At 44.6% G+C, this 72,089-nt stretch overlaps 1 protein-coding gene across 1 annotated transcript; it reads left to right on the top strand.

The window, feature by feature from the left end:
* Positions 1-41,338: 41,338 nt before the first annotated feature.
* On the top strand, positions 41,339-64,501 carry KIAA1958 (the record flags this gene model as incomplete). The annotated part of the gene is made up of 2 exons (XM_082497842.1): positions 41,339-42,494; positions 63,456-64,501. 2 exons carry the CDS (start codon positions 41,339-41,341, stop codon positions 64,499-64,501), a joined length of 2,202 nt encoding a protein of 733 aa, XP_082353968.1.
* Between the last annotated feature and the right edge of the window lie 7,588 nt (positions 64,502-72,089).

The following is a 72,089-nucleotide window of genomic DNA, read 5'->3' as shown; positions in this document are numbered from 1 at the left end:
GAGTTGGAAGGGACCTCTAGAGATCATCCAGTCCAACTCCCCTGCCAAAGCAGGATTGCCCAGAGCACATCACTCAGGACTGCATCCAGGCGGGTCTTGAAAATCTCCAGAGAAGGGGACTCCACCACCTCCCTGGGCAGCCTGGGCCAGTGCTCTGTCACCCTCACCGTAAAGAAGTTTTTCCGTGTATTTGAACGGAACTTCCTGTGTTCTAACTTGTGCCCATTGCCCCTCGTCCTGTTACTTGGAACCATTGAAAAGAGCCTGGCTCCATCCTCCTTCAGCCCACCCTTTAGATACTTGTAAGCATTAATAAGGTCTCCCCTCAGCCTTCTCTTCTCCAGGCTAAAGAGTCCCAGCTCTCTCAGCCTTTCCTCATAAGGCAGATGCCCCAAGCCCTTAATCATCTTAGTTGCCCTTCGCTGGACTCGCTCCAGCAGTTCCCTGTCCCTCTTGAACTGGGGAGCCCAAAACTGGACACAGTATTCCAGTTGTGGCCTCACCAGTGCAGAGTAGAGGGGGAGAATGACCTCCCTCGACCTACTGGCCACACTCTTCCCTATGCAGCCCAGGATTCCATTGGCCTTTTTGGCGACAAGGGCACATTGCTGGGCCATGGATAATTTACTGTCTCAGCCCTTTCTTGCAGACAGCTGCTCTGGGGAAGCTGTACAATATTCCTTGTATGCAGTTCAAGGCTTTCTTTGACTCTGGAGCCTCTTTCTGTAACTCTTCCAGGTTAGTCTTTTTTTTCTTTTTTTTTTTCACCTGTAAGACACTTATGTTATTCACATAAAGCAGAAGTAATTTTCAGTACTGAAAGAAGTTCATTCTTTATGCCTTTAAAACATTTCTGTAAGAGCTCGGTCTTCCAAGCAAACATTGAAGAAATCAGAAGCTTTTCTGTATTGCAGATCATATTCTATCCAATTTAGACACAGAGAGCACTGTCAACCTCATTTGTCCTTCCACAAGAAAAAGCAACTGAAACTGCTTCCTTTGTGTAGTAAAAGGGTAATGAGACCTGAAAATGAAGCTTCTTTGGCTCTCTGAAGCCATATCAAACAGGAGGAGCCTGGAAAGTAAACTAAATGGAAATCCACAGGAATTTCATACAAAGCAGAGTCGTGTGGTGACAACTGTGAAAACGCAGAGTGGATTCTCACGGGTATTTCAGGCTTCTGCTGAAGTAGCATAGGACTTTCAAAAGCACCCTGGGGCCTGATCTTATTGTTAGTTGCAGTCTGGTAACAAATCTAACCAAGGACGAGCAGGAAGTTAGTTCTGCTTGGTTATGCCTGGGTGTGAATGCGAAGCAGCCTTGTGATGCCCACGATGACAGGGTTTGTCTGCAGTGTTTCCTACAGCATCACGCACACGTGAAGGAGAGGTGGCTGCTCAGCATGACAGCCTGAGGCCTCGGCCAGCAGAGGACTCACAGGTACCTCTGTCAGGTTGTTAGCTGCCCCAGATGGGGCAATAAGAAAATTTAGAGCTGACCCAAAGGCTGGGTGTTTTTCCTGGGCACTGACATCTCCCTGTAGGCTTTTGTAAGCTGCTATCTGGTATTTCGTCAATACACACTTTTACTCACTTTCATCTTAACTCTGACTTGAAGCTAGGTGTTTTGCTTTTTTTTTTTTAAATTTAATGGCTAACTGCAATGCTAACAGATGCAGTCACTGTGAGTCGGGTGGTCTTTAGTGCTGGTACTTATTCCCCCAGGTTCCTTCAGGATGTCTAAAGGAAAATGCGAGTGCCCGCGTGTGTGCCATAGGCTGGGCTGTGAATTTCCAAATGGAGTCCGGGAAGGGCAGGAGTCTTCTGTCAATCAGCGATCACTGCAAAAAGACAAAACCTTTGCAGTGCATTGTGCTCCTGAATCCCTGCTCCTCAGGTTGTCCCACGCTGCCTTCTACTTCGGAAACAAGCTCAGGACACTCCTTGCCTGATCACCCCTTTTAATTCATCCCGGTGTGTTTCCTACAGGACCAGAAAGACGTCTGCTTGAGCGCTTGCGTAAGTTGCCCTGCCTCAGTCTGGCAGAGTGGTGTTTGCAACACCTAGCCATAGCGATCTCCTGCGGGCGGCTGGAGCAGAAGACCACTCTCCTCAAGCTTCCCTGCTCAAATCAGCCTCCATGTGGGCTTGTGTCCCATTATTGACCCAGAAGGCAGCGCGCCTTCCTGTCTCGTGCATCCCTTTGTGATGCTTGTGGTGCAAAGTTGAGAAAGGTCAGCAAGACCTAACAATATCTCTGCCAGCCAGGAAATGGACTGTGATTTGCATACCCTGTCTGGTGTTAAGCATGTAAATAAATGAGTTGAATTACTAAAGTATTCCTAGAAAATATAAAATTGTGTAAGTTTTCAACCTAATGTGCTATTTTTAAAATAGATAGATTTTCATGCCACTATTTCATATTTTAATGTATGGCTCCTCTGTGACAGATGCCTAAATTTGTTAAGTGCAGTGCAAAGTAAAGAGAAGCACAAAGGGACAGGTTAGATAGAAGTTTATTTAATAGTGTTGATTTGCAAATTCTGTTCTGCCACAGATAGATCAATCTGAAATTAACTCCCTGGTTTCAGGGGAATGTTGTCAGTTTTACAATGTGATAGTGGCAAAATTCAAGCCAGAGCCTTCCTTTTATGCTTTTATATAATATTTACATATAAAGACTAAACATTAAAAAAAAGTCTCCCAAGGTTCTGCCATTCCCTATCTCTCTGTGCCCTGGTTTCTGACCTGTGGGGCAGGGATACAGGGTCAGGGTTAAAAGCAGCATTACAAGTGCTGAAGTACTGTCGAGCAGGGTGCAACCAGATGCTGTGGTGAAGGACTGGCAGAACAGAAGCACCACTGTCTACCAAAGGTGAACTTGTTCTGGAATCACCTTCAGAAGTGACAGAAATCTTACAGCAACATGCAGTGCCCCCACAGGTAATTTTTGGACTGGCAGGTAAGCGAAGGGTAAATTAACTGGCAGTGCTTTGCTTTGAAATATCGTGTGTATTTAGTTACAGATGTTCCGGGAATACGGATATGATGCTTCACAGAGTCTGATTTTTAAGACCTTCTTTACATAAAGAGAAGGTGTGGGGGTGTGAGGTAGAAGTTGCCTGGTTGCTCTTCCTCTTTAATGATAACTCTTAAGCAAACGGATCATGTTGTGATACTGCTTTGTTTGCCTTGGTAAACGAATTGACCTTTCAAACACTACATTTCTAATATTCTCTATAGGAAACCTAAAAAAAATAGACAAACACCTTGTTCACCGATATATTCTTTTCTCTTTATTAGCAATTTTCCAAGACACTTCCCAACAGCAGCATCCCTGTCCTGTCCTGTGCTTTACTCCCTGACAATGCCAGACAGCTGGTGTCCACAGAGGTGCTCTTAGCCTGTTTGATGGTTTTTATTCTGGTCCTGCCTACACCAGTGTAGCTCTACTACACTACTACTGAAAACACAGTGTTGCAAAGCCCTCTGCACAGGCCACGAGAGAAGGACTCTGCCTTCTTATTCAGTAACCCCCAGCATCGCAGGAGAGTATTGTAACACCCCTCCTCCCCTCTTCACACCAGTTGCTTGCAAGTCAGACCACTTGTCTTCCTGTGGTTGGGGAGGAAACTGCCACCCACTTTGCGGTCCTTGACTTCCAGTCCTCATGGCTGGGTGTTTGGAAGCTGTACTTGCCCCACAGACCAACCTCTTCCTCTGCCTTTCCAGAGCATTGGTGTCCCACCAGGGAACCCACCCCTTGTCCAGCCCATTAATACCGACTTGCAGGTGCCTGTCTCTCACCAAGCCTTTGCATCCAGAGAAGCGTGTGAGCAAAGGCTGAGTGGGTCTACCTTGTGTTTAGTCCTCTAAGAGGGCACTACAGGAGTCCTCCAGACTGATACATGGAGGCTTTGGGGTTGGAGGCTGGCTTCCCAGATTTTCTGTGCCCATATCTTTGAGTCAGATGGATGCAGTCTCAGTGAAGATCCTGCTGTCTGCCTGTGTGCTGGAAAGCTGCCTGAAACAGGCTCCCCTCACAGCAGTACAGAGGAGGCAGTGTGGGACACCACAAGGTTCTGCCAGGCATTGCTCTTCTGGGACCTTCTGGAACCTCCCAGGTATTACTCTTTCTATGGTCCAGCTGACTGATGGGGTCAAATCTTGCTTGGGTCACAGCAAATTAAGTCTAAAAGGGAAGACGTTCCTTGTAACTCACACTGCTGTCTCAAGGGGCTGCCTTTTCCAGCAAGGTACTGGCCACGCAAGGAATTTTTCCTGGCTCAAAAGTGTCTCTAGCTTAACTTCTTGCACTGCAGGAGCTAGTTTGGTTGGGCACACGTTCCTCTGAGGAACATACCTTTGAAAAACACAGCAGAGTATTCCTATGGTGATGAGACACTGGTTTGTGATCTGCATTTGGCTGGTGCCAACCATGATTAGCAGGTGTTGGAGGACACATGCCAATGGGAACCTGTGGTGAAGTGGTGCAAAAGCCTGGTGTGGCAGTGGCCTGATCCTGCTCCTCTTCCTGTGATGCAGCCAGTCCTAATTAAAACCTACGTGTTGTCAAAAGCAGCATTCTTGGCCTTTCTCGTCTTTCACTCTCATCCCAGCTGCTCTTGTGGTAGGTCCTTAGCATATGGCCAACCTTCTGCTAAAAACAGAATTATTTTCTGGTTGACCCCATCTCCCACCCAGCCTGTCCAGCAGCTCACAGGGCAGCTTCCCTCCCACTGGGGTTGCTGGGGGGATCTCACAGGGGTGCTTTTTCACCTTAGTGTTTCATCTGGCAAAGCTTCTGGCACCGAGTCAGGCTCATGACTGCTGGTGGGGGCTTGATGGAGAGCGTATGTGCATGCTGGCGCACCCTGCTCAACTGGGCAGGAGCGAGCAAGCACGGCCAGGGCACAAACTGTAGGGATGTGACTCATTCATTGCCTCCTTTGCTGCCTGGGTCAAACGCGGGGCAGAGCTGGGCAGCAGAAACAAACCTTTCAGCGTGAATCCCAGCTCACCCGCCAGCCCTGCACACACGGGGAACGGGCCCTTGCCCGTGCCAGTGATGTGAGTTGGTACCCATCTCTTCTCACAGAGGACATCCCTGGGAAAAGCCAACCTTCTCTCTGTTACTGCTTGAACAAGGCGGTGCTGGAGGGATGCTGGAGAAGCTGAATGGGTTCATAACGAAGCCATGAGGTCACTGGGTGTCCGCATGTTTTCTGGGAGGTGGTGGCACCTGTGCTCTGATATAGCTATAACTTGCCGTGACCGTTGGACCTCTCTTCAAGCAGACAGGCAGGTGTTTCCAAACAGGAGGGCAGCGATTCCTTTCCCTCCGGTTTGGCAACTCGCACATTGCTATTTCACAGCCTACTGGTCCAGCCAGTCTTTCCCTGCGGAAGTTTCAGTTCTTGTGGGATCTGGGATGCTTTTGCCTTTGCCCACTGTTTTTGGCCTACTGGTGGCATTGTTATTAATGGGATGGCAGGTAACCCTGAGAGCTGCCCAGGGTTCAGGAGGGGAGAGCATGAGCTTCCACTGAGCACCATCAGCTGTAGTTTTTCTGGCACCGGAGCCTGGAGTGAACAAATTCCTCCTCATCACACAGCCTGATAGAGCTGAATGGTCACAGCACAGGCGGGTAAACAGAGGTTAGTGAGTTGCCCAAGGTCACAGAACAGAGTATGTGTTAGGTCGGGGATGACGATGTGATACACCTTCTTCCTCAGCCCACTGCATCAATGACAGGACCCTGCGGTCTCATGCGAGCATGCCGGCCATCTATGGAGAGATGCTTGGCACTGCCGGCAAGTGTCCATGCCAACACTCAGAGCTCTGCCTCCCTGTGTTTTATGCCAAGTGAAGAATATGAGGAGAAACAAGGAGTGGTAACACCACCCCACCACGGCAGTCCCTCAGCTGTGCAGAGGCAGGGCAGTCTGTCCGTCCGTCTGCCCACCCTGCCGCGGCTGGCACAGTCCTGTTGAGTCAGCACCAGCAGCTCTCCTTCCCAGAGAAAACCCTGATTTCTCAGGAACATCAGCGCACACTGCTCACTGCCCTTCCAGTGCCGTTACTAATACTGGCAGGGAGCTGAAATAAATTCATCTAAAATTGCAATTCTGTGCTGAAGTGCTGGCGACATTACAGGGCTGGCGGGGCTCTTTGGCCGTGTGGGTGACACGAACCAGAAGCCTCTGATGCAATTACAGTCCTGCGTACAACATTGTGATGATAATAGGGCGCAATAGCCAAGCAACCACGTCAGAGATTTGAGAAGCATTTTCAAACCCTCTTTTTAATTAATGAGTGCAGACACAGCATTGACCTGGGGCTGCTCCTGACAATGACAAAGTGAAGAAGGAGTAGAAAGAGGCGGGGGAAGAAGGTGGGAGGAGGGCAGGTTTTGAGGCTGCTTTGTCCTGTTGCCACAGAAGAGCATGAGAGAAAAAAGAGAAAAGCAAAGAAAAAATGCAAAGGCGTTGGGAGAAAGGAAGGAGGGATCAGAAATGGGAAGGAAGAAGCCATATAAGTAAGACAGGTACTGGCTTTCAAACTGTGGCTTGTGGTCTGTGTCCAAGTGCTCTGCAAAGCCAACAGCAAAAAGCAAGTTAGTGTGCAATTCAGCAGTCTACACAGAAGTTTTGGCCAGCAGAGTCAGCTCCTCTGCTGCAGAAAGGAGGCGGACAACAAGCCTGAAGACCAGCAGTGAAGAGCAAGACCCTTTTGTTGCCTGACTGCATGTGATACTCCTGGTTTTAAGGCCCCAGGGACACAGAGCATTTGTTTGGATGGCAGTTCTCTTCAGGAATTCCTTACTGACATCACTCACGAAAATGTAACTGTTTGGTCTTGAAAAGAGGGTTCAGCAGCCTCACCTTGGAGACAAACAGAGCACCGGTTTGAACTGTACAGCCTCTGCCCAGGTGTGTTTGGTGGCTTGAGGGGTGCTGCGGGGGCATATCCTTGAAGAGCAGCCCACACCAGGCCCTGGCAGGACCCTGCGGACACAGCAGAGTCCAGCAAGGTGGCGGTCTTGTCCTCCGTGTTGCCAGTGCTTTGACTCCAGGTCCCTGCACTAAGAGCGAGGAGATGTGGGAGTGGGATTCCCTGTGTTTGATCATTATGGATAGGGGCAGACCCATCCCCTCCTTTACTCACTGGAGTAATTACTTCTTCCATTTAGGGTTCTCTATCTCTAGGAGTCTTAACACTGAACCCTTCAAATATTGGAGACCTCTGTTGAGCTGCAGCGACGTGACACTGACATCTTACTGAAGATAACCCTAGCAGGAAGGATGGCGATCTTCCCTGGGCGAGGTTAATGCCGCTACCAAATTCCCCTGCCGCATTGTAGGCAAACCCAGAAAGAGCATTATTTTTGGCACGAGCGTGCTTCCAGATTGCCTCCATTATACTCTTGCGTAAGCATTGTTGCCATCATAGCATGTGTTTGCTCATTCAAGTTTTGCAAATGTTGGCATAAGGAACATGAGGAAAGGAAACCTCTGGGGCACGAAGCAGCCAGCTTGGAAGGCTGATCTTCTCCCAGCATCAGCCAGGCCTGTCTCCTTCTGGAGCAGCGCAACGAGGCAGGGAAAAAATCCCAGCCAAGGAGAGGAGCAGAGTTTGCTTTGGCGTGCGCCTGGCTCATTGTGGGAGAACCAACACCCCAAGAAACTACTGCGAGCACATGGTGAGCCCTCCCGTGATTAATTGGGAAAAAATCCTAATATGAGTAACGTTGCTGCTGAGATCTGTAGTTGCAAGCAAATCAAGAAAGCTGCAGTTTTCATGACAGATAAAATTGCAATATTTATTGCCCTATATACAGACGTGGGAAGGGTGCACGTATATGTGTGCATTTGTATATACCCCACATACAATTAGTAAACTCATGGTGCTGTACCTATGATCTCATGCAAAAAAAAAGTGAAATAGGTACGAGTAAATTGTGTGTCTCTGTATCTGCACAAAACAATTGAGCAGCAGTTGTTCGGACAGAGCTACTTTGAGTAACTCAGCCAGGGTAAGTGAACAGATCTTCATCAGAGTAATTAGATTACAATATTTTTTGGCAGTTGAGACACGAGTTGTGTTCCTGGGTACTAGTGAGACGATCCGGGCTGTGCGTGCGTGCGTTTCTCCCCTTGTTCTCAAAGGTGGACACGGCTACCCCTGGCAGGGCAGACGGAGAAGCTCCGGTTGCCCGCTTTCTCCCAGAGGAGCACAGCGGTCACCACCACCCAGGGCCACCTTGTGCCACACTAGACGGCAAAGGTGCCACTTCCTTCCAGGGACAGGTCAGCCCTGCTACCCCGCACCGGGTGCGGTGGTGTGTGTGCGTGTGTGTGCGGGGGTTGTGTTCGTGTGGAGTGTGCAGCGGGGATGTGTGTGTCCAAGGGTGTGTGTGGGTGTGTGCGTTGTGTGTTGTGGGGATGCGGGGGGTGCGGAGTATGTGGGGGGGGGGGTGTACAGGGTGTATGCGGGGTGTGTGGGGTAGTGCGGAGGATGTGGGGTGCGGACTGTGTGTGGGAACGCAGGGGGTGTGCGGGGCTGGTGCGGGGGGTGCGGGGGTTGTGCCGGGGGTGCCATTGCACACTTCCTGCGGTGTGTGTGACCGGCGCCGGTTTCCGGTGGCTGACAGGAGCCGGGGCCCGCCGCTGCCTCCTCCGGCGCGGAGTACCACCTCGCAGCGCAGCTCACACACACACGCACGGGGGGGCAGAGGAGGAGGAGGAGAAGGAGGAGGAGGAGGAGGAGGAGGAGGAGGAGGAGGAGGAAGAGGGCGGAGGGACCAGAGCGGCCTCCCCCCCCCCCCCCCGTCTCCCCCCCGCCCCCAGCCCCCGAGCAATATCACGGTAATCTCCCCCCCATGCAATACGGGCGATATTGCACAGCCTCCCCGCCCCGCGCTCCCACCGACCGGCACCTGCAGGTACGTGACCCGCCCGGCTGCGCCGTGGGTGTGCATGCATGCGTGTGTGTGTGTGTGTGCGTGTGTGTGTGTGCATCCAGCGCTGCCCGCCAGAGTGGGGGGGGGGGGACGCGAGATATCCCCCCCCTCTCTTTGTGCGCAGCGGAGGACTCTCCGTGGAGCTTCCCCGGGCAGATACATACCCCCCCCCCCCGGCCCTTCCGTGGGGCAGGGGTAGGTGCCGCCCCCCCCCCCCGCCCCGATGCTGCACGGGAGGTGCCGGTGCAGGGGGAGGGGGGGCAGGAGTGCCGGAGGGGGCGGGGGGGGGTGTCGGGGTTTGGCACAACATAAGGAGCGAGGTGACACACATGGACACCCCCCACCCCGTTGCATCCTCTTGCAAAAAGAAAAGCGACACTTCCTGCCCCCCCCCCCTCCTCCCCCCCGGGCTGAATTAGAGATAGGAGGGGGGCAGCCGGGGGGGGGCTGCGGTTTGGGGTCCGGGGGGTCTGGCGGCGGCACCGAGGCGGGGGGGGCAGAGGGGCAGTGCCTGGCGATGTGGTTTGGGTTGTGTCTGTGTCGCCCGCCCCCTCCCCGGGGGGGTTCAGCATCTCTCCCCCCTCGGCACCTCCAGCGGGAGGGCAGGGGAGCGGAGGGGGTCCCTGTCGCCCCCCGCCCGAGCGGGCGGTGGGGTGCGGGCTGGGAAAAGCATCCCCTCGCAAACTTGGCTTGTCAGCGAGGCGAGGCTGGAGCGTTAAGGGAAGCCAGAAAACTGTGAAACAAGCTTGGAAAAGGTGGTTAAACGCGAAGGAAAAGCGTGAAAACGATGCAGAGATATATTGAGCCTTCTGCGATTTAATTCCGGCTGTCAGAAACAGAGACACTCTCCAGCCAAAGGGATAACTGTGACACATAGATTAAAACTCACCTTCCGTCTACAGTGTTAATGGTTATAAATCTCCCCTAACACAGCTGGTTATTCAGTAGTACAAGATGTAGAGTAAGGCTGTTTGCATTGGAGTGAATGAAGATCTGTCATAGAAACAAAACAATACACCGGGTAAAAATGAAGTCATAGTATACGTCTGGCTTTCAACATTTGAATTGTTAATCCATGAAGTTTCCTTTTGCCTGCCTTCTCCGCCATTCCCCCACTATCCTTCTCAGAAATACAACCGCTGCCAGTAGTGCTGCAATGCTAAAACTGCAATAGATGCTGAAGCTTGACTGTGAAATGCCGGGGACAGTAAAGGTTTTCCTTTTTTCTGTTGCCTTTAAGAGAAATGGGACGAAGCCCTTCATGTGCTTGTTAGCAGCTGTGAGAATTTGCATAAATCAATTGATAACGCCCCTTTGCTCCATTCTGGATGACAACTTTTCAGGTCAGGGACCTGGCTTGTTTTTCTTAACTTTTTTTTTTTCTTCTTTAAACAGAGTTACCCCAAAAGGTCTTTTCAGGTCAGGAGTGACCAGTTCCTGTTTCCCCCCGCGGCTGCTGCTGTTCCCCTCTGTATGATTCAGAGCTCAGAGTGACAGGGCTGTACTCATGTGGCACTGCAATTAACCTAATAACCCCAGCCAGCACCGCGCTGGGGCTGCACGCCTGCCCCACAGCATTGGTTAAGACTGCTTCGGGCTGACTGGCATTACTGGGAGCCCAGTAGAGTTGCCTTGGGGGTCAGATCTGCCAGTTGTCCCAGGCTGATTTTTCAAATGTCATTTCAGGCTTGGCTAAACCTGTTGCCCACTTCTAAAGCCATGCAAAAGTTAAATTCGGAAGTTACATGGTTCATGGTCTCACCTGCTGTCCTGTGCAGAGCCTGGCACGCGACCTGCCTGAGTGATACCCACAGCCCCTCTTCCCCCTCTCCCTGCAGAATGCGATTTTTCAACCTTGTCCTCCAGTTTATCAGTTCTTTGAAGTCCTTTATTGGTAAACTAACAAACCAACCTGATAGTTTAAAAACCTTGCACCCAACTGACTAATAAAGAGATAAGAATTGGCAAAAAGATACTGCATGAACTAAGTATTAACAGAAAGCGTTCAGGGGATAATAGGTGGTCTTGCATGCAGTGTAGAGCTTGTTGTGAGAGAGAGAGGCAGTGGAGTTATTCTTTCTGGTGTTGCCTGTAACTCCTCTCAAGAGTGTAACACGGGCGTTGTGTATTCCACTAAAGTACCGAGGTTTCCAGGAGGTAGCCTGACACTTGTGGAAAAACTGTAACAGCTAAAGTACTTCTCTAGCCATTTTTAGCAAGCTGGTGTTTTGTTTTGCTTTGTTTTTTAAGCAAATGTATATTGATGTTGCTCCTGTACTGATGCCAGGAAGTACTACTCTGTACTACGCCAGGAAGTTTCTTATAACTGAACTTACTGAAAGTTTGAAAAGCACGGTATCATTCTCTTTCATTCATGCAATGATAACGGGTTTATAGTCACCGAGTTCCCAAAGCAGTAGCAGTTTGCTTCGTTCACACCTGGCAGTCACCGGGTATACCTCCATGAAGTGATCACCGAACCTCTCCTTGGTGCCTGTTGGACTGGGATGTCACGTCTCCGTGCACTCCACCTCAACAGACACTCCCGGAGTTTCAGCAGTGCCATCTTTGGGTATTTTCAGTCTCCCAACCTTACGCCTCTCTGCCTCCCTTCCCTGTCCGTTGTAAAACGCAGACAGAAGAGGTCTGAACGCCTGAAGCATGGGCAGACCTGTGATCCCAACCTTGGTGCTCATTTCCATGGTGCCACTGTTTTTCCACATCTGCACTCTGGGAGTGATAACCCATCCGTGCACAGCTCACAGAGGTGGTGTGAAAATTAACTACTATTTGTAAGGCACTTCACGGGAACATATATGGCAATTAGTCCTCGAGGATTGTTACGCATCTGGTAATTCAAGTGTAACTAGCTGAACATAAGGCTCTGCTTTCAAAGGTTATTGCTGCACACCTTTCTGCGGAGTAAAACGGGGTGAGATGAAGGTTAGTGACTTAAAGAAGCGCAAATTTTTATGGGCTTTTCTAGTTCCTTTTCTGTGAAAAATATTCAAAAAGGAGTGCTAGTTTAAGTGAAATATTTCCATGATGGATCTGCATAATAGCTCAAAGGAACTTGAAAGACTTATACCTTAGTACTATTAATAATGAAGAAGACCCATGGAGCACGACTGCTTCATCTTCAGTTACTTGACCTTGGCTCTGATTTGTTGATTTATGAACTTTATTTACTGGCAGGGTTGGTGAATTCTCTTGCAAGACAGGAATTACAGTGTGCCAGCCCTCTCTGGTTGCCGTGGTAACGAGTACACCGCACAGATTCCCTAATGAGACCCTTGGCTGGCCACTGATTGTCTGCGTTTTTCTCATTTGGTAATTCTGGGCCTTGAAGTAAATAGAAGGTCTTGTTCATATGGCTGTCAGTACTCAAGCAGTCAAAATGGAAACAGAAATAAAAGAACAGTTGCCTTCAGCATGGTGAGAACGTATTGTAACTGAGCCTCAGTCATACATACACAGGTGTGATATAAGCAGATAACTTTCAGTATTGTGTTTTCTTCTGAGAAGGGTATGGTGAAAAGGACTCATACCGGATCCTGGGTTTGGTTTGAGCTTTGTGTACCTCTTCTGTGGCTGACTGCTAATGTGTGCAAAGAAGCAAGTTATTTTGCATCATCGAGGGATTATTCCCAATTACAGGTGTTTTCTGCTTTTTCTAGTCTGCCAGTTTGTATCACAGTCCTTGTATTGTTGGAGAGTTCCTTCATATTGCTCCCTTCCCTTTTCTTATTTATTGTTTAGCAACAGGCAGGATCTGCAAACTTTTGTTCACTTATGTTAGCTCAGAGACTTCACGTGGGTCCTGTTAGACCCAGGCATCTTAGGGGTTTAGTCCTGTGAAAAGTTACAGGAACAAAAGTTTTCCTGTTAAGTGCGAAATCACAGGATTAGATTCGTGGTATTCACGGAGTGAGCACTATCACCATCTACAAGTTTTTATTTCGATTGAAGGAGTTCAAAGTAATTATTTTCCAAAAACAGTTACTCTACCTAAAATATTTTACATACGCTGTTTATAAATAATACCTAAGATAACTGGAAGAGATAAGGGGAGGTAAGAGGTGCCTGTCCCCTCTTCTCTCCAGCTTTGTTTATTTCGTTACTTTTCCCACCCTTTTTTGTATGGTCTGCCCTATTATTTTCCTCTGTGGTCTTCAGTAAAGTGAGTGTCTTTTGGTCACTGTGGGCAATCAGGCCAAAAAAACCCCAAACTCAAACCAAATGTTTTTTTAAAAAACGTGAACATAAACATATAGCAGTGGGCAGACATCCAAACACACATGTTGCTTGGCTTTGGCAACTGGACTAGGTGAGAAGTTTTCTTGACTCATAAAGGCTATGGTCTGAAAACTTTATTGTTTAGTCCATTCACCTATAAACAGCTGCATCTTAATGAAAGAAATAGACAAGAAAGGTATCAATGATGATATAACTATCTTCTATAGCAGTTTTATTCAAAGTACGTGTTAAGCTGGCAGCAGCTGAATTTATTCGGTGGCTATCCTACTGTGGGTTAAGGCTGGAGAAGACCACTGATGGTCTAGTAGTTGTGATTGCAATTCTTTGCCCTGCCAGAAGCAGCCTCTAAATGACCGGTGGTACTTAACTGCGTATTAACCCATCCTGCCTTAAAGATTGCTGATGGGTGTGACAAACGAGAATAAAACTAACTGGAACAAGTGGCGGGTTAGAAATCCATCTTAAAGGGAGAGCTCCAGTGGAAAGCTGTGAAATAGCAAAGAGCCAGACACCACGGCATATTTAGGCTCCTGGTCACTGATCGTCTTCTTTAGCTTTAGAGGGAGCAGCATTTTAAAGCTGTATGGAGGTGTGATCGCCTGCGAAGGGGGGACCTGTGCTTGTTGAAAGCTGTTGTTGGGTCCTGCTGTTTTGGCTGCCAGTGTCAAACGCCATCCCCTGCGCACACCCCGCCAACAAAAAAAGCAGAGTGACTTTTAGTGATTTTTCTTTCATGGTTAAGCCCCTAGTCTGTAGGAAGTTTTTCTGTAGAACAGGAGTATAATTTCCCAACAGGGCTGGAGAAAGACAAACAGAAACTATTTTTTTTTTTTTTTAATAGGAAATATGGGGTTGGGTGGAGAAAGGGTGTCTATCTGAAGTTGTAAGTGACTGCAAAGCACAACCCCGTAAGGCAGAGCAGTGGGACCTGGTGTGATGTGCGAATGGGTGCATGGAGAGGTGTCAATGCCATGAAGAGGAAAACGCCGTGGCAAAACAAAACCACTTTTCAATTAGCGTGTCTTCAGCTTTGTCCTTGTCATGGTACTGGTATCTCCCTAGATGTAGTCCTGGTGAAGGAAAGAGCTTGAATGGTTAGAAACCTCCTGCCTTTTTTGAGCAGCACACTACTACGCTATTTACACCTTAGCTGGGTGACAGTCAGGTGCTTCCATGTGGTGGTGCACAGCAAATTTCCAGAATGACAGCCAAAATAGGGGAAAGATGAACTTTGGTACGCGCTTGGTGTTGCAGTGTTTTTTTAACTTTTCTCTTTGTTTCCTCTCCTTAAACCTGAAGCCACAGCCTGTAATTTCTGTGCTTCTGGTGTCTCTCCAGCATAAGTACAGAGGGGAGAGGATGTATTTATGTTCTCTGCTAAGTGTTCTCCTGAAGCTGTAGAGAAAACCCTCGTCGCCCTGTGATAGTTCGCAAAATCCGCTGTAACACACCATAAGGAGCCAGCATATTTTAGCTGGTAACACTCCAAACGTCATAGCTTAGAATTTGCAAAATATTGCAGGATGGGAAAAAATGAACTCTTGTCAAAATGTAGAAGCCAACACTTTTTCTTTTAATCTGTGAGATTTTGATCCTTGCCATTGAGCCAGTTTTGTGCAGAAGATGCCGATGTACTCATTCAGTGGAACATTTTCTGTGCTCCATCATATGGATTATCCCCTACAGCAGTCTGTACTCATACCAGGTCATGCCACTCTGCACTCTGAGGTTAAATATCTGCTCTGATTGTATTGTAACTGAAAGCTTTTTATAGAGTCTTTTTGTGTGTGTGTGTGTTTAACTAGGAAAGTGAGTAATTCCTGTCTGAAATTTAGATTTCAGACTGTCTTTTTTTTAGCTCTATTAGGGGGAAAAAATAATGTCTGGCTTTTTTTGTTTGTTTTCTTTTCTTTTTTAGTTAAAACATATTTTAACCTCATCTGTAACTATAAAGTCAATGGTGCCTTTTTAAAAACTGAGTTCTTACTCACAGACTCAGCATTAAATTTTTTAGACCCAAGAGGCAAACATTTGTTGTGCAATCAGTAAACTGCAATTGAAACTGTTCTGTAAAGTGCTTGGCACAGATGTGTGAATCCTAGCAATTTTAGCAGACTTGAGGAGTACTGATGACTTAATTTTAAACCATTCAGGTTTTAACCTCTCCGATTTCCAAAACTACAGATAACTGTTGTGGAACTAAACCAGTTAAAAAGGAGTGTTATATTTATAACCAATGAATTAACATTAAATATCTGCCAGCAGGTTGATAATTTCCAAATCTTCTAGATTTCAAGTTACATTTCAATGCAGATTCTACTTACAAGTTTAAAACTTGTGCTCCCAAGTCAAGACCTGCAAAAAAACTTCATGCAAATAACTTGTGTTCAAAACCTCTTTCAGCTAAATCCCGTTTCCTGCACACAGCTTCACTTCATAGCAGGGTATAGCTAAGAACCCCATAAATGGTGTATTTTTGCTGAACTGAATATTAGGAATTAAACAAGCAATTTAGGACTCCATCCACTTTGTCTCAGCTGGTGCCTGGCATCAGCCTAAAAATCAGGCACAGTGCTGAGTGTTTGCTGAACAGGCAGTGTGTTTTGATTGAAATGCTTGTGACGGATGAAGATTTTTTTGGCTGGGGACAGCTGGGTCAGGTGTTTCGATTTTAGAAATCTGTCTTGATTTGAGGGAGAGAAGATCTTTATTGTGGGGGCAAGTGAAGAAAGCCAGAAAATTATATATGCAATATATATAAATCCACAGTATGTAGATTTTATTTCCCTTTGTCTTTCCATAAATAGTCTAAGGGCTCAGTCCTGTAACATATAAAACATTATGGTGCAATCCAGTAAAACACAGGTGAACGATCCTCCCAGAAGCAGAAGCACTAGTCAATTAATGCTTGCAAATTTTACTAGGTCATTAAGTTCTGTGCATTTTTTTCCCTGTATTTTTTTCCCAAATTGTCTGTGAATATGTTTCCCCTTCAGCAAGCTTTTTTGTCTTGTTAGATAACCTATTCAGAAATAATGAGACTGATTTCACTACGGAAATGTACAGCAGCCCTTCTTAGTAATGCATTCACATGTATGAAAAAAAAAAAAGGCTGTCTGGCAGAGAAAAAAATTAAAATATTGTAAACTTTGATTTACAATTTCTTTTTGGACTGCAACAGAATACATTATACTGAGCATCGCAAATAATTTGTATTTTGGAATAGCTCCACAAGATAGTGAAGCATTACTGGAATATAGCATCAGGAGGGTGGTTATTCACCCGGCCCTTTATTTGCAAGAAACATTCTACACTTCAATTGAGCTCCCTTCAATATGCTGCATCTGCTTTAATGCACTGTTTGCTGTATGCATTTGAGCAGTCTCATAAAGATGGTCAAAATTTGTTTTGGTCTAGCCGGGAGTCAAGAAGAAATAGCAGCTCGGAGCCATGTAGCAAAGATATGCACTATTAACCATTGCAATTTAATTATTTGTGTGTGTGTGTTAACATTCAATGCTTTACTGTTGGATAGTTAACTCTGTAAAGCTAAGTGACCTCTTTCCAGTCAGGCGTTTCTAAAACTGTCTTCACCTCTACTGACCTCCTAGATACTGATTAAACTGTTTGGTTATGTTTGATTAGCTTAGTTTACAGACCATTTAACTACTGCAGAAGTATTTACATGGGATAATACTGTGGCGATTAAGATGGGGGAAATAAAAACCTGGAACCACTTCAGCAGGTTTTATGAAACAAAGAGGTACGAATCCAGCGTGTGTGTGCAGATTTCAAAATCTCAGGACTTGCCGTTTGGGCTCAGTGATTTATTTTTCTTCTGGAGGAGAAGTCACTCTTGCTCCTTCAGTGAAAGGCGGTGATTTCCCTCCTTGCAGCAGTTCCCCTCGTAGCCGTACCCCGGTGTCGGTGCCCTGCCCGTGGCTGTGAGATTCATACGGGGCAACGAGGAATATGCTTTTTAACAAGGTAAGATCAGAGCAAATTGCTCTGTGTTTTACTTCATTGATGCACTACCACTCTTCTAGCACAACTAAAAAGTGGAAAGTCTGAGTGAACGCATCTAGACATCAGCTGTTTGGTGTCTTTCTTTGGCTGCCTCCACCTGTAAATTTCATTACTTGTCTGCACTGTTCAGTGTTGGAAGTCAGGTTTTCTTGTTCCCAGTGGCATAGCTGGGGTAAATTTGTAATATTACGTTATATCCGTCCTTTTCATCAGATGCCCTTTTTACCGCTACTAATGGCCACTGGGCAGTCATCTTCATTGATGCGTTGTAAGGGACTTGCCAGTCTTTTATTTTTCCTCTCTTTTTTTGGCAGACTGTAGCTCTTCAGAAGAAACTGGGATGACCAGTGCATATTTCCTTTCCTACCCAGGTCATTCATCAGGAGGGACTTCATTGTGCCTCTCAGTGAAGAGTTGGAGGATCATCTGTGTGTCGCTCTTGAGACTCCTGTGTGGAGAAGGGAGCTGGAGCCTTTGCTCAAATGCAGTTGTGCCCTGGCCCGCACCAGATGTCATGGTCATGGTTTGGGGACTGGGTTGGGAAATCAGTAGGAAGGCTTGAAGGACACACCTGTTTGCCTTGACAGTACTATACAGATCTTCCTGTGAAATTAAGGCAGCCTTTGGTAGCCTTGGGGAGGGCAATAGGTAGGGACATCCTGGCTGTGCAGAGTGACGAAGGCTTTTGTGTGGATGAACAGACTGTTCCTCTGGGTTTTGTGTGGTTGTCCATCTTGCACAATTTGGAGGTGCAGTGAGTTTCCTGCAGTCTTGCATGGGCTTTTTGTCCAGGGCTGATGTCCCAGGAAATGTGCTTCAGGGGCTGGGCTAAGCAGAGGTCTGCAGCGCTGTCTGGTGTAAAAGCTTCCTCCCAGCCAACTAGCGACTGGGAGAGCTGGACCCTGGCCCCCATGACTAACTCCAGAGCCCTCTGGCAGCAAGGTCCTTCACACATGGTGGGAAGGTCTGCTGTTCCCATCGCATACTGCTTTTACGTGAATTAATATGGGCTCTCTAAGGCATGAGGTATCTTGTTGAAGCTTTATTGAAGGTCAAGTAAATTAAGTTGTCTAGGTCATTTTCATCTGCTTGATTCACCTTTCCTCTCTGTTTAATGACTACTTTGAAACACACACAGCCATCGGGGTCTAGCAGTTTTCCCTCGTGACTGTTGCAAAAGCATGATCCTAACTGGTTCCATTTGTTTTAAGTGCTGCACTGCTTTTAATTATGCTCTGCCTGTGCAAGATGCTTTCTCAAAAATAGTAGCAGTGTATCACTTTTGCTGTATTTATAATTATACTATAAGGAGTTCAGAAGGAAGTCGAACTAAAATTTCTGCTGATATGACATGCTATTTGAGAAACAATGTCTTGTTTTTGTTGTGTGGGTTTTTTTTTTTCTGGTTTCAGGGGACTGACAAAAGAAAATGGCATTACCATTTTTCACATGGTTTGACCCATTAGATTGTTTGGTAGAAAGTATTTGAGTAGGCGGCAAATTGAATTGCTTTTACATTTTCAAGACACTTAAGATAGAAAATAGAGAAGACAGCACTAGATAAACATGCTGCATATATAATAATATTACTGCCAAGGAAATTTAATTCAGTCTTCAGTGATGGGTTTGGGCAGATGTGTTGCATTCAGCTGGAGATAAGGTAATGCATGCAGTGCAGTCTCAAGTAAACAGGAACAGAATGAAACTGATATTTTGCATTAGTTGTGTATTATTTATTGTATCTGATATAAGTGTACAGCAGACACCTGATACTACCACCATCTGCCTGGTATCAGATACTGTGTCTGCATGTGGAAAGGGTAGGGTGGTGCTGTCTGGACTTTCTGTACAAGAGTTGCCTCAGAAGAGCTTTTATTTTGTAAACAACTACTTTGCTAGTGCTTTTCTGGGTAATTTGCTTTCTTGGCTAAGGCTGTAGTTCTGTCATCAAAAATCGAGACTTGCATTAGTAGAATCATAGAATGGTTAGACCTTAAAGATCATCTAGTTCCAACCCCCCCTCCCTGGGCAGGGACACCTCCCACCAGCCCAGGTTGCTCCAAGCCCCATCCAGCCTGGCCTTGAACACCTCCAGGGATGGGGCAGCCACAGCTTCTCTGGGCAACCTGGGCCAGTGCCTCACCACCCTTAAGGTAAAGAATTTCTTCCTAATATCTCATCTAAATCTCCCCTCTTTCAGTTTAAAACTGTTGCCCCTCGTCCTATCACTACACTCCCTGATCAAGAGTTCCTCCCCATCTTTCCCGTAGGCCCCCTTTAGGTACTGGAAGGCTGCTATAAGGTCTCGTTGGAATCTTCTCTTCTCCAGGCTGAACAAGCCCAACTCTCTCAGCCTGTCTTCTCAGGAGAGGTGCTCCGGCCCTCTGATCATCTTTGTGGCCCTGCTCTGGACACGATCCAACAGGTCTATGTCCTTCTTATGTTGGAGGCCCCAGAGTGGGACAAAGTACTCCAGGTGGGGTCTTACCAGAGTGGAGTAGAGGAGTGGAATCAGCTCCCTCGCCCTGCTGACCACACTTTTGATGCAGCCCAGGGTGCGGTTGGCTTTCTGGGCTGCAAGCACACATTGGCAGCTCATGTTGATCTTCTCATGTGCCAGGACCCCCAAGTCTTTCTCAAGGCTGCTGTCAGTCCATTCTCCACCCAGCCTGTACTTGTGCTTGGGATTGTCCTGACCCAGGTGCAGGACCTTGCCCTTGGCCTTGTTGAACTTCACGAGGTTTGCACAGGCCTACTTCTGAAGCCTGTCCATGTCCCTCTGGATGGCATCCCTTCCCTCCAGCGTGTCGACTGCTCTACACAGCTTGATGGTGTTGGCAAACTTGCTGAGGGTGTACTCAATCCCACTGTCCATGTCACTGACAAAGATGTTGAACAGCACCTGTCCCAGGACTGACCCTGAGGAACATCACTCATCACTGGTCGCCACTTGGACATTGAGGTGTTGATCATAACTCTTTTAGTGCAGCCATCCAGCCCGTTCCTTATCCACCAAGTGGTCTGTCTGTCAAATCCATGTGTCTCCAATTTAGAGACAAGGGTGTTATGTGGGACAGTGTCACATGCTTTGCACAAGTCCAGCTAGTAGTTGCCACTAGTGTACAGTGGTCCCAGTATTTTATCTCAAGACAGTGAAAAGCAGCAGTTATGATGAACTGTTGTAAGAAACCAATATTCCTGTGCTCTGAGGGTAGGAGACTGCAGGAAGACGGTTTTGGGATAGTTCAGTGTCAGAATGTACTGTGAAGGGGAAGAAAGTCTCAAGTTTTTAAAAAGTGCTTTGCCTGCGTGCTCTGAAGAGATAGATTGTCAGTAATATCCTTAGATGGAGAATGAGAGAAGGAAGAAAACAACACAAAAAATGCAGGGAAGTTTCCAGCCATTCAAGTAGGAAGTAAACTGATGGAAGAAACTATCTGGTGGATCAGATAATCTGGTGGTTACACAGCTCGGTGCTGTTTAAGTGGGAGATGGGGTGGGACTCTCAAACTTGAATTTGTCTCAAAAGCCACATAACTCAGGACTGGTGCTTCCAGAAGGAGCGTACTGCATTTTGGTGTAAATCTCTCAAGGGAAAACCAAGTTTTGAACTTGATTCTTCAGGCAGGAGACTACAGTTCCCCCTGAAATGGTGTGGTCAGCAATGGTCTGCCTTGGTCCTCTCTGCTCTCCATCCAGCTGCCCATGAAGACCCCAAGGAGGCCTATGCGGGCTGCCCACAGTGTGCTACCCTTTGCATTAGAGAAATGTGGCTCCCATCTTACAGAAGGAGAAACTGAGTCAGAGAGACCTGCGCTAAAGGGTTTTTTGTTGCTGAAGGTCATTATGTGCAGTCAGAGACCACTGAGCTCCTGACCTTGTCCCAAGATGAGAAACACCTCTGGGACGATGAGCCAGGGTTGCCTTGCTCTGCCCCAGAGCTGCTACAGTGATTTTCCTTCCTGCCTGCGAAAGGGTGAGCTCCAGAGGATGGAAGAAGGACAGTGCTGGGCTTGAGCTATGCAATTCCTGCTGCATGTGTCTGCCCTGGAGTTTGGAAAGTTTTGTGTTTGAACAGACCACCTTCCTCAAGGCTGGAGGTAAAAGGACAAGACCTCTGTTTCTTAGGCTTTTTTCTGAATCGTATGGTTGGATTTTCAGCTAGCCCAGTAGTGTCAGATTTATAATTAAAGGAAAACAGCCTTTTTACCACTGTCCCCCATCGCTCCAAAATCAGAGTTGTTTCCAGAGTGCAAAACCAGTGATCCAGTCTCTGAGGAATGGGGACCACAGGTCTGGCGGTCTAGCAGGTCAGAGGGGCACAAAGGGCAGAGAATAACCTCTACCCTCCCACCTGCACCACTGAAAGCAGCTAGGTCCTTCTCCAAAGTCTTGTGGAAATGATTTCTTTTGAGGGCAAAGGGCACGCAAGAGGCTTGCTCAGCTACAGAGATGGGCAAAAATAATGACCAATGTGTTTTGGTAAATGCACGGCTCCTCTGAGGAGTGTCATGTGCTGCAGCCCTGATGAAATCTGCACTTCTCCAGCTGGAAGGGAAAAGTGCTGAAGAAAGAAGGTGCAGGAATGGTATGTGATCTTAATGAGCCACCATGGTTGGCTTCCAAGTAGTGCCCAAGGTCAGGAGCAGGCTGAGCCCCGCTGGGTTCATCTTCTTGCCCTGTGTTGTGGAGGACACACGTGCAATAATAAAGTTAAAGGAGGGTCAACATGAATGAACAGTTGCAGACCAACCTGCACCTGGACAGCACCATGAGCTGTCCTGGCAGTTTAACAGTAACCCATGCCTGCTGCTTTCTTGGCTCCCATGTCAGCAAGGGCTGGGAGTGTGGTAGGAGTGAGACCCAAAATGCCCTTTCCCACAGAGAAGGTCAAAGCAATAGGTTTTTCTGGTAAGAGGAGGGAACAATATTCAACAGTGTCTTCTGGGGGATGATACCTTAGCCAGTGATACCTTGAGGAGAACGGGACTACAGCTAGGCAGCAACAAGATGAAAAATGGGCAATGGAAGATGCTAGTGCTAGTCAGAAAATGCAGCTTGCTGTGTGTGGTGCAGGTGGACCTTGTGTGCTCCACCGTACCTGCAGCGTGCAAGCCACCAGGCTTGCCTGTGCGAAGCAACGTGCCTGCATTTTGCTGACAGAAACGGAAAGTTTGTTTGCTCTTGCTTATGGGATACATTTGCTTGTTGTGCTGGGGGATCGTGGTGTAACCCGGGCAGACAGAGTGACCATGCATACCCTGGGGCAAGACACAGTGTTTGTTCTGACAAAATCCTATTTTATTCTGGTTTGGTTTGTGTTCGTAAAGGCCTCTGCAGTGCATGCTGGGCACTGAGTGGGCTGGGAGTGGGAAGGTGCAGACTGCTGGGGAGAGCAGTTTTTCAGGAACTTTTGCTGCTGTAAGTGGAACCCATGGCCTGTCTGGTTGCCAGCTTCTTCTTCACAGTTAACAGAGAAGGCTGTCTAGAAACTGCCATAAAGGGCAATCCTCGATTTTCTGTGGCAAGGGTGGTTTGAGAAGATTTACAAGCATTGTGAATTTAATTTTACAGGCGTCTGTGCATGCAGTGCTCCCTCTGTGCTTCGGGGCACGGAGAGCACACGCTGCTCCAGCTCTTGCACCCTAACCAAAATCCTCCTCCCCCCCCCCCCGATTTCAAGACTGTGCAGACTATTGCACTAGTGAGGCACATCTTGCTTACGTTAACCTGAGTGACAGAGGAGTTCAGTATGGCGTGAGTCAGGGAGTGCAAGGAAAACGAAGCGAGCAGGGCGTTGTGCTTCACTCAGGATCTGGCACGTGGCTGGCAACTGGGAGTCCCACTTGGCTGTGACATGGCATGGCAGCAGCGTATGCCGTGAAGGGGCTGGATGGAGCTGGTGAGGTTGAGCCAGGCACGAAACCATGCCTTCCACCTGTCCCTCTGGACGGGCCTGGGCATCACGCGTATTTCTCCATGCCTTTATGCCTAATGGTAGAACTGCTGTCATTGTTGGGGCAGTCAGATGGTACGAGGAAGCATTCAGAAAGTTACAGGCATACGTGAGTGTTGCTGAAGCTGGCAGTGAGTATTTGAGTTAGACAGCTGGGTAAAGAGTGAATTTCTTAATAGTTGTTATTAAAGTTGATCTGTAACTTTCTGTGGGAAAGAAAGTTTCTTGTTAAAGCACAGGCAGGTGACAGTGTTGCTGTGTTTCACTGAGCAGTTTAGTCCAGTGATAACATTATCACATTTGTTCTTGATGCACATTTGTTTAAAATATATCTGTATTTTGTTTTATTGGGGCTTTTTGCTGACATTCATTTCTTAATTCAGTCTTTTCCTAAAGTTAACTGCTGATGTCATAGACATCGTACATTACTGGCATCAAAAACATTCCACAGGTAGCAGAAGAGAACTGGTTCTTTTTGGGGTGTCAAACTAATAAATACGGAATGACACCAAAACAGGGAGCCCTGAACAACACTGCTCTAGCCGAGCCCAGCATTGGATGTTGTGCAGCTGTGGCTGTGGTTCAGATGTGCACCGTGTTGCAGTGATGAACATCCCACATTTTCAGCCACCCCGGTGAGCAGGTCCATCTCACCGAGCATCACTTGCCCAGCATCGAGGTCGCCTCTGGTGCCATCTCCCTCTCTCACCCGTGCCGCTGGTCTGAATGGCCTCCGTGGATTGGAGGGCAGTGGGACAGAGGGTTTCTTCTGCGTGCCTTGTATCTTCGCAGGGTTCACTCAAGTATCACTTCTAGTTGCTGGCACAGAACCAATGCTGCCTGCCAAGTGATGTATTTGTCCCAGACACTGCTCGCCTTGCCCCTCCGACGTCTTGCTCTGTCCATTGGATTGGACTGCAAATGTGAACAACCAGAAGCTTTACCTTTAAATAACTTTTTTTTAATGGCTAGTTACCAAACACAGTGATCTTAGCTATGAAATGTTTAACTTGCACAGCTGTGCTGCAGAGGGAGGAATCTTTTGACTCCCCTTTCCCTATCTATCATCTTTCAAAAGTGTACAGCCAAGAGATTTTAATTTTTTTTTTTTTTGGTTTTGGCAGATTTACTCTTATGCTGTGTAGCTATTCTAAACACAAGCATTTTAAAATGCTCTGCGAGGCTTTATTTTTGTTTGTATCTGTTTTAGAAGTATTCCTAGGTCCATTTGTTCCAATCTGACAGACAGTAAGTAGGTTAAATGTCCCCTGACATCCCTGAGTGTTTTGCTTGCTTTAGCGACCGTAGGGTTAGACTCCACTGCGGTGTGATGTTGGTGCAGCTTGAAATGAAACCTGATTTTAACAGAGGTGGCTGCACCTCCGAGGGTCAAACTGAAGACCATACATTATGTTTTTAGCTCATCTAATAGCAGTGACATAGAAGATGTTTAAAGGGGGAGCAGAGCTGTTCGGTTTTATCTCCTGCTGCTGCTGGGCTTTATGAAGCTCGTAATGCAGAGCTTGCCCTTTGCAAATATAATTTGGGATGCCCGAACTTCTCAGATGTCCTCTGTGTTTTGTAAAGCCTTTGAGTGCTTTGCATCAGTGCAGTTGTGTTCATGGACATTGGGTGTTGTGAACTGGTTACAAACAGGCATGGTTACAGAGGTGCTAGCATTTGTGCCCGTCCATTTGGCACACTAGCAAAGTCCCCACGTAGGGGGCTGCTTTGCTAAGGGCTGGTTTGCAGTGTTGTTGTCTTTGTACATGTAATGGGACTCCAGCTGGACATGTCAGCTTGCTCTGACCCTTCCATGTAATCTCAGTAGACAAATGCTGTGGAAACCTTAGACTGAACCGGCGGTGTGAGTAGGGTTAGAAAGCTGAACACAGCAGTGACACTGCACTTTTTCAGTGATTTCAGTGATAATACTCAATCTGCACTCCCATGCTTCTCTTTGGCGACAGCATGCACCTTTTCCTTGCAGTTGGGCAGTTGGAAGTGGAGGGGGATTGGGACAGGACTGTCCTTCCAGTCTGGTGGATCGTTTTTTCTCCTGCCTTGCACATGGCACAGTGGCTCTTGAGATGCGTGCTGGTAAAGGTGAAATACTGTCAGTGCGAAGCAGGGGTGAAAATTAGCTCAAGATCGGGTGTAAGGCAGGGGGTAATTGTCCCTCAGGCTTCTTTCTCAGGTTGCTCCAGCATTGAGTATGGATATTGCAACTTGCAGCAGGATGAAAGGACATCTTGGCTTGGCAAAGCCAGAATAAGTGCTATCCAGAGAGAGATACCAACAACATCACTGCTGAGTTTGGTGGTAGTAGTTTTTGCTGCTCCCCCCACCGACTCTCTCTCACTGGTAGTGGTTTGCAAATGGAGGAAGCCAGCTGTGTTTGCAGACACCTAAAGAATGGTGCAAGGCATTAATACAAGAATACACGATACATTTTTTTATTATTATTTTGGACTCACTGTAATAATAAATAATCAGCAGCTCTGACTGGAGAAGCTCTTTCTGAGAGAAGAGGGGATGAAGCTGTCCAAGCACATTGCAAAGAAGTCCTTTTGGAAAAACAGCAGAAATTCAAGAAAGCTGGTCAGGGCAGTTCAGCAGTTCAATACACTTAGCCCATGTATTTATTAATGTCAGCATGTTCTTTTTCACCCTTTCTCCTTTTTGGTTGGTTTCTAATTTCTAAATAAGAGCCTGTGTCATTCCTCGGTATAATTCCAAAAGAGCCTTTCTAGGTTCTGCTTTATTCCTCCAAACTAGATGTGTCCAGGTATCTGCTGGATCTTCATGAACAGTAATGTGTAAGAGACCTGACTGGCTTCAAATGCAAATACACTCCATGATGCAGTTGAATGAATGGATAACTAACATGTGCATGTCCTTGATGCAAATGTTTACAAAAACTAGATTAGTAATTACATACATTGGAAAGCTCTGTGTTACCTAGGCTGTGATCTTTAGTTATTCCTGGTGTGTTTTCCAGTGTTTGTAATTAATTGCTAATAGATTATTCCTATCTGGAGAGAGTTAAAAGAAATTAGATACTGATAGCAATGTTCCTGGGATGACTATAGGGTATGACATTTCAGCTCACACTTATGGGATAAATGTTTCTTTTTAATGAGCAATGGCTGTATATTTTCTACTAACTCTATTCAAAGGCTGAAATAAATGCAACCACAAGGGAGAATTGTTTGGAAACATTGTCAAGTTGAGATAGTAAAATATCTTCTGGTATCTTTGAAACCTACTGTGTTTTAAAAAATATTTTGTTTTATTATCCGTCTTTTAATCAACAAGAGAAGAGAAAGTCTGGAGTATCACAGATGGAAAAGTTTATATTTTAGAAGTTTTTTTCTGTTATCTTTGGAGAGAGTAGGAAGTTTATCGGGATGCACTTCCTGAAGGACAGTAGTCGTGGGCTTTTGAGGTGTGTACCTTAAAATAAGTTACTGTCCTGCTTGTAATTAATTTTATTCAGCTGTTTTTACTAGCATGCATTTTGTCTAGGCCCATTTCTCAATCTAATCATGAAATTAAACAGTATGAACAGAAATGGGTAATTTTGGACAGAATTTCCTCAACTATTTGGTGCAATAGATCCAGTACTAATGAGGCATGGCAAGAACAGACTTTAATGAAGACATGCAATGCAGCAATGCAACTGTGTAGCAACATATGCAACAATATATTAATGGTTTTTCTTGTACACCCTCTTCCATTTTACTGGTCGCATGATAGATAGTCTTATTTTTATTTGCTCGGCCAAACATTCAGCAGTGTAAGTACCATGTTGTTCTGAACTCCAGTTGTCCAAAGGCTACATTTCTGTTTTTGAATCTCCAAGAGGAAACGAGTGAGGGCTCTTGAGCCCCTTGAGAGTCCTCCATGATAGCGCTCTTCTTCCAAAATCTTCCTTTGTGTGCCAGCTGCCAGTAAAACATGAATATTCTGGGATTTCTCTCTGTTTCTTAATCATGCACCATCTCTAAATCTCCATGTTGTACGTGACAAATCTTGCACTGATGTTAATAAGAACTGTACTTGCTTGAGAACACAAATTTAGCTCTTTTGGCCAAAGCTTTGGAACTTGCTTGTCTAAAGCTTTGACAGGTTTTTAGGCACTTGGGGTCAGATTTTATATATGTTTTCATGCCTACAGAGACCTCTGAAAATCTCACACAGTGTCCATCTTTTTGATTACACAAATGACTAAGAACTGTGGCGGGGGTTGACTGAGCCAGCCAAGGTCAAAGGGACCTTTTCCATGTACGTATGTTTAAGCCTCTGTAGCTCCAGTCCCAGGGAACTCAGACATGCAGGCTTTAGAAATGCCATGCAGAACAGCCTAGGTAGGCCATGCCCCTGAGATCTCTGCGTCACACTGTGGCCCACTCCCTGCTTTCTCCATCAAGAGCAACAGCCAGTCCGGCTGCTGGCCCCATGGGGTTGCCACCAACCCCTCATCTGTATGAGCATCATAAGGCTTCGATCTCTTTGGTCACTCTCAGGGAACCCATCTCAGTAATCTTAAAATGTAATCTGTTTTAAAACTTGGTGTACATTTTAAGATAATCTGAATTGATCAGTTATGTTATGCTAGAGGCACACAGCTAGAAATGTTTCCAGGGATAATAGGAAAATTGGCACATAGTTGGGTGGAGCATTTCTAATTTTTTTATCCACTGGCTGTTGACTACAGGATGTTACCCAGTATTTTTGACTTGCTTACATTTTAATGCAAATCCTTGCTTTTACTTGCTCATCTCAAGGGCAGCTTTTATATTATTGTTTTTTCTACATCACGTCAAAGTCCTGTCTAGAAACTTTATTAGGGACTCAGCTGCATGTGATCTCATGCACAGTTGGATACAAACCTATTCATGATATAACCTACTGTCTTTATGTTTCTTCTATTTTTTTTTTCATGTCTGTTCTTTCATGCAACTCTTTTCTCCAAGTTTTGGGGTTTTTTTGAAGGTTTTAAAAAGCAACCGCAGGGCATGACCTCAGTCTGATACCAAGAGTTTAATGATAAGGATAATAGTTGATACTTCAAAAAGTGCACTATAAAGACAATTCTCTGCAAGAAAAACATTCTGAAATTAAGTCCCTGGAAAATCATTTAGCATCCCAAACCATCTCTATGTTAAAAAAAAAAACAAAAAACCAAAAAAACAAAAAACCAAACCAACCAAAATGGAAACCCTAAACCATTACATTCTAGTATAGAAAGTGGAATTTCATCCTCACACAGAAATGCTGAGTTGCTGTGATTGTTCTAATTTTCTACAGAAAACAACTCATCTGTTTTGTGTAGATGGTTAACAGTGTGGTTTCACTGCCACTATTTAGCCAAATAATGCATGTTTTCAATATTGCCATAGTTGCACTATTCCAATGTCCCTTAGTTTAGAAGAGCCCTGAAGTGAGAGAAATCCTACAAATAAAAACTACAAACTGAGTCTGGCACAGTAAAGTTTTCCATCAACAGAAACTGCTTCTGTTTGCATGTGAAGAATAGGATGGTATAGTTAAGTCATCTGGGCTGGAACTGAAGCCCAGTTTTCTCTTAAGAAGATCAGAGAGTTTGGTCTTCATAATTTGTGTGCAAGTTAATGATAATATTCCTGTTTTCTTTTTAGTAAATAGATGCAGACCTTCTCTTAATACAATTTCTAGGAAAAGGAAAGACCAGGGGAAACATCGTCTTCAGCCTGTGTGCGCTTCGTTCTTCTCATTGTAACTCTAAAATTAGAGAGGGTACACATACTTCATTGTAAACTAGGAAATTATATATTTTGAAGATTTTCCAAACATGTAGTGTGATTTCTCCGTTAAAGAATGATTATGAACTGCAAGCTGAACCAAATGCTAGAGTCTTTGATATAGTGCGGCTTTGTATTCAAATCATCCTGAGAAATGGTCTGAAGACAGATGCAATTTTGGAACAAATTTTAACGAACAACACAAAATAACCAAGCCATGATACCTAAGCTCCCTGGTAGCTAAGTAAAAGCCAAGCTTTTTTCAAACACTCAGGACTTCAAAATTTTATTTTTGACATACGTTTCAGAAAGGATTTACCAGAAAATGTGTTCTTTCTTTCAAAATGTCCGATGCTGAATGCAGAGCTTGTAATATAGGCGAGATGGCCAAGATTGACTTGAGGCTCCACTAAAACTCTCTGCCATGTTTTATTAATTCTAATGCACAGGCATCTTCTCAAGTACTCCTCTGAGCTGTCCTGTTGGTTGCATGGTATAGCTGTGTACGTTGGTGTCACCATCATATTTATGCTGACGTTGCTGTCGACAGTCATATTGACAAGGCTCGTGGAGGTGCTGTGAATACCGGGTCTTCACCCCAGCACTGTTTCAGCAGTGTTGCTGAACTATCGAGGTGTTGGCTGGATGCAGAGTTCCCTGCCGCTCTCATTTATGCCTCCTCCCCAGAGCAGCTTTTATCCCAGAGGCTCCACATTGAGTACTAAAGGTACCAGAGAGTCCCTGCTCAGTTTTTGCAAGACTTAAATTGCGTTTGACCTGGAAAGCAGTGTTGCTGGTGTCAGCCCCCGTAGCTTGCTCTGAGTGAGGATGCCAACTCCTGTATGAAGCCTAGCTTGCAGTCATTGAAAGTGGAGGTAAGAGTTTATAGCACTTACAAGAGATGCTGGATTGAGAGAAATGGAGCGAGAGGTCTTATTCTTGTTTCCTGGAGGCTTGACGCCCTTACCATGCTTCAGCCCTGCTCTGAGGGCTACAGAGGTGGCTTTGGGCTCTCATAAACAGTTGGAAATTCCCAGGTAAAGTCTGAGCCTGGACCAGAAACCAAACAGCTCCAGAAAGGCTGTTCTCCTGAGCTGTAACATGCCTGTGTTTGGGCACAGCTTGTATATTTACACACGACTTGCAAAGCTCTAAAAAAAGCTTTAGGGAAAAATCTATGAGCAGGCACTGCTGTTTGTGGGGTTACCCACTTATGCTGAATTCCTCAACAAATGTTGTTGGAGCAAGAGCATGGTAAATCACTTGTCCTGCCAGTTTGTGGGTGGTTTTTTTTTGTTGGTTTTTTATATTAAATTTTGGTAGACCACATGTTAACTCAAAGCAAGAGAATCTGGCTTGCTACATGGACCAAAGGACTGGTGACTCTGCTAAAAAATGGCATCTATTAAATATAACAATACAAGAATTATATGAGTGTAGAACCATATTTGAATCAGTTCTGGCTTGCCAAAGAACAGAGATCAAAATTCACCTATCCAGGGAAGTGGCTGCAGCAGTATTATTCCTTTGGGCAAGTCAAAATTCATAAAATAGATGTTTGGGCCTGGTTCAATGACCACTGAGCTTAATGGAGTCTTCACCTCAGCGGGTATTAGATCAGGCTCTCCTAAGCAAATTCGGTGGTGGATAGTTTGGCTGCATCACAACATGTTTCTTTCTGTGCAGCTGTGGTCCTACCTGTGTTCAAGGAATGAGCAGCAGTGGTGTGATAAAAGTGTCAGAGCTGGAAACCTTCATTTTGACTTTGCTGTAGAAAAACAGTTTATGAAAAGGACGGACTGGGTTTGAAGTTGTGGAAAAGTTCAGTGTCAGTCCCATTACAACCTCGATGGAAGGTAGAGCTATATTTGAGGAAGCGGTAGTTGCACAGCTTTCCATGGGCTTACGTCTAGGATGGATTTTGCCCTGATCTTCATTCTTGCTACATCTCCTCCACTGCTGCTAGTGGAGAGAGCCATGAGTGCAATTGAAAATGTTTGCTCTCTCCACACTTTTGCTCTGGAGAACTTTCCACCATTGTAGGAACAAATGCTGAAGTGAAGAGTAGATCATAGTTTCTTGTAGGAACATTTGTGTTTTTAAAAGCAGGACTTGGGCTTATCCAGTTGGTGTATTTTTATTTTGAATGATCTATTTTATATAGAAGTATTCCTACCATGTATGTATGTTGGATGATATATATATTTCATAATTTTTGGCCACTGCAGCAGGCAGCATTCTGAAATCTAAATGTCAATTTGATAGCAGTTTAAAGAGAGGTGAGGCAGGGCTAGATTCATCCTAGCTACAGGAGGAGTCCAATGCTTTAGCAGTTCAGTAATGCAGGACTTGTCTTGTGGGTTCAATTCAAGGACATTTAAAACCGATTGTGTTTTCCCTCCATCAAAACTCTGCCATTTTTAAAAGTTCATCGAAAGTTTTTATATGGGAGCAGCCTTCTGAAAACTGGTTAGTGAAATGATGAAGACTTGAAAGTTCATTTCTACTCCTTTTCCCTCTCCAGGCTTGGAATTTAGGGTATAGCCAGAAATAAATCCATGTATGTGCATGGAGCACACAGTTGTGTTCATTCAGTGGTACATATATGAGAAAAAAAAAAAAAAACAAACAACAAACCAACAAGCCTCAAGCAGTTTTGCAAGGGGGTGTTTATTGGTTAAATTCTGACATGTAGATGCAACTTGAACTGGAGGGCTAAGGCAGAGATAGCGACTGCACAGAGATGAGACAGGCAAGCTACATATCACTGGTGATGCAAGCAGCTACAAATGCTGCCCAGCATTGCTTGTTGGTGGGGTGAAACACTGAATCCGAATGCAGGTCACAGAGTTTAAGTAGAGGGGGAAATTATTTCCATGTTAGGTTCCTACAGTTCCCCTCAGCCTGTGTCACTAACTTGCAGGCACACAGGAGTCATCGGGTAGTTCATCTAACAGTCAGTAAGTCTGCAGAAGTGCTTGTGCTAAAATTTGCTTTCATTTGTCAGCTCTCAAGCCAGGGCACAGAGTCCATCTCGTCTCTCAGTTCTTTGTTACAGACCACAGTGAGAAGTGTCTGCATTAAAAAAATGAGTTATGTTTCACTGAGGCTTTGAGAGAAAGTTTCAGGGGTGTACTTGCTAAATACTGAATTGAACAAGCAGGATTTATCTGTCTTCCATGTTTACAGTATTCAGTGCTTTCAAAATCCTAAAATCTTTTCTGGGTTCAGCTGTACGCTACACAGTTGTAAGCAGTGTGGAGGGTTAATATTTTACAGGATTACCTTAGTGCTACAGAGTTTCTGGGAAGAGCATGGCAGAACATGTCCTTTATAGGATATGCAAGGAAGACGCATGGAAAAAAAATTGAAGCATAGCACTGATAAGTGCTTTGACTTCTCTGGACCTAGAGGTGCTTAGCAACTTTGCAGATACATTCATGAACTGCAGAAAGCTCACTTTACTTTCTGACGTGTTCCTTGGAAGGAAGATGCTTCCTCAGCAAGAAGAAGCAGTCCAATGCATTTCTGTACCATTCTCTGATTGTCCTACTTGCTGCAAATGAGAACGACTAAATCAGGCCTCTATTCCTGAGGACTGAAGCTCAGGACTGGGAAGCACCAGCACAGGGGGTGGCTTGGTAGAGGATTCGTGATAAGAAATTAACATGTCTAAGCAGTTATCAAGAGAGTCACAGTGAGCTGGGGGGAGAATGGAGTGAGGAACAGGTCAGTCTGAGGAAGCTTAAATTGAGGCATTGGCATCTGGATGAGAAGAGAAGTTCTTAGGTGATGAGATCCTGTTCAGATCGCTCAGATTTGCTGCACCGTCTGTTCTGCTCCCTTTTCACCTGCTTCTCCTCTTGGTGCTGTTTTGGTCCCTCTATGACCCTACAGCCACGCAAGACTCATGTAGTATTTAGTGGGCCCTGAGGAAAAAATACAAAAATAGAAGCAGTGGTGCTTGTAGCATTACATTTGGATTAAGGATCGAGCCCCCAGCCTGTTCCTCAGTCTGTTCTGCTGTCAATGGATGGATCATTTCATTTTGTGAATGAGGCAGGTTCTTGGGAGGCTCATAATCCTGTGGTAGTCTTCCATGTGGAAAGGCAAGGAAACCTCCAAGTGCTGTCCCAGCCAAATCCTTTTCTTTCTCAGCCAAATGAAGGAGTTTCACCAGCAAACAGCTTTTGCCGCTTTCCTTGGGCTTGCTGTGATGACAGCTGCAGCTGAAGGCGTGCCACACTTGGCAAGGAGACCGTCTTCCCTGAAGACTAACCATCAGCTGAGGAGGAGCTGTGCTCTCGTGGGGTGAGCGTGACAGACAACTGTCGAGATTTTTCTGAATGGAGAACAGCACTGCTTGCCCAGGAAGATGTGTGGTTCTTTTTCTTTCTACTTACTCCTGCGCCCCCATCTCAGGAAAGTGTTCTTGGTGCTGCTCATTGGTGATAAGAATGATAATTGTGGTTCATTGTGGAGGAAACCCTGGCCTGCTTATTCAATAGCAGAGCTCCTACTGACTTCAGAAAGAGCAAGATGTAGCACAGTAGCTCTAAAACACGCAAAAGGGAAGACACTTGCTACACACAAATTATTGAATTGATATAAAATTTGGGATGAGCCTAGAATCATGGAGGTGGAAAATTAGGATGAAGGTTTGGTTTTGTTCCTACTGTACATCCCTATTTATTTCTAAATCAGTTTACAGAGCTAAAAACATGAACAAATAGCATAAGCTGACATAATTTGGAAATAGTGATCTTTGTTAAGGTGAGAGGTTGTTTTTCCCTTGCAGACAACAGCTGGAGACTGTACAAAAGTGATAACGAAACAGTGACAAACGAGTAGAGCTGAAGAAATTATTCTCTAGTTTAAGGACAAATGACATTGCCAAACTATCTCACAGACTTGCAGAACTTGCCAGAATTTGTGAGCCTTTCCTCTGTAATTTATACCCTTTTGCTTCCTGGAGACATGCTCAATTAAAAACATGTTTTCCTAACTAAAGGGAACCATGTGCGCTTTGTATCGGAGTTGGAGGTCTGTCCCTTTCCCCCATGGTAAAGTGGGACACCTAGTTGATTCATACCTTGCCTATAAGTTGTCATTATTTTATACATACTGTGTTTCTTTCCCTTTCTGCTGCTTCTTCATGCTCTTTTTTCAAGCAGAAAGTAAATTCAATAATATTTGAGTTGACATAGAAGTTTTGTACTACTGAAGTCTAAAATTAGACAAAATGCACTGACCTATTCCCAGACTGTCCAGTTTGCTAGCCTGGTTTGAATGAGTGGTTGTCCATGCCAGTCCTTTGACAAGTTGATGCTATCCTTTGCAACATCAGTGAAGCAATCAAAACACTGGGGCAAAGAGGCAGAGCTTTATCTCTGCTGTTAGTAGCAGTCCCCTTGTAGGAGATAGCAGGGAAGTTAATTAGCAGCGGCATGATTTTGAGTGTTCCATTGAACGGCTGGGGCCTCTGGCATTTGGAGAGCAAATATCTGGGGGAGGCAGCAGCTCCTGCTGAGTCTGCTTTAGCCTCTTACTTTAGGAAGGAGAAATACTGTTCTCACTGTGATCCTGGATTGTCCGCTAGTGAGGTCTGTGGGTCTGCAGCAGGACCTTGTGGGGATCTCAGTACTGCTCTGCCTTCTTTGGCAAATGGGTGCTTCGACTTCTGCTGTTCTTGACTTTAGTCCTTTAGCAATGTTAAATATCTGGCTCAAGAAATGCTAATAATAAAAGAAGTCCCAGTATTGTCCATCGGCTAAAACTTGAATGAGATGGATACTTACACCATAGTGATCAAACCAGTGCTCTCAATCTATTAGCTAGCAATTGTTTCCTTACTTGTAAGTGTGACAGCAAAGATCTATCACCCCCCTCAGATCGTGATGGAATAACAGCCCAGTAAGTTTGGCCAGGGCAGAGAGACTGAAAACAAAGACGATTTAAAACATTCTGAATTTCTTTTGCTAGTATGAGAAAGCAGAGCCCAACACACAAGGGTTTGGGGCCTCTGAATGTAGAAGCTGATAAAACATTGCTTCTCCTTAAAAACACTTAAAAGTCAGGTTTCAGCTGTTGGAAGATTGGTTTGAAATCCATGCTATGTAAAATGAGTAAATACAGGGGGTTTTACATCATTTTTTTTAATATTTTAGGGTTCAGGTTTTAGTTTTTCTACAGCTGTGAGATTAGACAGACTACTTTTTATTAACACAAGTAATTTTTGCTTCATAGTCTTACTTGAGAATCTTGGGCTTTTAGAAGCCCAGTGGTATCAACCTTGGTATCATGTTCCAAAAATTGGTTAACGTAACCATAGCTATACGCTAATAATCACTAGTGGTAATAGAATTTCAAACAAACATTTGTATGATGGAAGCTAGTCTGTGTTGACTTGCCTAACATTACCCTGGGAAGGAAATCCATTGCTAGCTGCTTGTAAGTCTATGAGAGGACAGGATCCCAACAAGGTTTCTTGCCTTCCTTACAATAAAATGCACCCGTCACCCTCCCTGAGCTGCAGGTCCACCAAACATCAGTTCCAGCGTGCGTGCAGACACTGCCGGAGGACACCCACTTCCCACTGCACACCTCTACTTCATCCCATTTTTTTTGCATTCAGCTCCTTCACTGCATCCTCACGTCTGGTGCCTCCATTCTGGTGCAGTCACATCACAGATTTCCCCATTTGTCCTGAAGAACCTCCCATGACGTTCTAATCAAAACTCCACTGCAACAGCCTCATGCACAAGAAGGGAAAGGAGGAGAGGTAGTTGAGGTAGCCAAGTCTTTGCTCCACACCGGTGTTTGTTCATTCTCTGCACAGGATAAAGGAAAGGGTTCATGGTGGCCCCAGCCACCAACTGGTGTTGCTCCTGGGACTTGCCTAGTGTCAGTGCTTCTTCTCTGGGTCATAACAAAGGGCCTGGTCCTACTGCTGTGTGTAAAATCAGGAAGAATTTTGTCTGCATGAAACTAGCTAAGCCAAGTCCCATCCTAGAACATGGAATGATGCTCTTCAGAGGTTGCTATTTTTCATTACCCTTTGGTCACCAAGTAAATCTCCTATGGCAAAACCCTGGTTCCAGTTACAGAAAATACTCGCTTTCCCAAATCAAATGACGTTCCAGTTAATGCATTAACGGATCTCAAGGAATGGTTTTGCAACAGTAACACTTTCTGGCATAGCACATACTCTGTACACATTAGTCACTACAGCCACATGTTGTAAATGAGGTCATAAAACCTAAACAAGCCTTAAAATTAGATTCTTAATTTAAGGTCCTGATAGTTTCAGTGAATTTCCACCACCTAGACATGCTTCACTCTGGATTAGATATTGCTAGGCTCTGAACTGCAGAAAAGCGCTGTGGAAGGTTAAGGCTTCACCATCTGTAACGCAGTTAAAATACCAGTTTTATTCATACTGAAGCTATAGCATGTTTTTGCCAGCTACTGCATGATTTCAGAGTATACATGTTAGCAGGTTATTAAGCATGAGTCATCTTATCTAATCTTGCCAGTCTAAATGAATGACTTACATAATCTTTAAAAATGTGATTTAGCAAACAAGAATGGACTGTCAGCCAGCACCATGCTGTCTGACTGAGCAGACAAGGTCCCTCTTCAGGAAACCAGGCAGATAATGATGGATTTGCTGTGCTTTCTACAGGGCAAGTCCCTCCTTGCCAAAGTGCCATTGTCAACTTCTGCTGCAGTTGGCGAACTGAAGACACGTTGCTTCTGAATAAATGATGTCTTTGGATTTTCAGCCCTGCACAAACAATTTAGATCGTGGCAGTTGACCTGATCTCATTTTCCTGTGCAGAAAATGGTTCTTCAGCCAAACTGGGCTTTCTGTCTTCCCCAGATATGTCCCTGGTTGTGCAGCAACTGAGCAGCTCCACGTTTTCCCGTGGGTTTGCACTGATGCAGCTTTTGACTATAGCCCTGAGTATAGCTCTCCCTCCTTTCCTCTGTTCACTTTCCAGACTGTCCTTTTTGCCTTCTGTGAGCATGGTGTTACTCCTCCCGTCTTTCAGTGTTTCTTCTGTGGTAGGGTGCATTGTATGTCCATATCTTCGAATACACCAGTCAGCAGAAATGTGGAAGCCCTGGGGGTTTTGACCCCTGCCAAGACTGACAGTGTATCTTTAAAACGTTTAAAGCAACCGACCAAATATAACAAAAAACTTTCAGATGTTTAAAAGCTGTATGTTTGAAAAGGGGAGCTTTCTCTAGTGCCTGAAAAGCTTGCAAGGTGAGGATGTACTGCATTTATTATACTGCACAGAGGCACTGGTCATGCAAGGAGCTTTGTGTTTCAGGTCATTCTGTGAGATTTGTACTGTTGCTGGGGTTTTAAGTGGGCAATAAGAGAAGCTGGAATTTGAGTTATGGTAGCTGTTGTTCTCTGTGCCTGTGCCCTGGCTTGAGCTACTGCAAAAACAAGCTTGAATATTACACTACTTTTGCTCTCTTTCCTAATGATGTGCTTCTTCGTGTTCATCCATTATCCAGGACTTCCCTCTTTGTCATGCTTAATTTCAAAAGTGTTGGAAAAATACCTAGAATTTTGCAATATATCTACAAATGCTCATGCTGGCTCCATTCTTGACCCCACTAGTGAGGCACAGCGCCCGGGTTCGGGAGGAAAGACACCTGGTGAGCCTCAAGGAGGGAATTGTAGGCAGTACTTGTCCATTCAGTTTCCAGTTTTTGTTTGCACAGGCCACCCTTTGTCTGGTGAACGAGTGTGGGTGGGCAGGGATACACGGGCTGCAAAACCACTGAAACACAGCCTCCTCACCTCCCTCAGCATAGAGCAAACATGGTTATCTGCAGCTAGCTGGCAGGTGACTTTGAAGAGCAAGTAAGTAAGCAGGTAGTAATTTGTGTTGATTTTAGGGTAACCATTCTCCAGGAACACTTGGGCACCGAGTAGCTGTCTTTTTGAGCCATGATGCAGTTCCTTTTGTATCTAAAAATGCTTGTGTAGAAGAGGCCAGGGAACAAAACAAGGCATAACGTTGGCGTGAATGCTGCGTTTCAGTTGGGCAAAATGTAGAGGGATTTTCTGCCTATATGAAGCTATAAGTGAGATTAGAACAACTGGAGCTCTTAGTCTTGCAGGTCATGTTCACAAAGCACAGGAGGGAGGAGGTTAGGGAAACCCTCCAAACAGGCCTGCAGAAATGAGCAGAAGTTCCCAGGTATTTTCATCTGTCTGAGAAAGTCACCAGAGGTGAATGCTCTGTCATCAGGTATATACAAAGAGAGACACTCAGACTTTGCTGTCATCTGACAGTGCTGCAGTTTCTTTGGTATCCCTTGGTTACTTTAATGAAAGAGGTTCCACTTAGGTGATTAATAATTTAAAATATGTATTTTCCAAATTGAAATTGTATTGAAATGTGATCCCTTGTTTGAAAAAGTGACCTCTAGCAGGTAACAGCTGGTGAGATAGGAAACATGGATATCGTTAGAGGAATATAAACGTACATTTAATCTCTATTAATTTAGCTGAGCAGTAACCTCAAAACGTTCTCAGCCCAGCCTGTGCCCAGCAACCATGAAATTTTGAGTTTGAGCTCTTTTATTACTGATCTTCTCTGGCAACTCAAATAACCTTCATTTTTAAAAGTGTAAAGAAAGAGAGGCTGTCCAGTTCTGTATTAATAATAGTGAGGACCCTGAGGGAGGGTTATGTGTTGGGGTCCATCTGGGAGGTGCTCACCTTCTTACAGACCACTGGAGTCAGCTAGAGCTTCACAGTTTACTGTGGTGCTGGAGTGAGTGCAGAGGAGGGCAATGAAGCTGGTGAAGGGCCTAGCAAACAAATCATATGAAGAGCGGTTGAAGGAGCTGGGACTGTTTAGTTTGAGGAGGAGGAGGCTGAGGGGAGACCTTATCACTCTCTACAACTATTTGAAAGGACACTGTAGAGAGGTTGGTGCTGGTCTCTTCTCACAGGTAATTAAAGACAGAACAAGAGGGAATGGCTTCAAGCTCCAACAGGGTAGATTTAGACTGAACACTAGGAAAGAACTTTTCACAGAAAGAGTGGTCGGGTATTGGAATAGACTGCCCAGGGAGGTGGTTGAGTCACCATCCCTGGATGTGTTTAAGGGACGTTTAGATGTGGTGTTGGGGAATATGGTGTAGGGGAGAACTTTGTAGAGTAGGGTAGATGGTTGGACTCGATGATCCCAAGGGTCTCTTCCAACCTAGACAACTATATGATTCTATACTTTGATCTGTTTCAGCCATGGTCCTTGAGGATCTCTACAGCAGGAGGTGAGAATTTCCCATCGCAGAAATGGACTACTGAAGGGTCCAGTATCCCAGTAGTGGGATCTGTGTGAAAATTGTTTTGTGCCATCTTTCTCAATGTGATCATTGCTCTAGAATTGTACAGACATTTGACTAACTGTATCTCATTTGGTTGTGGTAAAAAACACCTGTTAATTGCATTAGCTAAGCATTAAAATGCCTGGATAACAGGAAAATGGGCATTGGCTGCATCTTAAATCTGGAATTGTGTGGAATATAGAGCATTATAAGCAAAATAAAAGTTAAAAATATAATTAATGACAGCAAATGTTCCTATGGACAACCTCCTACATTTGATGATTTAAACAGATGATTTAGAGCAAATAAGGGAGGCCAACAGACACATACAAACCGAGCATTACCACTACAACCTTAATTAAGGCCCTGAGGGCAGCCATGGGCCTTAATAGCTCTGCTCAGTCCAGGAGCCCCATTTCAGCTCAGACAGGATCTGTCAGTCCAGTGCCCAATGCCTGGGGCTGGGGTTGTCCCAGCTGCCTGGCCCCCAGCCCCAGCAGTGCCCTAATGTTCATCAAGCAGTGACCAAGCCCCGTGCCATTAATTCCAGACATACCTCATAGCCATGCTAATTCAGAAGCTTACTACTGAGATTGCTGAATTTTGATCCCAGATACCTTGGTAAACCTATCAGGGAAAGAAAGCTACAGTCCAAGAAGGTACCTGTAAATAATTTCAGTGTTTTTAGGTGAGTTATGTTACAATTCTTTGCTCTTCTTTGTTTACTGAAAGAATGGGCAATATTTAAGTTTACTTTATTTTTTCCTTCTTTTCTATTCACATAAACAAATTAAGCACCTCCTGCATCATGTTTTGTTGTCTTTTTTATGATGTTAAAAGAAAGGTGCATTGGAGAAACAACTGCAAGGTCTCCTAGAAAGTCGTAGTGCTCAAGTCCTGAGAAGTTGAGAGCTTGCAGTCTTGTGTGGGACACGACCTTGCCTGGAAAATATTTGTACCATATGGGCAGGAAGCAGGTTCTGGCAGGAAAAGATGAACATGCAACAGATTTTGTATTCATATATTTTACCTGAAATATCGTAGGATTCGTGGCCTTTGCCCCAGAAGTCCATGCCTTGTGCTCCAAATTTCTAAATAGTTCTGGTGAAAATGGCAGGTGTTTGTCTTGAACAGAATCATCATTTAGATCTGGGGAAATAGACAATATGGTGAAAAGGCAAAAGGTTCAGATCTTAAGGAAGGGTACAACTTAAACCTTGCAGGTCCCTTAACCATCTGTTAAGCCTTTAGACAACTGATGATTGTCAGTATAGCACAGTTAAGAGTGAACTTGCTGTTTTTTCCTTATATTAAAAACTAAAGTTTCTGGCCTTCATTTTGATGCCTCTCAAATCCAGTTGAAAAGGAGATATTTGATACATTTGAGAAACATGCATAAATGATGTAAAACATCATAAAGTTTCATTGGGTACAGAGGGAGTGTGTGAGTTGGTTCTTGATTGCCACCCTGATGTTCAAGATGAATTGTACGTTTTAAGATTTTATTTAATTTTCATTTCCTGTGTATGAAGACAGAGTCACCATCTCTTTGGCTGCACCTGAATTTTGTCAGAGATTTAAGCTTCAAATCATATTGCTGCTGATACTGAACTGGCTTGTTTAACAAGCTGTTTTATCTTACTTTAGTTGTGTATTGCAGGGATATTCCTTCCCTTGGGTTTAAAGGCATATTTTTTGCAGGCAGCATGAGGAATGAGGCGGCTTAAAAGCAGGCGCTGTTTTGAGAAACATGCTTTGGAGCGCATGCAATGAGAGTGGAATGGGTTTAGCGGAGTTTATGAATGTTTCACTTGCCCGTGCAAATGTGGTCTTGCTTTGGGAGTGCTGAAGAGCGGGGTTTTGCTCTCTGTTTGCAGGCGAGCAGGAAGCATGAGCTTGGCAACATGCGACTGTGAGTGCCAGGACCCTGTGATCTGAACCGTGTCTTCAGCTGACTTCCCAGCGGCGAGACGCTGTTGATCCTGTGCCATGGAGGACTGCCTTCACACCTCCTCCGAAAACCTCTCCAAGCTGGTGAGCTGGGCCCACAGCCACGGGACCATCTGCAGCCTCATCCCCAACCTCAAGCACCTGCTTTCCGAGGGGGCCCACGGCAACCTGACGGCCATGTGGGGCTGTAGTGCCGGCCATGCCTACCACTGGCCCCTGGCTGCCACTTGTCGGGCTGGCTCCCAGGAGCGTGTCTGCTTCCAGGACAGCCGCAGCTTCAACTCGGACAGCCCCAGCATGCTGGGGGTGCCCTCAGAAGCGCAGGCCAGCCCCCTGGAGCGCTACCCAGGCCGGCCGGGGAAGGCCAAGCTGGATTGCACCCGCACCCGCGACTCCTGCGACTTCTCCTACTGCAGCGAGCCGTCAGAGCTGGGTGAGCCCGTGGAGGAGTACGAGGACGAGGCCACCCTCTTCGACATGGTCTGCGAGTCCTCCGTCACCGACGAGGACAGTGACTTCGAGCCGCACCCACACCGGGCCCCCGCTGGCCCCCGCAAGCGGCTGGCTGCCGGCCTGCCTGCTGCTGCCCAGGCCCAGCCCGCTGATGAGGGGGGCGGTGAGGTGCTCCTCAAGAAGATAAAGCAGGAGCTCCCTGAGGACTACTACATAGTGGCCAATGCTGAGCTGACAGCCGGCGCCGATGGGCCAGCCCTGGCCCTGACACAGATGTCCAAGCCCAAGCCGCAGGCCCAGGCTGGGCCCTCTTGCCTGGGCCCTGCCAGGGCCCTTCCCCAGCCGGCCATGGGCCCTGACCCCGATCCGCAGCGCCTCTCCGCCTCCCCGCCCGGCCCACCCCGGCTGGCCACACAGAGGCCACCCCGGGGCCCACTGGCCTCCCCGGCACGGGGGACAGGGGGTGGCCCCGTGGCTGCTCTCCAAGTGCCAGCCACCAGCTCCAACGCTACCACCGCTGCTGGGAAACCCATCAGCATCCCCCTCTCAGCTCTGCAGCTGCCTGGTCAAGAGGAGCCACCGGCCGCTGAGGAGAACCTCCCGCCTGCCCCACAGCTGGTCCCGGGTGGTGAGATGGCAGGCTCGCCCTCAGTGAGTGCTGAGCCCGAGGTCAGCTCCAGCCAGCAGCAGCCCCACGCTGCCCCCACTGCTACCCCTGAGGCAGCAGCACAGTCAATGCCAGGTAGGCTGCTGGGCGGGAGTCAGGGCAGCATCATTTTGGGGGTGGCCCCCCAGGGACAGCTTGGTGAGGGGACAGCCAGGGAGGAGGTGCTGCATTGCACGAGGGTACCCTGGTCCCACCGGCTCATAAGTCAGTAGATAGACAAGCCCCCCTTCCCACTTGGAAGAGGATTTGGAAGACCTCAACTGAGCAAAGTCCAGGAGCACCTCCTGTAAGCAAGTGTATCGCTGCCGTAGGGAAAGGGCTCTTTTCGTACAGGTTTACAGGTCCATTTTGCGTGCAGTTGTGTCATGGGAGAGGGCTTGCAGCAGCCTTGCTGACATGAAGCCTGTCCGTGCACACTTTCAATGAACCAGAAAGAAGTGGTCTTAGCCAAGTGAAGCCTAGAGTTGGGGTTTGGGTGTTGCCTTCACCCTGTTAGAAAAGTGATGTTTGACATGGAGAGGCAAGGGAGGGCAAAAGGAAAGTACCTGGGGAGGGATTTGCGCTTCTATAAATCTTTATTAATCAGTTTCCCTGACCCGTAAATCAGCGCAGCCTGCAGAGATTAGAAGGACAACCACAACCTTAACCATGAAATTGATAACACTTAAACTTTAATCCAAGAGAACAAAAGATTTTTTTTCCCTCTACAGTAGAAGTTCTCATGTCCTGTGTCCCTCATTTTCTTCATCCCCTGTTGCTGCCAAAGCACCAAGAATTAGCACAAACAGATCAACATTATCAGATGAAGAGCATGTTAAATCAGCGCACTTCTGAATGATTATCCCACGTGCAGAATAACTCAGTGTTTGTCATAGGTCTTCTGGAGGTCTGGTTTTGAGCAGACTCGTGAGCTCCCTCAGGAACTGAGTGCAGACAGTGCTGGGTTTGCTCTTCAACCTGGTGAGTGGTGCCATCCCAGGAGGAGACTAGGACAGGAGCAAGTTCCCTGTCTGCTCCCTTGCTGGTTCAGCCTCAGAGTGTTTGGTCAGACAGAGCAGAGCCAAACAGTGGAGGGAGGGAAAAATTGCCTATATGCAGTCCCTGTAGCAGACTGTAAGCATTAAAAACCAATTACTTTAACAGCCTGGATGATACTTCAACCTGTACACCCTGAAACCTGATTGAATGCTACTAAATCTATTAATTGCAAGAGCTTGCAGATCTTGTTGCCAGGTAAAACAATGGGCAAAGTTAAATACCCAGTTTTGCTAAGTAAAACCCCTCTAAGCATTAGAAATTAGAAAGGATTATAATTGTCTTAGTTACAGCAAAGCACATTCTTCATTGGGACCCATTTCTGCATGGCTGCATCTTTGAGATGTCACTGTGCAGTAGTACTTCCATGTAATATCCCTCATGGAAATTCCCTTACAAACCTCCCTCTGGTTTAGAACTGACTCTGCTCAGCTAAATATGAGAGATATGGGATGCCTGATGTCAATCTGAATTGCCTGGTAAACCTACTTATTCTGCATTCCTTAGTTTATAATGTGTCACTGCTGTATATGCTAGAGCTGGTTTCTACCAACCTGCCCCTTCAACTTGCTCAGTCTCAAACTTGCAAGCTGGGACAATGGAATACAAACCTAGGCAGAATTTGTCCATGTAGGTGTGAGTTATCTGGGAGAGTGATTTACTTTCAACAGATTCATTAAAATAACCAAACCCTTTCAAACTGCTTTTGCCACGTCCTCAGAAGCCAAACAAGGTCAGCAGTTGTTAACTGCATAGGGTTAAATCTTACAAGAAGATTACAAGCACCACATTTTCACATTTATATGGTTTCCAGAACAGGGTTGGTTCATGTCTAGTGTCTCACTGTGAGGACAAAGTGGGATTGCATCTGGATTTACACCCACTGTGTAAATCAACCCTCAAAACCTCCTAGTGCTTTTTACATAGGCAGCAATGTTATGTCCATGTGCTGTCCAAATTCCAGTTCAGTCAGTTATGTTCTCAGTACTTAAATTTCTTGTGTTGTTCTCAAAAAGTGTTATGCAGTTCCTCTCCTCAGCCTAGTATAGTGTTGTTGTAATATGCTGTTACTGTACTCAGAGGTAGCTGCACTTTAACTAGGGTAAAATGATTGACTTATGACTAAAACTTGATAGTCACGTCAGTAAAGTCTCCGATTTCCATACAGCCTGCTCCTTTGGGAAAGAAATGCTGGCATAAATAAATCTTCAATTTGCAGGAAAGCGGGCAATGTTGGCAAGTAAATTTATTACAGATGCACAGTTCTGCACAGCAGATTCTTGCAGATAAAATGTGGAGGTCTGATTAAAGACTAGAGTAGGGTGATGGCTCACGTACAGTGATTTTGTTAGGTTGTCTCTTAACAAAGAGCTATGTACTGGAAGTAGAGCGTGATACATAAAATTTGAGCAATATTGAATACAAGAGGGTATTTATCTATGATATGTAAAAATGTTTCTGTCCCAAACAGACAGAAACAAGGATGAGTATAATGTGGAAAAAAAAAAAAAAAAAGGCAGGAAGTACTTATACCAAGGAGCCTAGAGCTTTTTTTTGTATATAGACTCGGGGGATGCTTGACAAACAAACAAAGGTATGGTTGAAAGTGAGCAGGGAATTTAAATTCTGCCTTGTTCTCTACAAAGTGTTGCTTAATTTTAAAATAATATATGACACCTTGCTCCTGGTCCCATTAGAACTGGTTGTATGTTTATAGGTCTTTGCAGGACTAAGGTATTAAATGGTAAGTTATGATTAAAGGGTGCAATCCAACCAACAAGAAGTATTACTCTGAGTTTTAGCTTAAGTAACGTACCTTTGCATGTGTATCAGACACAGCTGATAGTTTCCATGTATGTTAATCTTGTAGGTCATGAAAGTTTGAGTGAGATTCTCCATTAAATCAAAAATATTGATACATGTTAGCTTCGGCCAGTTTAAGCCACATTATACTTTTGGACTGGACTAGTTTATCTTTCAAACAGTCCTTTTTTTTTTTCCCTCTTTTACTCTCTTTAATTAAACCATGGCAACTGAATGTGTAAGCAGGGACTTTACAAAGGTATTTTTGTGTCTTGAAAGTGAAGTGGCATTCCAGTGAAGATTCAGTGAGGTTAGACGCTGATTTCTGTTGGGTTCAGGTCTCCATCTAAGCATTGTGGAATATACTGAATTATTTTTGTTAAACTTCAGCCCTAATAAGTTGACATTCATCTGTGAATTTTCAGATTGTTCTTTACCTCTTTATTAGCAAAGCCTTCAAGAATGTATGTAGGTATTATTTAGTCCCTTTTTCTTGTGGAAGAAAGTTTTGGTCCTCAGAGAGGTAGGACTTACTTCATAAGCAGAATTGCTGAAGTATGTATGAAGAATACTTACTTTCCACCTGAAGACTGAGGGCAAAGATGTGCTTTGGATTAACAAGACGGTGCAGCAAGACATCTCTGGTCCAACACTATAAATACAGGAGCAAAGAGTTCCATGAGGATACACTAAAAAGATGTCAAATCCATATGTACAAAATGTGCAGATCACAGAGTGTAGTGAGTAGAGATGCAAAATAAAATATCCTGTAAATGAAGTGACTAGGGTTGTTGCTTCTGTCAGAGATGCGACAAATCATATTCTGTGGGTACCATCACAATGCCATCATGCATATCCATCACTGAATTCGCCGGGCTGCTGGGTGATGTTTTACACGTACAGGTTTTTGCAGAGTTTGGAAGGGAAACAAATCATCCACAAGCACCACTGCTTTCTTAGTCAGTGTGCTGCACGCTATCCCTCTGCTGTGGCTATCGAACAGTATCAGCAGTTGAATGCGTGCCATGATGGATGGTGCCCTGGTTTGTGCTGAGGGCAGTACTTAGCCTTCCTGACTCTTATGCTGTGAGCTCCTACCCATTCTTTTCTTTTCTTTTCTGTAGCTGGTATGTCAGGATCCCAGATCAGTGCCTAGTGATCAGCTTAGCCTGGTGACTTGGACAAAGATCTAGTTCTGGTCCTGTGCTCTCATCAAGGGAAGGTGCGAGCAGGGATGGTAGGCTTTCATGATTGGCACCTAATGTGGGTTGACTGTTGCTCTGCTCCCAGTGTAGTCATCCCTGTCAGTTCCCGGTGTTCATATAATGTCTCTACCTGAACACGGCCATTATAAAATGCAGTGTGTCTGGGGGTTGTCTGATGCTGATGTAGAGCTTTTAGATGGAATATTTTTAAGTATTTTTCTGCAATCAAACAAACAAGGACCTCTCCCTTTCCCTCTCTCTCTCTGTGCAATTGTGTGGGTTTAAATTAAGTGGGAGCTGAGATCCTCTTTGTGAGTTGTGAAGACTTATGGATTAGGAGCTGTTAGATGAGCATCAAAATGTTGCAAGACTTAGAGGAGAAAGAAGTCCCCCACACCTCATGAATTGCCAGTTTTGACTAGGTTTAGCTTAAAATCCTAAATCACTGTTTACACTGCAAGGAAGAAAAATGTGTCAGTTAGCACATTCTAAAGAAGTGCAAACAAGAAAAAACAATGCTGGTTTTTAGAGGTATATAAAGCATTAGCCATACATACAGAAAGGCCAAATTAATCCCTGCTGCACTGCTTCCAAGTCCAGTGGAACTGTGCCAAGAATGAATGTAACACAAGGCAAATAATCATGTCAAAATAAAGTTACAAAACTTTATTTAAGCTCTTCCAAGAACACTGAAATAATTTCTGATCGGTCTCTGTGTTTGTAATTTACATACAAAGATTGATGACTTTTGGCAAAAGTGACTGCTGAAGCCTGCATCCAGGAACATACGCTGCTGAATGTGGTCAAGTGAACAATTAAACATATGTAGGGGTGAGACAGTATCTTCCTCTTTGTGTTGGACTAAAGACTTTAGTTCAGAGTCCGCTGGTGACTCTTTGGGTTCCATAATTGATACCTATTCTTGCTCTAGTAGCTGAACTAAAAATAAGAAGTGCCGAGATACATAATTACAAAAAGCATAGTACTTTTTTTTTTTTTAATTTGCAAGGGAGTGGCTTATTTAGAAGAATAAAATCATTATAGTTTTAATCATCACAAAAATGAAGCGTCCTGCACTGCTGCTACCTTCTGATCTTGCAGCCTGGATTTGCCAGCCCACTCCCACCCTTAATTATCTGTGTCCAACACTGTTAAATTATAAAATAATGTTTTGTGGGCTTTATTCTCGAAGTTCTGCTAATGAGGCAGATATTACTTATCTTTACAATGTTGTGAGGGAGTTCTATTTAAAAGCAGGACAGTATCATAAAAAGGACAAATTCAGCCTTGGCAAAGTACTCATCTGTTTGCTTTTATCATCTGGCTACACAGCATGACAATCAAATAAAAGAAAAGAAGCCATAGTACTAATAATTCTAATACAAGAGTATGTTTTATGAAGCTGTTCCTACAGGAAGCATTTATCAAGCTATTAATTCTTGCAGGGGAACACTGAAATGAAGACTCCTCAAGTAGTACAACATCTTTAGATTTTCACTGTAGTTAAGAAATGTATTTATCACCATTTCAGGATTCCACATGTATTCCTCTAGTGGAAATTCCTTTTAGACACAGAAGGCTCATGCCTATTTGCAACCTTGAAGACCAGCAGCAGACTTGTCATGTAGAGGACGATTTTCTTGCTGTCCTAAATACTAAGTATTTGTCAAAGCAGCTACACACACAAGAGATAGGGCTGCTGCTTTTCTTGATGTCAGGGCTTTTTTTCCCTGTTCACTGTGGACCTCTTCTGAGTGGAACTACCTGCAGCATGCAAAGACATCATCTGGCAGCAGCGTTGCTGATATATATACATTTTGGAGGAAACTGTTCATAAATATTCACGCTGAAAGTAGGTTGGTGTGGGAGCTGTTTGGGGGTGGGTTTTGAGTTGTATTCCTGCAATAAAAACTGCATAGGCCTATTAATCCTCTGTAACAAGTTAGAAATGGTAGTTTCATACAGTCTGTGGAAGCTGCTTGCCTGTAGCTAGGAGTGGAATCCGTACCCTCAGAAAGGTCTATTGCAGCTAGGCCCCAGCAGTTTTTAAGGATTAAATCTGTAAAGCATGCCAAGTTCAGCTGCCAAACAGTCAGGAATATTTGCTGGGGTTCTGAATAGAAGAATTGCATCACTGCAAAGTATTGACACTTCATTTAAATCTATATTTTTAGTTCAAAGTACCATAGCACAAACAGTATTAAGTAAGATGGTGTGTCATATCAGAAGAGAAACTGCCCACTGCAATGAATGGTCGTGTTCTGGAGCATCGTCATTCATTTCAGACTTAGAAATGTACCCTCTCCCCCATTACCCCAACATGGAAGGCAGAAAAGCAAAAAATAAGAAGCACAAGTGAGAAGTGGAAAACAATTATTTTTGCAAGACCAAATGACCTAGGTGCTCTCCCTTTCACTAAAGGCATCTTAAACAGACTACTGTTCTTTGCAAAGTTTTGTGATACTGGTATATAAAGGAAGAAAATAAGGCCTCTGATGGTTCCAACTGTCCTGAAAACATGTGGAAACAACAAGGGAAACTGGACAAGTCTGTACTGGACTTCACTTTATTTTTAGGAAATAGAAAATTATTTAACATTGTGGTTTTGATCAGAGATGTTTTCTTTGTATGGCCTTTGCAATTTCTCTGTTTAATTTTGGAGCTATTTTCATCTTATGATTTGTGAGTCTGTAAGTAAGAAAAGAGAGGGAAGGCAAGATCAGATTGGGATCTGCAGAGGAAATGCAGCATAGCAGCCAAGGGAGACGCTAACCCTGGAAAGGCCTCAGATGTTCACTTTCCTTTTGCACTTTGGATGGGGTGCTGGAATGGAAACACAGGACTTGGCATTTTAGGTCAGGATACTTTCTCAGACTGTTTTTCCACTTTGGATGAGGCTAGCACTTCTGTAAATTTGTCTACCGAAGAACTATTTAACGTATGTATTTAATGTCTAAGCTGTTAATACCAGCAGTAAACCTGGGGAAGAACTGCTTTCACCTGTCTCCATTATGGGAGCATGCCATTTTTGCATAAACTGTTCTGTGAAGCCATTACACAATGACTTCTCATTTCTCCCATTTTCCTCATACCTAAATTATTTCCCTCTTAGGGAGTTCTGTGCTGTCATGTCATCTTCTGTTTATGCTTGCAGTGAACCTAGAACCTGCTTGTGCATGAAACAGATCACTAAAAATTTCTGAGTGTATTTTCTGTCTGTCTAAGCAAGATAAGAATTTTGAGTACAGAAATTCTTGTTTGACTTTTTCCAAAAAAGAAAAAAGAACGTGACAGTAGATATTTTATCATGTCCAGCAGAGCACAGAGCAGTGCTTGCTAAAACATCCAGATCCTGGAAGCACTGAAACATACTGAGATACGTCTTTCTTTGATAAAGTATACCTAAGTGAAACATTGAAACATCTGACCACGCTGTTTGCAGGAAGCGTTGAACCAGGCTGTTAAGTCAGAGCCTCGAGAGAGGGACACTGAAATGCCTGCCTTCCTTAATGAATCTTTCTTGCTGGGACACTCCACGGACTGGTTGCACAAAAGCTGCTTTCGACACTGGTTGTTCTGAATAGTTTGAATGTGGCTAGGGGGTTCTGTGGGACAGGTGGGCAGAGCTGTATTTTCATTTCCCGAATGAGTCCGCATTTGTCTGGAGCCAAGCAGTGCTGCTCTGCAAACATGGCAGGATGCTGCTGGTCACACAGATGTTGTGTTACAGGCAGCAGTTCCCAGGTCCTGACTGCCACTGAATCCTGCCCCTGGTGGGAGCTGGGAACAGGGCTTCCTGAATGCATGATGTGTGAAAAGTGGTGCTGAGGACCTTGCTGAGTCTGATGAAAGCTTTATGTTATGTGCTTAATTATACATTGACCATTAACTGTGTTGGCTGCATCTTACTTCTAACATATACTTGTTGCTCCCATTAACTTTAATTAAACAGTAGGTGCACACACGCACACAGAAATACTGTATGTGTTCCTGTTTGTTAGGATATCTTTAGACCGGCAGTAACACTGTGGTCTCTTCTTGCTTTTCATTAACTGTGTCTTTGTGATGAAAACATCACTTGAAATCATAAACTATGGATAAATAATACTTAATCACTTGCTTGCTGATTTGTCCTTGCGGCAGGGGGAGGGAGAAAGAAAACAGCTGGCCTTCTGTTTTGTTCAGAGAAGGAAAAAATTGATTCTGAGCTATTCTGACCCAGGTCACATCACCCCAGTGCAAAAGCTGAATGAGCTGTATTACTGAGTTATTTCAAGCAGGACATACCTGTACCCAAAGATCAAACCTTTGAAAGATAAGGACGTTCATCTCTGATCTTTGAATAGCTTGCTTCAGTTTTGTGTTTACACTCGCCTCTCTCTTACCTGAGTATCCACGTAATACCCACGTCTGCCCTACTACTGTGGCTGGTCAAGGATAGCAGTATGAATGAGCCCCAGAAGGATGGATGGTTTTGTATGGGAATAATTTAATTTTGTCCACAACTTGGAGCACTCTTCTGATTGTGGTGAGCTCTGTCCTTCTGTCATGTGGATGTGCCACGTTATGTTTTTTTTTTTTTCTGTCATTGACTCTTGGGAAACGGAGTGCTGCCAGTTGTTCAGCACTTGCTTTCTCTTACTGATGATACATCCAAGAAAACAAATTAAAAGACAAGAAAACTATTCTTGGCATTACAGTGCATCATTCATGCCTGTGTGCTGATATACGCTTTGCTTTTTGCTTACAGATTTACATTGCTTTTTTCTCTCTGTGCAAAGAAGCATCTTTTTGCTTCTGTTTCCTCTCCCCTGATTTCAGATAGCCCTCAGAAAACGTACAGTTTGACAAATAACTTTTCCCATTTACCATTCACTTGTACAGTTGTTAAATACATTAGCCTGTTTATTGTGCTACTGCATAATAAAATAGCCATATATATGTATAACATACATCCCTGATTATATCCATTAAACTATACCCCATGTCCCCTCTTACATGAATTAGCTGGTGTCAGTTTTGGTATGAACTCATTCAGTAGCAGGGGAACTGACTGTTCCTATCCTATATAGAAAACCAAATTATTTTTATGGAAATAACAATACAATCCTGCCAGGAAAATTTTGACAGTGTAATTACAGAAGAGAAATAATAACAATATTCTGAGGAGCAAAGAGGTGTGTATGTGTGTGTATGCTCTCTGTATGTGTACACAACTAGAAAAAAAATTGAAACTCCTCTATTTATTTAAAGAGACTTTACTCAGGTAGAGCTGCAAAATGTGATTAAGTATCTATTCAATTAAGCTATGGTAAAGTAAGTTTAAACATGTATCCAAGGACAGAAATAAACAAGTTGTACCATGAACAACAGCCTGGTTCCCGGTGAATGTACGTTCCTTATCTCTTTGTCTCCTCTCTGTGCAGAATTTCCAGCTGCTCCTGTGCCTCTTGGGACTCCCCGTCCTGGCAAATGCCTGGACGTGCTGTGGCTAGTCTGGAACAAAGTATGTGCACTTTGGTCAGTAAGGGTGTGTGAGCAGCTGCCCAGCAGAGTATCTAGCGCCTGAGGTCTGTGGCCTTTTCCCAGGTTGGGATGTATTCATGTCTCTGCCCAGCTGTTGAGCCTTTCCCAACCTTGTAGGAGCTTTACATCTTTGAACTTCCACCCTTTCCTAATATGGTAAGAGTTGTGTTTGCAAAGGCTAAAGTAAAGCTCAAAGTCATCATTTTTTTCTGGAGTGCGAGGAGGAGAGGACTCTCAGCACAGGCTCAAAACAGAAAAGCAGGCTAAAAAATCCCTTTTAGAGCTGTTTCACTTTAAGCATTGCACTTCATCCTCTCTGGAGAATTGTGTAAAGAGCTGGTCCTTATATTCTGCTCTCTGGCCCAGTAAAGACAATGGGAATACTGCGTTAAAAGTGTGCATTGAAACTAGTTAGGCTAGGTTGTAAATTGTGAGCTCTTCATAGAGTTTGTGCCCTTCATAGCTTGCTTCACTCATAGTGGAGAATACACAGTGCAGAAAGGTAAAAGCAAATTGGTCTGGTCGGGCAAGATCACCATCAGAGAATTTCAGAAATAAACCTGCAAGCTCAGTAACAAGCCAATTCAAGTACTTGGCTAAATAAAAGATGAAGGTGAGAGAAAAGGTACTGAAATGCAGTTCTTTGGGTTGCACGGGCTGCGATCTGTGTTATCAGAAGTCAATGGCACAAGCTCCCAACACATGTTTCCTATTACACCTGCATTAGATAGTTCAGCTGGAATAGAAAAGGGTACCTTTTGATTCATTACCAATGGCACTTTAATAAAATAGAGGGAGAAATGTCTGCAGTCTCTAATAAGCAATATATCAACTAAGCACTGTCAGCCTGTGTAGAGAGCTCCACAGCATGATTTATTATGTTAATTACAGTCATGTGGGCCTCATGCTCTTAAGTCTGAAACGGCTCAGATTCTCAGCTTGATTTAAGAATATGCTTTGGCCAAGACTTAAAGTGCAGCTTATTATGATTAATGTAATAAAATATTTATTACATACTCCTTTTCTTTGTTTCACTGCTTGTTGCCCCAGTTAGACTACCTCATTCTGAAACAGTTATATAAATTAGATTTCAGATGATGAGAATCCTCATCTGTTTTTAATTTCTCTCTTCAGTGTTGTCCTTTTTTTCACATTCCTTTGTTCTAAGTCTCCCCTCTCTCCCCTTCGTCTCTATTTCCCTCCCATATTTTCCAGCTCTGCTTCTCAGCTGCTGACGGGAATGAATCAAAAGCAGGCAAACTTCATGGGCCCTGGCTCATCCCTTCCAGACCTCCTGCATTGCTTTCTCCACTATGCTTATTAAAGTTAGCTCTTAAATACAATGACATTAAAACTGGTCGTAGGCTGTAGCTGAAAACACGTTAAGCCTCTGGTTATATGGGGTAGCATGTAAAGAGAAGACTAAACTGTAAGGGCATATATGTTTGTGTCCTGTTTCTCATTCTTCTTCCATAGGGCTTGCAACTGCAGAGAGGCACAAAATTCCATGGCACCAGATTTTCCAAAATGCCATATAAATTTGTACATTTGATTTTGTGCAAACCAGCCCCCTAGTTAAATTGCTGGCTGACCAGTCGGTGCTTGTGAGATCTGTTTACACATGTAAATCTGGCTTTCTCTGTATGAGAGTGTAAAGGTGGAAGCCTTATGGAAAATGTAGCTTCTTGTTTTTCTTATGTAAGAAATGTGTTTTTGCCATAAGAATTTGTATTTTTCCCCTAATGCTTCATTAATTTTTAAACAATAAGCTTAATTCAACAAAGGATGTGTTTCTCAAATCTTTACAGTTTTTTCTTTCCTCATTTTGATTTTTTCTACTTGTTTTTTCTCTTAGCAACTTTTTAATTGAGTCATCTTACACATATATTATTAAGTGTTGCCCCTCTTCCACCTTCTAGACATGTAATGACTTAGTCCAGTTGATACTGGATGTATACTGAAGTATATACTGAAGTATATATGTATACTTAAATACAGGGACCACAATCCAGAATGCACTTAAAATATGCTTTGTGGAACTGGAAACTTATTTGGGAGAAAAACAGGTATTCTGCTGAGGATCTGTGTGCAATACTTTCTGGACTTGTGCCAAGCCAGCCAAGTCCTCTTGGAAAATGAGTGCATCACTTCTGCCATACATTATCCAGCTTCCAGTTCTCAGGGTAGGTTAGAACGACATTCGATTCCTTCTACCACAGATTGTGAAGTAAACAACATGCTCTGAAAGGGCAACATTTCACTGTGTTGCTAAAAAGACCTGCATAAAAAAGAATTCTATTTCCAGAGTTAAATATTTAACCTGAAGAAAATCATAGGCAAAAAGTGTATCTTTTCTTTAGCCTTAAACTGAAATCAGTACTTTGAGTTTTCTAAGTGGAGTCAGCCACTAATTGAGTGGAAATTACTGGAAGATTACATGGCTGAATACAAAGATGCATGCTCAATGTAAAGCTGACATTTGCTTCATATTCTGGGTAGTGTTTTGCTACTTATCAACTCCAGCAGCACTCCAGTTTCACCAGTCTACCTGATTTTTTTAACCTGAGCTCTGAAAGAGGAGCAATTATGTGTTAGGAGTGAATGTAGTTGAAGCAAGTGTAGACAGTTATTTTGAAAGGAAAGGGGTTTCCCATTTTTTCAAAAGTTTTCTAATGTTTTTATGTTTGCAGTACAGAAAACTACGAACATGGCTTTTATCCTCCACCTGTATAAAAAGTTGTGTCCCTGAACAGTCCATTATATAAGGGTCCAAAAAATTTGTTTTTAGAAATCTCCTGTAAAGGTAATAGCTAGTATGGAAATAAGAGAGGGATGAGGCAGGGCAGGTATACCTGGAGCTGATTCCAGGCATGGTTATAACCCAGGTGACTGACTTGGAACAGGGCAGCTAAAATGGCAGACTCCATTCCAGCTGTGAGCTGAGTGCATTTTGCCTAGACATCACCTAAATACGAGATATATGGGTTTCTCCAGTGCTTTTGAAAAGTATCTTCTGCTTCTGCTGTTCTCCATGCTGTGCCCCAGGGAGCAGCTGTAGCATCCTGCTGTGGAGTGCCATGGTGTTGGACAAGCCTGGGAGAGCTGGAGTTGGTGTATTTGTTCCTGCCAAATGGAGGTGGGATCTGGGTAAACATGAACCGAGTAACCCTACTGTCGAGATACAAAGGAAATGCATCCCATTTTGCATTGCAGCAATTCACACCAGTCCATCACAGAACAGATTCAAAAGGTGATAGGAAGCTATTCAGTGTCATACTCCAGAAATAACACTGTAAGTGTTCAGTGGAAGAACTGAAATGTGAAGTAAAACTAACAACACTTCTCTTTTTCACTAGCCCTGACAAAACCAAAACCAGACAACTAGATGAAGTGAAGATCATACCTGAACAAATTAAAACATTTTTTATCTAGAAAATGCATTTTTAGAATCTTTGTGTTGAAATAGCTCAGATGACACGTACAGTCAGATGAAGGCAGGAAGTCTTGTACAAATCAAACTCCCTACAGCTCTGCTGTTTTGCCCTGTTCATTAGTGATTGGTAGTGTCCACTGCGTAAAATGTTGATCCGGTCAGTCATAGGAGGACATAAATTCTTAATCCCTTGTCATGGCTACAAATTTTCTCTCATCTGAGGATCATGCAGTAGTGCCATTAATATTGATATGAATTTTATTGTTGATTTTGCCAGCAGCCAGATTGCACCTTGTATCTTTCCAGGCTGTTGTGGTGAGAAAGTAGTGAAAGTGAATGCAAACTGAAAACCAGCACTAGTGTCTGAGCAAGCATCCATTTATCAGACCATTCTGTACCTTGAAAAAATGTACAGCTGACTAAAGTTTATTTTAGTGACTCTTACTTCATGGAGATACCAATGCTCATTTGCTTGGAATCTGTGTCCTTTTTTCTTTGATAGAATCTAAAGCTTTTTAATTTTAGAATCATAAAATATTTCACTGATAATTTTGTTGGAGGAGGTTAACTGAATAGAAGATAATTTGTTTTGGCCAGAAAGCATAACATCTTTCATAAATGGATTTTAATGAATAAATTTCTATCATACTACAGATTTTATGTGCTAATGAAAGCCTTTTCTGAAAACGTTAAGATAACGTAGAGTTTGACTCTAGTAGTGGAAGTAGGGAACTTTAATTGTTAAACAGAATTTAGTAGCAACATCAGATAGGTAGGGCTAAAATTCAAGAAAAAGTGCAGGAACACTTTCTTCTACTTCAGTAATCTGAAGCTAACAAGTTAATCATTTGATCCTTCAGGGCTCAGAAGCTGTTAGATGTCAAAACCTGATGAAAGTCTCCAGGCAGTCCTAGGGTTTCCCCCCTGCTCTTTTGACTGTGACTCACAAGCCTAAGCTTAAATAAGTATGATTATTATGGCAGACGAGGCGCACTTTATTTGGCCTTAGGACTTCCTAAAGAAATGGTTATTGCTGGATATGAAATAATTACATTAAAACACATGTATTTTTGACTTAAGCCTTTGACTACTGCGTGTGTGTAGGAGTTGCCCCACGGAACTTAGTCCGTACCAGACAGTAAAAGTACCAAAAATACAATTCTCCAAGTGTTTAGCACTCCCTGTCTCTTTATTTCAGGGTGTTTCTGCCGATGCTTAGAGGCACTTCTGCCAGGGAGACCTCCTGCCCTTACCTTCACCCTCGCTGTTCAGCGGTGAGATGGGAGAATGGCTTCAACTTGGCTATTCCTGTGATAAAGTGAAAACCAGCCGTCAACTTTCTAAGTTTTGCATGCAGAAAGAGGACTGATATTTGCGGATGTTGTGGTAGGATGGTGGCATTCAGCCACTCCTGTCAGGGGAGCTATAACACTGCTTCCAGGAGGGCAGGTTTGTCAGAGAGTCCCCGAGCTTTCCTCCCCACCCATGACTTGACCATACCTCCCTTGTGCAACAGCACAACCTCTGCCCACTGTGGTTGTTGACTTGAGAATGTCATTTGCCCACAGATACCTTTTTGAAACAGGAGGGGACAGGAGAAAAGAAAGGTAGGAGCAAGCTGTGGTTTGCATTAACTGTTTTAGTGGGCTGCATATGGCTATGGCCCATATCGCTGCTTTTCAGTATTTGAAGGGGCAAGAGCCAACCTGCAAAGTGCTGGGAAGTGGAGAGACAGCACTTAGCTCCAGCATGGAGATATGTGGTACCTTGTGTGCAGTTAACTAAACTTTTTCACCTGAATGAAACCATTTTGGTGGAAGCAGGTCTGCTGCAGAAGCATTTTCCTAGTCAGAACACAAACAGGACAGAGAAGACTTTGGCTGGTGGTGTGATTACCACCAAGAAAACCCACCATACTTTTAATGTACTTCTGAGATCTCGCTGCCTGCCTTAAGCAAAGTTTAAGACTGTTTGCAATAATAGCTCAGGTTCCTGACTCCCGCTAATGTTACAAAACCTCTCTGAACATTAACAATCTGCATCTGTCTGTCGTGAAAGCAAGTGCCTTTCCCCCTGCCATACATAATTACAGAGGTTATGTCTTTTCCAGGGAGTCTGAGTATGTGTATGTGTGTGAGCTAAAATAAAAACAACCCTGAGTTTGATAACTGTCTGATAACATTAAGTCTTGGCTGCGTTCAGATCAGATTATGAGGAGATCAGAAGACAGCTGTTGCTGTGTGGGAGGGATCATCTCATGGTTGAGGGCTAGGCTGGGATACTCGTCTCCCACTAGGCTGGCTATTTAGTCTTTGCCAGGTCACTTTATCTCTTTGGCTACATTTAAACTGGAACATCTAAACTACTATGCACTTTTTCAAACTCTTAATTGGGAGTTTGCCCCCCATCCCACAGTAGGGTGGGTTTTACTGGCTTTTTCTGCCACGTTCTGTTTTTCTTGGTAATGAAAATCCCTTGTGGGATCAGATAGGAAACATGAGAGCTCCAACCAGGTCCTTTGTGCAGTGATGCAGGTGAGGGGGCAGGACCTCAGAAAATGCATCTCCAACTCAATTTACTTTTTAAGTTTCTGCTTGTAGTCTGTAAAACAGGGGTAACAGCACTACCAGCTCCAAAGGCTGTGTTATGACAAGGACAAGGCGTTAAGGATAGCTTGTCTTGGTAGATCAATGATGACAATAATTTTTGGTCGGTTGGTTGGTTCAGACCGTTTTACTAGCTGAGACAAATTAGAGAGTATCTGTCTTCCTAGAGCCTAACAACAGACACCTACAGAAGACTGTGAGAAAGGTGCAAGCGTATATGGCACCTCCCCAGTCTCCTATCCTCCAGAAATTTGCAGCTCAGGGCCTTCCTGATAGAGAGGTGTTCTCTTGTATTGAGGATCACTTTGTGATATTTTTTTTTCTGTGCTTTTACCCAGTTTTGGAAACCATGCACACTGAAGGGCTGATGGTATTGTGAGCAGTGGAGGCCCAAGAGCAAACAGGTTTATGTTTGCAGTGGTCAAGGAACAAATGTAGATCCTCACCTGTGTTTTCAGTAGTTTCCAGCAGGACCACAGAAAATTTAAAAAAAAAAAAAAAAGTAAGCCCTGGCCAAAAGAGCTTTTGGTCTCTACTCAGCAAGACGCAGCAAAGTGAGACCAAGCAAACATCTGGGAACTGTTACATTGGAAACAGTCCTGTCTCAGGACAAGAACATTCACTTTCAATACCCAGACCTGGAGATGAAGTCTTGTACCTCAGCAGTTCTCCCAGCTTGTCAGATCCTTAGCATAACATACACATGTTCAAAAATTCACTGTGATGGCACTTGAGATGCCTTTTAGTCTTGAGTTCTTAATGACTGAATTACTCTTATATAGTCTTTCTTGATCTGACAGTCTGGGTGGATTTGTAAGGAACAAAATGACATTACACCAGCCTAATCTACTCTGACAAGGTCACAAGGCCCTATGGCTAGAGCAAAAGCAATCAATGCCAAACATCCAGACTGTGGTAAAGTCTTTGATTCTGTTTCTGCTTATTTCCAGTAGGCAAAGAGAGATCTGTAGAGTAGATGGGTTTGTTGTAAGTATTTTACAAGGGCCGTTTGCAGACTGCACCCAGAGAATAAGTTTTGTGGTCTCCTTGTCCTGTCAAAGGCTGTATGGAAAGAATGCAAGGTGCGCCTGGTCTTGGGCACTGTTTCATTAGTGATACATCTTCAGGATGCCATCCAGAGGGACCTGGACAGGCTTGAGAAGTGGGCCTGTGTGAACATGATGAAGTTCAACAAGGCCAATTGCAAGGTCCTGTGCATGGGTCGGGGCCATCACAAGCACAAATACAGGCTGGGTGGAGAATGGATTGGGAGCAGCCCTGAGGAGAAGGACTTGGGGGTGTTGGTGGATGAGAAGCTCAATGTGAGTCGGCCGTGTGAGCTCACAGCCCAGAAAGCCAACCATATCCTGGGCTGCATCAGAAGAAGCATGGCCAGCAGGGCAAGGGAGGTGATTCTGCCCCTCTACTCCACTCTAGCGAGACCCCACCTGGAGAACTTTGTCCCGCTCTGGGGCCTCCAACATAAGAAGGACATAGACCTGTTGGAGAGAGTCCAGAGCAGGGCCACAAAGATGATCAGAGGGCTGGAGCACCTCTCCTGAGAAGACAGGCTGAGAGAGTTGGGCTTGTTCAGCCTGGAGAAGAGAAGATTCCAATGAGACCTTATAGCAGCCTTCCAGTACTCAAAGGGGGTCTACAGGAAAGATGGGAAGGGAGTCTTGATCAGGGAGTGTTGGATAGGATGAGGGGCAACAGTTTTAAACTGAAAGAGGGGAGATTTAGATGAGATATTAGGAAGAAATTCTTTACTATGAGGATGGTGAGACACTGGCACAGGTTGCCCAGGGAAGTTGTTAAGGCCCCATCCCTGGAGGTGTTCAAGGCCAGGCTGGATGGGGCTTTGAGCAACCATGGGCAGGGATTGGACCTAGGTGATCTTTCAGGTCCCTTCCAACTCTAACCATTCTATGATTCTATGATCCAAATGGCATAATTGTACTGGGTCTGGCTGGGTGGAGTTAACTTTCTTCATAGCCACCCATACCCTGCTCTGTTTCAGATTTGTGGCTAAAACAGGCTTAATGACACACCAATGTTTTTGGCTGTTGATAAGCCAGACTTGCACAGTGTCAGGGCTTTCCGTTTTTCCCATGCTGTTCCCCCAGCAGTTAGGTCTGGGGTAGGCAAGAAGCTGGGAGGGGATACAACAGGGACAGCCTACCCAGATTAACCAAGGGAATATTCCCTGCCCTACAGCATTATGCTCAGCAATAAAAATGGAAGGCAGGGGTTTTTGGGGGGAGGTGGACATTGCTCAGAGACTGAGCATTGGTCTACTTGTGGGAGGTGGTGAGAGACTGCCTTTGCATCAATTGTCAGTTGGGTTTCTTTTTAATCTTTACTTCAGTTATTAAACTGTGTTTGTCTTCACTTATGGGTTTTCTCACTTTTGCTCTTCCTATTCTCTTCCCCATCCCTCTGGGGTGGGGAGTGAGCAAGTGGCTGTGAGGTGCTTAGGTGCTGACCAGAGTCAACCACAACAATAGTAGAGAATAAGATTATGAAATTCACAGAAAACACAAAGTTTGGCAATAATAAAAGTGTGCCTGGATACAATTTATGTCTCCGTGGTAGTTGGAGATGGATTATATGGTTTCTTTCAGCGCTATGAAATCTCCTTGGTTAAATGAAGAAGACTTTAATGACATGAAGAATTATGTCTCCTTCCTCAGCTATCCTAGGCTATAAAGAGCGGTCTTAGTTAAGTTAGGCTCAGCTGCCTCATCTGCCTTTGCTGTGGATGAAGGGCATATGCAGATGATGCCAGTGGCTCAGCTGACATCTGATGATTTTGGCTCAGTCTGTCCATTGGATCTCAGTGCCTCCCTGCATTCGTGCCATGCTATAAGATATCCCTGATATTTGAGCAGTCTCACAGGAAGAGAATAATCAACTACCATTGCAGGCTGTATTCACAGTCAAAATTGAGATAGCTCTCCTTATGTGGCTGGGCAAGAAGCTGACCCATTATCTTTAACATTTCCCACCTGCCATGTGGAGTCACACACCACAGCACTGCAGGAATGCAGTGTTTCTGGAGTACTGCTTCACTCAATGCAACTTCAGGGGATCTTTAATTCAGCATGGGTTTTATAACTGTTAGATGCAGATATGGCAATTTCCTTTGCAGATTAAGGAAAGATGCCATAACATAAATGACTGACTGGGTGTCACTGCTGTGTTGTGACAGTCTATCCTCTAAGAAGTAGTGATTGATGACATGTATAAACCAGAGCCATTATATGTGCTGTTTATATTGAAACAGTACTTAAAATGTGAGCTGTCAGTCAAAGCACTCATTACTTACACAGTGCTATAATAAGTGATGGTGGGTGCAGAGAACAAGGTACCAGAGTAAATGTTTGTTTCAGAGCTTCAAACAGAGTTGTCTCTTTATTTCCAGCCTGCATCAAGCCATAATGAAAGGATCTGTCCTATACATGGCCTAAAGCATGAGATTTCACTGCAGGCTGCTAGGAGCTCTTTGATACTGACATCAATATTAAAACCTGTTTCTGGAACAGGCTGGTGACCTTTTCTTTTTCCCCTTGCGCACAGTTTGAGCAAACCTCAGTGCTCTGTGGCAGCATTTTTCATGGTTGCAGAAGCATCCAAAGGCCTCAGCTGCAGGCTCCTGCTTCTCTGCTTTGCAGAGGGTTTGAGAACCTCTCTCAATAGGCTCTCTCAATAGGTTTCACTGAGTGCTATGAATGCAGTGGATGCCTCGCAGTGAAGACACAGGACCTGGTACCAGGGGATATAAACTCAGCCCTGTTTCTGGCCTGCTGGCAAGTACCGGTGCACGTCACTTCCCGTGCCGCTGTCTGCAGCTGTGGTATGGAGGTGATGGGATGAACTCTTTTCAGAGTCACTCTGTAGATGGGGGGAATTAGAAACTGCCCAGCTGTGCACCGACATTTCTGCATTGCATGAAACATTGCAGGTGGGCTAGGGAAGGAGATAGGGCCACATTCCTGCTGCCTCCCCTGTTAACAAGCTTGCAGGGCAGAGTGGGCACGAGGAGCAAGTGTCTGAGCACTGCTGCGAAGCATGGGTATGCTACACGGCCTGACGTGAGCTTGGCCTGAGTAACAGACAGGCAACGGGAACTTCACCTGGTCTCATACCACTTTGTGGTGTGTTTGTTGGGTGGGAGACACCTGGCAAGTTACTATGGCACTGTTGAAAGGACACCAAATTGTATGTTTTTTGCAATGAGATAGAACAAAAAAAGAACTTGCTTTTTCCCCCTCTTCTGCCTATTAAGTGGAAGAGAGAAAAAAGAATTTTCCATTCACAATTACAGAGAATAGTCAAATCATTGAATTTTTCCTTCTATGCATTTGTTGTTCATTTTCTAAAACCATCAAGGGTTGTCATATTCATAATGACAGTTCCACCTACGTGCTTGTAAGCTGCATCCTTGTACAAACAGATAGTTTGCATATGCCAGGAAAATAGTCCTTAAGTACACACATCACTTACATGTAAAAAGTTTTTCCTTTTTATCCCAGTCTTATGATCAGCCTGAAAATCAGCTGTCAGTAACAACCATAGCAGCCGTAGCATCTAAATATTTTGGTTTGATATGTCATGGAAGGACATATTGTAAGGACCTTTGAGTATAGCCATATAGAGCAATATAAAGTTGTTTCCAGAGTTTGATCTTCTGCAAAATCAAAAGAAATGGTCACAATTGTACTTCCACTGTCAAGGCACAGCTTGATTATGTAGAGAGACTGTATAATCATGTTTCTCTTCCATATCTTCTGATGTGAACATATTAACTATTTCTTTTATTCTTCTACATTTGTAATGCTCTGTAGTAGTTTTACTTGCCAAATCCCTTGTTAGGATGTGCTGCTTTGTTTTGTACTGTATATTTCTGTCTATATTTATTTAGCTCTTCAAAAATGTGTCTGATTAAAGATAATTTTTACAGCAATAAATATGATGCTTTAGTTATTTTTTGTACAAAAAAAAAATGGAACCAGTACAACCTCTGGTTTCACAAATGAAGCAATTCAGAATGGGCTTATTGCTGGGACTGGGCCCAGCACACAGCATTGCGATCCATAGAAAAACACTCTACCTTGCATTTTTTCTAAAATGCAGATTGCCTCTAATCGCACTGTTTTCCACAAATCTTCATGCACACCTGTGCCCCAGTGTCATGAGGAGCTCACTTTGGTTTTGTGCCATGCTCTAGTACATCATTTGTGAAACTGAAGTTGGCTTTTCAGTCATGTGACAGGTATGTAATGATGTTTTCCAGTGCTTTTTGTGAAATTGATTTTAATTTTTTCCCTTTTTTTTCCTTTTTAAGGAAATTCGTTCTGGGGCAAAGCGCATTGCACAAACTCACTGCTTCTGCTTTCTTTTTTCTTTCCCCTTCTCCCTCTTCCAGACCAGGATGAGAGAGCGGCGGAGCTCAGCAGGGAGCAGAATGAGAAGACCATTCGCAGCACGCAGACGGCTCTCCGCAATTTCCGAGAGTTCCTCATCTCCAAGTACCCCTCTGAGACCCGGGAGATCTATGTCATCCCCTGCAAAGAGCTTGATGCCTACCTTGCTTCCTTCTTTGTGGACGCCAGACAAAAGGATGGGTCTGAATATGAGCCAAACAGTCTGGCCAACTATCAGTGTGGGCTGGAGCGGTATCTCAAAGAGCACAGGTATGGATACAGTATTACGAGGGATAAGGAGTTCAAGAGGTCCCAGGAAGCTCTAAAGCAAAAGCAGATAGAGCTGAGGTGTAAAGGAAAAGGAAACAAGCCACACAAATCCATGAAGCTCACCTTTGCTGATGAGCTTATCCTACGCAAAAGAGGCTTGTTGAGCCGGTACAATCCCGAAGGGCTGTTGAACCTTGTTTGGCTAAACAACACTAAGGCGTTTGGACACTGCACGGGTTTCCATGGGTCCACCCTCAAATGGGGAGACATCCGGCTGCGGGTGACAGAGACTGGGTTGGAGTACTTGGAGTGGATGGGGCCAGACAACGGAGATGTCAATGCCAAGAGCAAGAGAGGCGGGACGGACTCACGGGTGTACGCCACCCAGCACTCCCCGCAGACCTGCCCTGTGCAAGATTACAAGGAGTACGCCCAGAGGCGGCCTCCAGCCATGCGCTATGAGGATGCGCCTTTTTACCTGTCTATCAAACCCGTCGTCAACTTGGCTGCGCTTCACTGGTACAATTGCCAAGCCCTGGGGAAAAACAAGCTTGCCAAGATGGTAAAGACGATGTGCGAGAAAGGCAACATCCCCGGCCGGAAGACCAACTTCAGTGTCTACCAGAGCTGTAGCACCCTCTCAGAAGCGCAGAGCAACCAGCTGGTGCTGATCTGCAATAACTTGAGCCAGCAGGCTGCCCAGTCCATGGCGAGCCACTCCAATACTGGCAACTTCATAGTGTCAGCATCCTATGACTCTTCCTCTGACACGGCTTGAAAGAGGGGTATCACCTGAACACTTTTTTCTTTTCCTTTTTGTTTCAAGCATTGAATTTGTGCCCAATAATACACATCAACTGTGATTGTACACTATTCCCCCATAGCCCTCTCTGCAGTGTTAATTCACTTTATAAAAATATATAAATATATAATATATTTTTCTTTTTACAAATAAGTCAATAGAAATAGTTTAGTATTACTAACATAGTATTTATAGTGTTGATACAAAAATGAAAGGTACTAATAGGTTAAAATATAAATGCAGATTTTAAAAGGACAAAAATGGTTCTCAGGCAACACCAGATAGACTGGAAATACCATTTTTAACATGCACACATCAGTGAGTGTAAATCCCCAGGGAGGCTTACGTAGCAATTCTATTTTGAAGCATTTTTTCAACTTCTTATTTTAACATGACCTCCCAGAGTGGAGGAGACAAACTTATCACTGGCTGCTGCTTCTTACCTGCTGGCTTATTCTTGATCAGCAAGACCAAGAAATAAGAGATACATCAATGTAAGTTCATGAAACCATTTACAACAATTTTTGTCTGTTTTTTATTTTATTTCCTGAGGCTCATTTATGCCAGATGGGAAAAAAATCCTGAAGTCAGCTAAAGGCTATTTTTAACTTTTGGTTTTGTTGGTGATTTTCTGTGATCAAAATGTTGCTGGTCTTTAGACTAAAAAGTATTGTTTTCAACAATATGCAAAAGTATAATGGCAAAACCACTGTCATACACATAATTTTAACTGTTTAAGCACAGGTTGTTAGTATTTTGTCACTGTGTATACTTAATGTAAGATCTACTGACTTAGAGCCACTCTTTCAGTATTCTGGGAATGCAACAGAAAAATCCCTAATCTTATCCCAAACTGTACAGAAAAAATGCATCAAATATGTCTTAAGCCATCATTTGAAATCTGCAAAAAAATAGCATAGAGTGTAATGATAATTTCATATTTACTACAGAAAATGAAAAAGCTGGGTAGTTGTAAGTGCTGGAGAACAAATTTTTCAGCTACACATAATCTGTTTCCATTGTAGACTGGAAAATGTGCATGTGAATCTGAAGGCAGAATTTGGTCCTTAAAGCCTTGGAATAATGAGTGCTACTGTTCCAACATTTGACTTTGCAATGTAATTTTTCTTCTTCTCCAAGTATGGGAAAACACTAACAAATTCAATATTTCAGTGAATGATTATATTCTTGATCTTTAAAATTATGTACAGTACTTCTCAAGTACTGCAGCTTAGTTTATGTGCCACTAGGATATCCTAGGGCTGTGATGAGGCTTTAGACAAGTCTGCTGGGGTGATCTGATGCCCACTGAAGTCAGTGAGTCAACCTCAGCTGACATCCCATGGGTGTTGGATCAAACTGTTACTGAGGGGCTTTTTTGGTTTGGTCTTTTTTGTTGTTGTTGTTGTTGTTGTTGTGTTTCTTTATGCTTGTTTGTCTTTATTCCTTCACATTCCTCCATATCCTTCATATTCTTTAGATCTGCAACTATGCAGTGACTTTAATCATCACTAATTCCAAAGAAAGGACGAAACGAAGGTAGTAGACAGAAATAAAAATAACCCACCTGGCACCATTTAAAACCTGTTTTCTGTGTTGCCGGGATGAAATGTTCCTGTGTGCAAGGGAGGTGGCAGAATGCCTTCACCTCGCTTAAGCTTTATTTGAAGGTCTGTTTTGGGGATGGGGTAGGTAGCAGATGTGCCGCTGGAAGGTCTCAGAGCAGAGATTTCCACTATAATAAACATCTGTCCTCCCACAAAGCTTCCTGCAGGTGACACAGCCTGGCTCTGATCTCTTTGTGCTCTGCATGTAGCAAGGCTGGCACAATGTCTGGGTTTCCCGTGTGCCGGCTGTCCCAGGGTCTTGCATGCCGTGGCAGTGTAACCACCAGATCTACAGCTTCTGAGTTACTGGCCTCTGTCTCTCAGGGCTGTAGGGTAGGCAGTGAATTGATGGGCACTGGTGGTCATTCATACTGTAGAGCTATGGTTTTGTAACTTGGTTTTGGGGCTTGAGACCAAATCATGATACTACTGAAGTGAGTGCAAGCTGCGTCCATGATTTTCAGTGCCATGGCAAATCTGACTTGTAAGTGGAGAGAGAAGCACAAAAAGACTTGTGCAGTCAGCAAGACAGCTGCCCAGCTTCCAGATGAGGCCAGCCATCTGACTGCTGTTAGCACAGCCTTGCCTTTTCATGGCAGTACTCTTCATGTGATAAAGTTAAAAATAGTTTTGCAAGGCTGGTGTTGCTCTCTGTGGGATTTCTTTGCTGTTTCCCAGTGAGGAGTCACACAGCTGCTCTTAGTATGTGGTGGAGCACAGGGGCCCCATGCCAAGGAGCTCCGGAGGGGTGCCAGGTGAGACCTCAACCTTCCTGAGGAGCCAACCTCTAGGAAAGCCTTTGATCTCTGTTTCTCCCCCATTGGCACTCATCTCAGCACCTCCCAGTGGCAGCTATTGCAGGATCTGACCTACTTCCCCACCTTGACTTTCCTGTGCTGCAACATGAGGCTGGCTATCAGTTGGCCTTTGTGGGGCAGCAGATCTCTGCTTCCCACCTCTCCTTGCTGGTCCAACTGCCCCTCTTTGCAGGGAAGAGCTGCCTTGAACTTGTAGGGGAAAGAAGCCACCCCAAGATGTGGCTGTCTCATGTCTCTCCTCCAGCCACACAAGGTGGGAAAACAGACCTTATAACCAAATTGCTTCTCACACTGTTATCAGGCTCAGAGCTTGGCAATGGTTCACATCTTCTGTGGGTGTGCCTTAGGCATGTTGCTTCAGAGTGGACTATTTTGTGTGGCAATTCCACAACTTCTGTCTCTGAGGAGGCAGATCACTGTCTGCAGATGTGCCGTGCTGCAAGCAGGTCTTTGAAATGCTGCTTCACATCAGTGCTGTAATTCAGCCCCAACACAGACCTTGGCTCTGGTGGCAGGAGCCAAAAAATGCTCAGAGTGACCCAGAAGAGAGAATACAGGCACTCTTGGGCTTTGAGCTGGGAGGTCATAAAAAGCATTTCCCATGACTTCTTGACTCCACATACTCTCCGAATTGTTGTTTACCACAGTGTTAGGATGGTTTGTGCTAATGTCCAGCCCGTGCGCTGGGTGAGGCAACGTCTCTGATACCCTTGGCTTAGCAGGGCACATGAGCAACTTTTGCTCGTCTGGTTGGGGGATAAGCTGTGGAGTATGTGTGCTCCTTGTGTTAGCCTCAATATTATAGAGGTGGCTTTGTTCTGCTTTGCAACATGTTTAATAACTCCAGCTTCCAGTTGGTGCTGATGGCAGATTGCCTGGCAAATTCTGACGGGGCAGCCCCAAATAGGCTACTTGTTGAAGTGGTTAAACACACATGGCCAGAATATGATACCCAAGTAGTATCATACTCCAAAAATAAATTTATTAGCTTTGAAGGGCATTTAGCATAACATATTACCCAGTCTTCATTTGTGGACAATTGCAAGGAATTGAGTGACCACAGCTTAATGAATTACCATTTGTATTAAGGCCCTAGGAGGTTTGTTGTCCCACTGGGAGGGAGACTTCTGGTTTAAACCACACTTATGGTTTTGTCTCATGCTGGTGGGGCAGTAGATGTCCTGGTCGCTGCAGCTCAGCTGACAGGTGACAACTCAGTTGCTTGTAATTGTCCCATTTCTCTGAGGGTGCCAAACCTGCTCCACCAGCAAGTTGCAAACTCACTGCGGAGGTGTGCAGCTTCCCTGGTATTAAGACATGGTGGTGGGGCTAGGGGCTAGTGCTGCCAACTCTTAAAGCTTTCCTCTCTGCCTAAGCAAAAGATTGGGGTCTCCTACCATGACTCGTGGTACCGAGTACCTCTTACCATGAAATCAAAAGGGCAGATGGCACAACACCATATTGCTCTGGTCCAGCACAGCCTGAGTACTGGTGGCTGTGTGGGGTGGCTGACTGTGAGGCACTGCAGGCTGCTGGCTGTGCTCCTGACTACATTGTGCTCCAGTGTAAAAGCTGAGGTTTTGCCCCGCAGTACAAGCTGTGATTTCCATAAGATGGGGGTAGCTCCTCCAAAATGTGGCTCTCTTTTTTTCCTTTCTTTTTCCCTTCCTTTTTTCCTGCCTCTCATCTTTCTTTGATGTGGTGTTAGATCTCTTCCGTGAGTCATTTCAACTCACTAGCCCAGCAGAAAATGCAGCGGAAAATGGGGGAAGGTGGATAATTTTCTGCCAGATTACTGAGTTGAATCTGCTCACAAACTGAGGTGCTGAGCCAGTGGGGGAGACAGAGTATCACAGCGTCATTAGCCTGGCCCGGCAACTGCAGCCTTGGAAACCCATCAAAAGGGTAATGCAGACTGACACCCTCCTGAATCATTTGCAGATGTATTGGTTGCCTTCAGAACCATCTACCAGCTTTTGGGAGATTTGCTCAATGCTACCAAGAGCAAAATTTGGCCTTGAACTCAAGAAAGAGGCAGCATGCCAAAGCACAGGCCCGCACACAGTGTGAAGCAGTCTGCACCAATGTTAGCGCAGGCTTTCCCACGTGGCCTTCTCATGACACCAAACCAAGAGTCCGACATGGGGATTATACATAGTTGTCACTGGACTGATCTGGATGCAGCAGTGCACAATACATGCACTTGGATCTGTTCACGTGATTGCACATTTAGCTGGGCAGAGCTGTGGGCACTTGGGTGGCTTAAGCTCTGTTTTATTAGTCGCTCATGCATGTATTTATGATATTGTGGGTTTGCACAACGTACATGTATTCATGCAGGTAGCTGGAACTGAAGTCTTTGATATCTGGGTGTTGCAAACTGCCTGTTTAATTTTCAAGTATGTATTTATGCAACAAAATGTATTTTCAAGTGCAGGAGAATGAAATACTGTTGTGAACTACATTGTAGACTAAATTACAATGGATATCTAAAGTAACAGCACATGCCTTGTTCATTTGCATAGTGCAATAATTCTATGATAGCAGCATCCAGGCTATTGACATACAGGACAATCTAACAATGGAATCGGTGTCCCTGTTGCACATTCTCCTTCATGAACAGTATCAACACTTTCAAGCTGTTTTGTGTTTTTGTTTTTAGAAGCTGCTGTGCACTGGTATTCAGTCTACAGCGTAGTTCCCCTCTTAGAAAGCCGTGTAGAGAAGTGAGATGCAAGCAACACTGCTGTGTGTGCTTGTCTCAGATGTTTGTGACTGGATCTTGTTCTGCTGCTTGTGCAAGCGACGTGGGGTGGGAAGGTGGGGATCAGGTAGAGCAGGTGTTTCATCACTCTGGAGCCTGGGCTGCCCTGAGGACTGAAACAGCCTTAAAGGAAAACAGATTCCTGTTGCACTAGGTTTCCTCCCTGTCCAGCTCGTATTTACCCTTTCTTGTCACCGTGTCTGAGTACATCCCATAAGTGCATTGACTGACCTGACTAGCACATGTGGTGCATGGGCTGATCATTCCTTCTGACAATAAGCTGCAAGTGACTGTGATGGACTGACTGGTCTTCCCCATCCCCAACACCCTTTCTTCTCTCACTGTCCTTGATCCTCTAATATTCCCCTCTCCCAGCGTCTGCACTGTGGGGCAAGGGGATCGCTTTGTGCAGGGCGGCTCTTGGCTGAGAGCTCCCTCCCTGCCTATTAAGTGGCCTTGTGCTTTGGGGATAACGCGCTCAGGGCAGACCGCCTCGCGTCGGGTACGCGGGGTTTGTGGGATACTGGACGCGAGCACTGTAGAGGCTCGCATATCTCGTGCTGGAAGCACTCTTCCTCTCTCTTATCTTCTGCTTTTTGTGAGAGACCTTTCAAATCATGAAATGAGTTGAAATTCACTCCTGTGTAGAGGACCAGGCCCACATCTGTGTGCTGTTTGGCCTTCCACTGACATCCTTAAAATAGAACTGAGATGACTGATCCTCAACAGTATGTAACTCTTGGGCGCACTCCATCATGAAAATCAGTTCATCTCACGTATTGCGGGCAACAGAGCTTTGGGACCCACCATGACTCCCTGAACTCCCAGAGGCAGTATGAATGTGTGGGAAGGGGGAGAGCTTACAGGACATACAACTGTGGTTTCATTTGCCTGAAATGAGGCAATTCATGCCTCTGGGTTAGGGTAGGAAGGACTCAGCTATTCACTATGAAACGTAGTGGGAAGCAGATCGGCACTTCTTAATGAGGGTTCTTTGCTAAATGTCAGTGTGAAGAGATGGCTGCTTTGCCTAAGGTGAGTTGCTGTCCTTGTTCTTAAGAGAGGATGTATTTTATTTTCTTTCTGTGCTTTTATGCATGTGCTGAATCTGCACTCTCAGTGCTGAGGAGTGTGGAGAGGAGGCAGCCCAGCATAAAGTGTGCTATGTTCCTAGCTGAAAAACTTGAACTATACTTTCTGGTGATGGTCCCCACGTGCTGAGCATGCCTTGGGTGTCAGGGACAGTACTGCATCAGCTGGTGTCTCCCAGCAGATCTGTTGGCTCTGTGCAGAGCCAGTATGGGTGTTGCTGCACCACTCTCCAAAAACCGAGAGCCTGGGGATAGCTTGTCAAGGACACCCTTATCAGCCAGGTGTCTGCAAGCCAAGAAGGGGGAAGGCCTAAGCACAATTAAATGATGGTGCTTTCCCCATGGACAGCGTATGATGGACACGTGAGGATGCTCCGTATCTCCTCAAGGGTTTTGGAAAGCTAAGGGCCACCAGGGACATCACTGCTCCACCTCTTTCACAGCAACATAACTTCAGCCGGCGATGGAGTTGCCCTTCTGAGGACAAATATGGGTTTCTCTGAGCCCCCAACGAGTTGCGTGGTTGCACTGCTCCCAGCTCTGCTCGTGCAAACCAGGTGCCAGCCTGTTCCTCCCCACTGTGCTGTCTCTGGCTGAGGCCTTGCGAAGCTCTGGTGAAGTTGTCCTCCAGCACCTCGACCCTTCCTGAAAGCAGCAGAGAGGCAGTTACAGTGGTGAAATGCTGGAAAGCTAAAAAACCGCACAGCTTAGAGACACCTGAGACCTTGTTGAAAAGTTTGACACTAGCCATTCACTGGAGCATGTTCAAAGTTGTGGTGATGTCTAAAGCTTTAATTCCTGATCTGATGGGGGAAAAAATTGGTTTAGGACACAATTTGCTCATTACAAGAACTGATGGGTTTTAACACAGTCTCTAGAGTCTCTGTCTCAATGAGGAATTTATTTCCTCTGTTTTCTGACTGAATTGGTTAACTTTAGTTGGTAATGCACACAAAATTCTATTTGTTTTATTACACAAATGCCATTAAATGAGCTGTCTGTGCATTGGAAATGAATTTACTGTTTCGAAGGGATTAGGATGCTTTTGCCTAATCTTTTATTCTTGTGCTCCGCATTCATTACACAGCAGTCGCTAGTATATGAAAAAATAGTACCTTTTCAGGTTTCAATTTGGTCTTTTGTAAGTAATAGAAGATTGGTTCAGTGTTTAAGAGACTGGTGAGGTAGGTGCTATAGTTGAAATTCAGTGGGATAGACTTTCTGTGGGAATGAGAAGAGGTGTTTAGCTCTCTCAGAATGCTTCAGGAATCCGCATTTGCTGTT

Source organism: Vanellus vanellus (genome assembly GCF_965231255.1).
Source record: "Vanellus vanellus genome assembly, chromosome: Z".
NCBI lineage: Eukaryota > Metazoa > Chordata > Aves > Charadriiformes > Charadriidae > Vanellus > Vanellus vanellus.
This window is presented reverse-complemented; position numbering and strand designations above follow the sequence as displayed.